General features: G+C 44.7%; 1 protein-coding gene across 3 annotated transcripts; it reads left to right on the top strand.

The window, feature by feature from the left end:
• Window positions 1-21,503: 21,503 nt before the first annotated feature.
• LOC116939369 (thrombospondin-1-like) lies at window positions 21,504-71,868 on the top strand. 3 transcript variants are annotated; one of them, XM_032947623.2, is made up of 22 exons: window positions 21,690-21,782; window positions 22,386-22,476; window positions 22,984-23,546; window positions 25,132-25,219; window positions 29,402-29,610; window positions 31,269-31,397; window positions 33,999-34,092; window positions 34,695-34,865; window positions 40,582-40,758; window positions 41,350-41,523; window positions 44,504-44,631; window positions 45,115-45,267; window positions 45,649-45,867; window positions 50,770-50,877; window positions 54,360-54,519; window positions 61,475-61,593; window positions 62,553-62,787; window positions 64,638-64,865; window positions 65,726-65,997; window positions 67,532-67,629; window positions 69,508-69,647; window positions 69,769-71,868. In XM_032947623.2, exons 2-22 carry the CDS (start codon window positions 22,410-22,412, stop codon window positions 69,774-69,776), a joined length of 3,540 nt encoding a protein of 1,179 aa, XP_032803514.2. In that variant the 5' UTR covers window positions 21,690-21,782; window positions 22,386-22,409; the 3' UTR covers window positions 69,777-71,868. The 3 variants fall into 3 exon arrangements, with proteins under 3 accessions (XP_032803513.2, XP_032803514.2, XP_032803512.2); XM_032947622.2 differs by lacking the exons at window positions 21,690-21,782; window positions 69,769-71,868 and adding an exon at window positions 21,504-21,619 and having other exon boundaries at window positions 69,508-69,682; XM_032947621.2 differs by lacking the exon at window positions 69,769-71,868 and having other exon boundaries at window positions 21,764-21,782; window positions 69,508-69,682.
• The last annotated feature ends 221 nt before the right edge of the window (window positions 71,869-72,089 follow it).

Below are 72,089 nucleotides of genomic sequence, written 5' to 3'. Positions count from 1 at the left end.
AGATGGAAATGATGGTTCTTGTATACCATTAGCTGACAAAACAGGTGTTTTGTTACCATAAAAAAGGGGAAACCCTATTATCATATTTTGGTACTGGCAAAGGAGATCCGATGAAATACCATTAGCTGTTGAGGGTTCGCCTTAAAAGAATGGCTCTGGGGGAGTGACAACATTACTGGAAACCGAACTAGTGCTAGTTCCTTTCTCACAGCTGACAATATTGCTGCTGTCATCATTATTACTATCAGAGGGGTTTTGAAAGAAGATGGCAATGAGTGGAACACTTGGAAGCAACAAACGACGAGCCCTCGGTCTCACTAGCTGGCTTTTTAGTGCAGCTAATTTGGTTGTAAGGGCAGCTTTATGGCAAAAATGGCAGCTAGCTAACGAATTTCTGTTAACAAGCTGAATCATATGGGCAGCTAGCTTGGGAAAATGAGCAGCTAGCTAAAATAAAGGGATAGTTAGTTACGGTAAGTCAAATATCGAACGGCTTTCCATAATATGACGCCCTTCAAACTGTCCTGTTATGCAGAATGAACTGACTTGTTGGTGAATATGTATCATGTCACCGCATATTGTAGCGTGCCAACCAGTAGCTCAGTTGTACAGAAGCAATGCACTCTCCGAGAGGCTCTCGTTTTCAACATGCACTGTATGTACCAAGGGGCCCCAGGTGTTACGCTCGATGTGTTCACCCAGGGGCCTGGGGGCCCTAGTGGTCAACTCACACTGTAAGCACCCAGGGTCGCAGGGGCCCTAGTGGTCAGCTCACGCTTTAAGTGCCGAGGGGCCTCACATTGTAAGCACTGCAGGGCCCGGGGGCCCTAGTGGTCAGATCACGATTTAAGCCCCAGGGGCCCAGGGGCCCTAGTGGTCAGCTCACTCTTTCAACGCCAAGGGGCATGGGGACCCTCACACTGTAAGCACTGAGGGATCTGGGGGGCAGTAGCGGTCAGCTCACGTTTTAAACACCAAGGGGTCTGGGGGGGGCCTCACATTGTAAGCGCTGAGGGGTCTGGGGGGCCCTAATGGTGAGCTCACGCTATAAGCTCCCAGGGGCCTCGTGGTCAGCTTGCGCCTGTGCGCACTGAGGGCCCTGGCGTTCAACCCCTTGCAGTCCGATGCCCCGGGCACTGGCCCCACTGGCCTGGTCCATAATCCAGCCTCGCTTCTTGCATATAGCCAACTGTGAGTCACTGGTCCAGAGTGTGTGATAATTGACTCATTATGATATGACCTCATGCTTGATGGAGTTCCAAGGGGAAGCCATCTGGGCCTGGTGTCTTCGTGGTTTGGGAAGGACTCAGCAGCTGCATTAAAATCTGGAAGTGTGAGGGGAGCCGAGAATGAGCTTCTGCCTGCCTCCCTGATTTGATGGAAGGTTATGAGGTGGAGTAGAAAGTTGATTTGGGAGGGGTCTGGATTATCTCATGTGTCGAATTATTGGCAAATCTGAGTCAAAGCTCTAGAGTTGAAGTGATTCAAGTTTATCCTCTATTCCTCTGTGTTAAGTCCTCTAATTCTAAAGGACAAACTTGAATCACTTCGATTTTCTTACGGTACCAGGAGAAGTAAATCTATGCCTGAGGTAAACTTCGAGGGCATCCACAATTATACAGAGAGAGACTGGTGCATTTTCTGAGATCTAGCCATCTGTTGATATTTGAGTACATCAGTTTCAAGGCACCAGTGACTGCATGTTGAGTTTTCACCCTTATGTATATTTGAGGAAAGAAGCCTGATCGTAAATATTGTATGTCATCTATATGAGGCCATGCTTCATTAAATCAGATAAAAAGCAGAAAAATGTACATTGCTTGGATTTTGGTGAAAGCAAGAGATACATTTGAGTAAGACCATGTTAATGGGAAATAAACATTTACCATTGTATATTTATCAGGCTGTAAAGGGTACCTGCAAAGACCTTGCTCAAACGGCTGGAACATAGTGGTGAAAGTACCAGTTTTTAACGTGACTTGGTCCATCCATGGTTTGACCTGTCTAGAAATTGAAAGGAATGTTGCTCTCACTGATATCCTCATGGGCTATCTCAGTCCTTACTTTCAATGTTTTAAAAGGTTATTTTTAGCATGCGTTATAAATTTTACAATGTGAGATGCCTTCCTCATCCACTAGCGTTTGGAGCCTCCTTAGAAAGGCAACAGCATCGTCTGTGTCTGGCTCCAACCTCCATACTTGCAGTGGCAGCTTAAGGATTTCGCACCAAAAAGGGTAAATGTGCAGTGGGGGGTGGGGAGGAGGGAGTCACACCAGCCAATAACGTCCAGAAACGGATGAAATATATGGAAAAAGCTAAATTTCAAAACATGGGATCAAAATCCTGACACGTTCACCATCCAATTGCCCAACCTCCACACCCCCTCCACCCTGATCATTCCCAAAGGAGCTGCCATCATACACTACCACAATGCAGTTGGTCAATATAAAGTGCCCCCACCCATCGGGACTACCTCAAAGTAGTTCAGGCTAGCATCAGGAAGCCCCTCTGCATCACCACAACATTGCAGTTGATGCTGGCTTCAGAAGGGCCCCAATACCACCTCGGTGCAATTCACGCTGGTCCGAGGAGAAGTCTCCCGTGCCACCATGTGGCCTAAATCAGTGGTGCTTTGAGATCTTACCATATCCTGCCAAATAACTTCACAACTTGCATTATAGGGATATGCATAACATTTGATGGTGTTGCAGGCCAAATGCTGCATTAGTGTTATGCTCTATTAAAAATGTAAACGATGCAATAAGCACTTAATAAACATATATACAGTAAAGTTGCACAGAGAAGCATGATGAGATGCATGACTGAAATTAGTGATCAACAGAAAGACATATCACGTAGAGCAAGGGACAAACGCTAATCAGAGACACCATTTTGACTGTTAAAAATAAGACGTAAGTTAGCTTGGGCAGTATCCATCACGATGAGAGATGATGATGCCCAATGGAAAACAAACTGCTTTTGATGAATTGGCATCCAAATGGGATAATCGAGTACATCTGAGAGCCTTTCGTTCAGTCGTGGATAGACAATAGCCGATGATGATTACAGGAAAAACCCCTCATATTTGCAATGAGGAGGGGGGCTAGGTTGTAAATAAGTAATACAAAAATGCCTTAAAATTAAACAATAAAGTTATCACTGTTTGCAAAAGTGCAATGAAAACACAGGTAATCACTCTACCAGACGTTTCGATCATTTCAATAATCATGGCCATTTGTGTTTTTGTAATGAATTTCTAAGTTCAAGTATTCAAATTTATTTCTGAGAAAGTGTTCTGACCAAGAAAATGTAGAGCATAATTTGCTCACAAATTGGTGAGAATGGAAGTTTACATGGACACCACACTCCAATGTCTAAAGCTTAGAGAGATGTCCATGTATGTACGTATTTTGAACTTCTTTCGCACCGTGCGTAGCCAGCCGTGCTAATCGGAGGTGTGGGGAAGGAACACAAAACACAAAAAAAACTGCTTTAAATAAATAAGTTTCCAATCTAGATGATTTACAAGTGCATAGCTCCAATGGCTTCCTAATAACGGACGGAAAAGCGTTCCAAACAGCCACAGAAGCTCATCTGAAAGTGTGTGATGCGGTAACCGTCTTTGTTTGATGGTTAGCCAAAACCCGCTGCGAGGATGACCAGAGTTCGTGTGATGATTTATGCTCCTTGCAAAGAGAGCAGATAGAAGGCAATGCTTTTTAAAATTGTGCTTTAGATCTGACCACTTTTTGAATATATAGTTTTTTTATTGTTTTGTTGCTGAATACTATATTCGACATGGCAATACTCACGTGTTTCATTTGGATGTCAAATACAATAGAGATGCAATTGTGTTTATTTTAAATATTGATGTCTTAAGTTTGATATGTTTCACCAAAAATTGTGTTTTGTTTTTGGATATAGACGGTTTGAGTCATGCGTCAGATTGTATGAATTTACCGATTGAACTAAAATAGACAATGTAGTTTGACGATCTAGAAATTCTGACCTTTGGTTATAATGCAGAGGTCACCGTATCGGTTTGTTTTCCTGGTGTGGCAGTTAAAACAATAGGGTAAGTTTTTTTAATCCCATGGCTTCTGCCCATCCAGCAGTATAATTGGATACACCACAATTAGAGCAGGTCGTGTGTGGAGGAGTAAAGTGTTAGTATTCCCTCTTATCCAAAAGTTTATTCCTGTCTGAAAGAGTAAGCCAAAATACCCTTTCTATAAAAGTCGTTTCCAGACCTGTGGTCGAAACAATTGTTGCAGATAAAAATGTTTTTTTTTTACAAAACACCATATTATTTTTGGTTTTATTCGGTAAAGTCACGTAGATAAAACAATATAATGTGATTTAATTGTTTTATTTAGTTTTATTTTATCTACGTGACTTTACCGAATAAAACCAAAGAGTATGAATCCTTGCAGTCACGAAAGCTTCAAATCTAGAACCATATTATTTACTGCACAGTGGTTTGGAAAAACAGTTTGCGTGCTGACAGTGGTCCGTCAACGAGCCCACAATGGTGGGAACCAATATTTACCTTTTTACCTCGTGACACATACACGAGTGATGTAGGAATAAAGTTTAGACTTGCTTAAAGTGCAACTCAAAAATGTATCGAGGTTACTTACAGGTGGTGTTTAATTTAATCCATCTTGCCATATTTTGCCGTCATTTGTACCCTATATTCATATTAAACCCGTAACATACGATGAGCGGGAGATAGGGTACAATAATACCGCGTAGGATTATTTAATATAGGCCTGGCTTGTACTCTCGTTGCAGTACCTTACGCTAAAAATATCTACTCCAAGCCAGCCAGCCGAGTGGCGTTTTTAAAAAAAAAAAACGAGTGAGAAATGACGCCGTGATGACAGATGAAGTAGAAGCTGCTCCGTGTTCCATTATATAATAGTGTTTAATTTAGCACGGACATGAGGAGTGAGGAGATGAATCTTTAATGAGTGGAAAGGTTTACAACGCGTGCGTTTCATATATATATAAAAAAAGACGTTACACCGAAGTTATTTTCACGAAAAAAGTAAAAATGTGAGTTCAATAAGATGCTATGATATACGAACATACCTGGTGATAGATAGATAGAGACACACGGCTCATATACGAGGTTTATATCTCGAGCGTGAGCAAATGTCCCTTGGCGGGATGTAAGGTATTTGTGAACACAAAATATTTCGCCTTTGGCAAGGATTTACAGGAATATTTAAAGATATCAATCCTTAAAAATATTGGACAGTTTGGCATTGATCATGTGTTATAAAATAGAGCGTTAAGCTTAAACCTCCTCTGCATAAATTATTAAAAGTAAAACCTATATTTTTTTCAATTGGCTTCATGTGGTTTTAGTCAAACGAACCCCTAAAAATATGTAGACTTTCTCCATTCAATGTACTCACAAAATTAGGGTATTTCCACGACGGTGGACACCGACCTTCCAAACCGCTGCTGGCCACCTTCGATACCAAGCTGTCCCTCGCCTCGCGTTTCTGCTGCAGTCGCCACATTGTCCGCCGCTAGATTGCTGCATTGAATAGGTGACGACGACGACAACGACGTCGTCGTCGCACACGACGAGGGGGCTGCATGCTCCCGACGTTTTGCGGCACGTGCACCCCCGTGGCTTGAATGGCGACAAGTGATGGGAGTCCAATAGAGTGTTGCACATGGTGCACACGGGGGGGTAAAAAGACACGATGAGTATTTACGGTGCTCTCTTTCATAAACCCAGTAATTATACCTGCCAACCACTTATCAGTGCCCCACCTTATTGCAGACCAATTCAGACCGTATTGGTCACCCCGTGGCCCTTATAAATCTCAACGTTCATCCTACAAAGTCGCATCACAAGGGAAAAACACAAATAAAGAGATTTTTATTTTGCCCGTATTGAAACGGCTGTATGCTGTATCGACCTGAAAACTCAATTTCCCTGTACAAGAATACGGGTAACCCGCATGGGTTAACAGGTATGCAGTAACCACACAATACGTCCGCATGGAAATGTGCTAATCCCTTTCATGGTAGTCATCCCAGAACTATCCCTGCTTCCTCCACACTTCACCATCACCCCACACAGCTTATGTTTTGACTTATAGTGGCTGTTGTCTCGATTGCCGGCAGCTGGAGTGTTATCTGATTAATGGTTGGGACACGTTGTCTTTTGCCATGAAAAACATCTAAGAAAGTGCATCCCATGACCTATGACTACTGTTAAGAAATCTGGTTAAATGTGTTTTACATAAGCCAGGTATGACGGCCTATTGCTTGGAATGCACTCTGGTCATCAAACATGTCAAGGACCCTTTTGTATTAAAAAATTACAAATACTAAACAGACTTGCAAAACACCTTTCACAGAAGGAAACTATCTCACAATGCTTAGCATGTGTAAACAATACCCTCGTTTGTTTCTTTAAAATACAAGGCAACAGAGCAGGATGAACGTTCATTCTGCTCCTCTTATGGACTTCAATGAGTTAGTTGTGTTTGGCCGATTTAGTAATATTTAGCCTTTGGTATTTATACTGAATATTAAGAATCATAAACGTGGTCCGGTGTGACCTAAGCGACTGAGCAATCACATTTAGGATCCACTCTGCTCACCCCACGTGGGGAAGGGGCTAGAAAAGGCGCCCTAAACATAGTCTGTCTCACTCCTTCCCCGACTGAATACTGCGTCCAGAGGGATCACCATTTACTGCGGTGGAAACAAAAATAAAAGTCGGATAATTAAATTTTTGGACCTGGAATGTCAGGACCCTTATGGACAACCGTAAAAGTGAATGCCCAGAACGCCGCACCGCGATCATGACCTGGGAACTCAGATGAAACAACATTGACGTGGGGCTGCCCTCAGTGAGCAGGGGAGGGGCAGCTAAAGGAACAAGGAGGTGGCAATACGTTCTTCTGGAAAGGCAGACAGAAAGAATAAGGCTGGCTGCAGCGAGTTCTTTTCGCCATTAAGAATTCATTCATCAATCAACTATCATTTATGCTGCAGTATGGCGATTACACGATGTGACCTTATTTAACACAGCTCATTCTCTTGTATAGCTATTCAGTACTAATGCAAGTATCTACGAAAATGTTGATGCTCCTTGTGTTCATTCATTGTATCGATATTGCAAGTATTAACATATACTATATTTTGTGCTGTGTTTTTCCATGAGTTTTACCTTGTTCAATTACTTAAATACGTCGGAGTGGGATGTTCACCCTGGCTCTGAAAGTTTATTGAATGTGAGGTTAACTACTTGGATAGAGGTGCAACGCAGTGCACAGCGAGGGCGAGACAGTAAAACGACATTCTTCTTGGAGCTCTCAACCAGCCAGCTCCTCAGGCTTGGAGCTCTCAAGCAGCCAGCTCTGCAGCGAGTCTACATTCAACTTGTGTCGCAAGCATCGCAGCATGGAAAGCCACAGTTCAGCAAGGAGAGATGCTGTAGCAAGTGATTGAGCAATCCAGTCCCTCCCATCCTGCCTCAAGAGGACCAAGGGAGTTCAAGGCCCCAAAGAGAGGTCAGGCTGACACAAAAGGCCTTGGAAAGCTATGACGCTGAGAAGAAAGACATTGATGCCAGGATGCATAGGGCATGGGACTGGGTTGAAGCAGACATATCTGAAGCTCAAAACGCCTCAGACAGAGTGGCCTCAATTCAGCGGGCCATACATCGAGTGAAGGTGAGCAGTTCAAGCTACAAGCTGCTGGCAAATAAATTCATCTCCCTCCTGAAGAAGGTAAAGACAAACGAGGGCATCGAGGGAGTGCGCATGCAAGAACACTTCCTTGAACTGCTCGATGATAATGTGAAGGCAGTGATACAAGACGCAATGGACCGCGTGGAGGGCTTAGTAGAGACATGATCTCAGCACTCTGTCTCATCCAGTCCACCACAAGATCTAAAGCTCAGCACAACTACTAGTATGGCAGCAGCTCAGGCACGTGCAGCAGCAGAAGCAGCAAACGCCTGTGTCGCCTACATGGCTGAAGAGGAAGCCATGCTAATTGAAAAGGCCCGCACACAAGAAGAAGAAGAAGCAAGTATAGCAACAGCTGCCGCTCTTCGTAAGAAAGCAGAGCTTGAAGAACAAGAGAGTGCATCGGTAGCTGCTGCTGCACGGAAGAAGATTGAGCTGGATGCTAACTTAAGCATCCTACAACTCAAAAAGGAAGCAGCTGCTGCAAAGGCACAGGCAGAGGTGCTCGAAGCAGCAGCCAATCTGGATAAGGAAGAGAATTGGAGTCAGTTTGGCACTCAGATGCCTGTCAAGGACCATGATCAACTTACCAGAAAACATATTTTGGACTGGTCCGAACAACGCAAACCGTGCTCCTCCACCAACTGATACTGAGCAAAAGGTGGATGTCGAGGCATCGTCGCCTCCATGCCAAGTGAACATGAATGCTGTCTATGGGAATGGTGAAAATGTATTCCCTGCCCTGGCAGTTAATCACCGAATCAGTGTTGCACACGTGGAGTCAGACAAGAATGCATCAAGTCAGACCCACATTCCATACAGTCACATATAGGGATCAGACCAACGTGATCGAAACCTTTTGGGCCCACAATCCAACGCCATCGTGAATGACGGCATGCAAGGCAATAAAGCCAATAATGGCACCTCACAAGCGCCAGTATGGACACACCCTGGATCAGCAGGAATAGGGGACTTTGTTAGGTACCTGGCTCACCGCGAACTAATAAACACAGGACTCGTAAAGTTTGATGACCACTCTGAGAACTATTGAGCCTGGAGATCTACCTTCAGGAGTGCAATCAGGAATGCAGATATCTCTGCAAGTGCAGAACTCGACCTGTTGGTGAAATGGTTAGGAAATGAATCTGTAGAGTACGCAAAGAGGATCCGGTCGGCAAACATGGACGACCCTGCCTCAAGCCTGCATGCGGTGTGGGAGAGGCTTGAGGAGTGTGATGGTAGCCCAGAAACAATTGAGAAGGCTCTCTTCAAAAAGTTGCAGAACTTTCCACAAATCTCTGGTCGAGACAATAAAAGGTTACGAAAGCTTGGAGATCTTCTGATGGAGCTTGAATCAGCCCAAGCTGACCCCTACTTACCAGGTCTCATTTTCCTGAATACCTACCATGGAGTGGACCCCATCGTAGAGAAATTGCCATTCGACATGCAGGAGAAATGGAGAACAAAGAGTTCAAGATACAAGTCAGAGCATCAGGTTGCATTGCCCCCATTCTTGTTTCTCTCAAGGTTTATCCGCAACCTGGCTAGGACCAGAAATGAGCCGAGTTTCATGTTTGGCACCACGGGGATCTCCAGTCCAGATCTCCCAAAAATCGAAAGAGCAACGGCGAGACGAGGAACAGCGAGAGTGCCAATCTCCGTACACAAGACTGAGGTTTCTCCTACGATATTCGCTAACTCCGTCCAGGCAACCACCACAAAGAAGAAGAAGATAGAGGATCCAGAAAGGCAATGCCCATTGCATGATAAACCTCACTCCCTCCAGAAATGCCGTGAGTTCACGAGGAAGCCACTGGAAGAGCGGAAGAATATGCTGAAAGAATTTGGAGGGTGCTTCAAATGCTGTGCTTCTACAAATCACCTTGTAAGGAATTGCAAGGCAGATGTCAAGTGCGAGGAATGTGGTAGCAACAAACACGCAACTGCTCTGCACACATTTTAATCCAATCCAAATCCAGTGGCACTAAGGCTTCCGATCCCGAAGCAGAGCACGGCGGGGAGCAAGGTGAGACCGCCGCACCCACTTCGTCAGTCACAACCAAATGCACAGACGGCTGTGGAGAAGGCTTCAAAGGAAAATCTTTCTCAAAGATATGCCTCATCCGAGTGTATCCCAAAGGACATCCTGAAGGGGCAGTATGGTGATTACACGATGTGACCTTGTTGAACACAGTAGCTTATTCTCTTATGTAGCTATTCAGTGCTAATGTAGGTGCCTGGTCCATCCAGGACCTATTGTTGAGTTTCATGTTATCTAAAACAATGTTGATGCCCCTTGTGTTCATTCATTGTATCGATATTGCAAGTATTTTCAGATGCTGTATTTTGTGCTGTATTTTTCCATCAGTTTTACCTCGTTCTATTCATTAAAAACATCGGAGTCGGATGCTCACCCTGGCTCTGAAAGTTTATTGAATGCGAGGTTAACTACTCGGATAGTGGTGCAACGCAGTGCACAGCGGGGCCGAGACAGCGATCGAAGCACTGGCACTTGATCAATGACGTCATTGTCCCTGCCTGGGATCGCAAAGATGTATGCATCACCCAGGCTGTTCTAGCAGCTGATGATTGCTGGACTGGTCATCGACTCATTTGCTCAACCATGTCCGTAAAACTGTCTCCAAAACGACGGCTGCAGTGCAAGAGATCCCTATAGAAAATCAACTTGAAAGGTCTCAAGGACTCGATTAAGCAAGACCTCTTCCACCAATGAAAAACTGTCAAACTTGAATCACCACCAGTGGGAGAACGTGGGCAGTGATTGGAATGTCCTTAAGTCCACCATAATTAACACATGTAAAGAGACACTTGGAGTCTCTACCAAGAAACATCAAGACTCGTTTGATGAGTGATCAGGAGATCCAAGAGTTGATCAATCCCAAATGCAAGGCTTTTTGTGCTTGGAAAAATGATACCAATTCCAAGCAAAAGACGTGGAATCACCAACAAGCTCGGGCAGCGGTCAAGAGGAGGATCTGCGATATGAAAAACAGATGATGGGAAGATAGGGGAAAAGAGAGCCATAATTTTGCCGACATCCATAATATGCGCGGCTTTTTCAGTGAAACCAGAACCACCTATGGTCTGAGCACTCAGGGACTCGCCCTCTTGAGGACTAAGAATAGAGGAGATCTGATCAAGGAGAAGGAAGCTGTAAACACTCGTTGGAAGGAGCATTTTGAAGATCTTCTCAATCGTGACTCGTTAGTCGATGAGAGTGTTTTCTGCTCCGTCTCACAAAACCCGATCAGAAATGAGCTTGGAATCCCCCCTATCTTTGATGAATTGAAGAAAGTCATAAAACAGATGAAGATCAATAAGGCATCTGGAGCTGATGTAATCCCTGCTGAAATCTTCAGACAAGGTGGGAGAGGTGCTCACGTCACGGCTTCAAGCACTCATCTGGAAGATTTGTAAACATAAGGAAATCCCAAACGACCTATGGGATGCCATGATTGTGACTATCCAAAAGAAAAGAGATAAATCCGATTGGTGAAATTACACGGGGATCGCCTTCCCTTCCCAGCCCCTCCCCCCCCCCCCCCCCAGTATTTTGTCGTTTTTGCAGCACTCCCCCCCCTACCCCCCTCTCCCCCCCCCCCTTGCTCCTGCCCCCTCTCTTACCTACAGAGCCTCTTGTCACAGCAGCCCTTTAGCCCACTTCAGCAATTGTTTCTTGCCGTGGTTGTCACACCTGATGACGGACGCTTGTGTTGCGCCCGAAACGTCGTGATTTAATTTATTTAATTTTATACCCACGTGACTTTACCGAAAGAACCAAAGAGTATGGATCGCCTTGCTGTCTACTGCAGGAAATATCATTGCAAGAGCTCTACCTGAACCGTCTTCTGCCACAGTTCATCAGAACTCCTCTCAGAATCCCAATGTGGGATCAGGCAATCGAGTGGCACCACTGACATGATCTTCACTACCCGGCAACTGCAGGAAAAATGTGAGGAATAACACAAACCTCTCTACATGGCCTTCTTTGACCTCACAAAAGCCTTTGATTCTGTCAACCGAGAAGCACTGTGGAGGATCCTCCGAAAGTATGGATGTTCAGCGAAATTTGTCACCATTCTTCGCCTGCTGCATGATGGTATGCGAGCAATGATTCTTAATGATGTATCCATCTCAGATCACTTTGAAATTAAGACTGGAGTCAAGCAAGGCTGTGTCATCGCTCCAACACCTTTCTCAACATTCCTCGCCGCGATGCTACAGCTAACTGTTGGCAAGCTTCGAGCAGGTGTGGAGCCTTTTGAGTGCTTTTAAGTTTAGCTGCATACTTACTTATAATCAAACCCCTATACACGTACATCTATCAGCACTCATACAAACACATATATAGACAATGATACACTTGTATGCACACGCGAGAAAAATCACCATTCACCATTGATTGGCGATGACATCCCCGTTGCACTTTTTTCAATTAATTTGCACTTAGACGCCAGGTGGAGTGATGGAATCTCACCAGGTGGCGGGAAGCGGACAGAAACAAAATTGTGTTCAGACACGGAGTAGTGGTACCTGGTTTTAGTTTGGTCTGTATTTGTTCTGTGTGTGCGGCTTGTTAATGTTGTCCAATCTGAGATATACAAAAAACTAGGGCATATCATGGGAAGAATATTTGGCAAAAATTGGAAGAGGGGAGAACAATTTGTACAGTGCAGAGAATAAGTTTGTGAACCCCTTAGGATTTTCACTTATTTTACATATTTAAAACCTAAAATGTTATTAGATCTTAATCTAAGTCATAATAATAGATAAAGATACGCTGATTAAACAAATAACACAAAAACATGATAATGTTTTAACATTTTTTATCCTCAAGTAATTCTACATTCAATAACCACGTGTAAAAAAGTATGTGAACATTTAGATTCAGTAACTGGTGACACATCCTTGAGCAGCAATGACTGAAACTAAGCGATTTCTGTAACCGTTGGTCAGTCTCTCACATCAGATTTGAGGAATTTTGACCCATTCCTCCTTACAGAACTCCTTCAACTCGGTGCCATTTGAGGGTTGCCTTGCATGGACAGCTTACTTCAGGTCCTGCATGGGGTTTAGGTTCGGACTTTGACTAGGCCATTGTAAACTGTGCAATTTCTTCTTCTGCAGCCATTCTTTTGTAGATCTGCTTGTATGTTTGGAATCATTGTCTTGCTGCAAGACCCACTCTCTGCTTAGCTTCAGCTCACAGACGGATGGCCTGACATTCTCCTCTAGAATCTTCTGATACAATGCAGAATTCATGGTTGTGTCAATGATGACAAGCCATCGAGGTCCTGAGGCAGCAGCCCCAAGCCATCACATTCCCGCCACCATGCTTGACGGTTGGGATGAGGTTCTTCTGTTCAGAAAGTAGTGTTTGGTTTTCGCCAAACGTAACGTTTCTCATTGAGGCCAAAAAGTTATACCTTTGACTCGTGTGTTGATCATCACTGTGCTCTTTGGCGAACTTCAGACAGGCAGCAATGTTCATTTTGGAGTGCAGTGGTTTTCTCCTTTCTATCCTTCCATGAAAACCATTCTTGTTTAGCCTTTTTTCTGATAGTTAAAAGTGGCCTGCAGTTCCATGGATGTTTCTCTGGGATTCTTTGTGATTTTCTTGATGACTTTCCGTTTTTTTTTCTTGGATATATTTAGTAGGACGACCACTCCTGGGTAGAGTGACTGTGGTCTTGAACTTTCTCCCATTTGTAGACTATCTGTCTGACTGTGGATTGGTGGAGCCCCAAATCCTTTGAAATGGTTTGTAACCCTTCCTTGACTTATGAGCATCAATAACTCTTTTTTCATGAGGCCCTCAGAGATTTATTTTGATCGTGGCATGACTTATTTCCGCACACCTGTATGGTGAAGACCAAGCTCACAGCATTTCTGATCTTTATGTAGGGTGGGGCCTCCCAAAACTCACCCCTGAAGATCTGCTAATTATTGAAACACCTGATTTTAATAATTCCCTTAATTGAGCTAATAAAACCAGGGGTTTGCTTACTTTTTCACATACCCTGAACCTTAATTACTCATTGTTTGTTTAATTCATACATAATTTTGTTTCAAAAGATATGGAATTGGTTAATATAAACCTTATTTGATATTTAAGAAAAGACAGGTTTTGATTCAAGGAGGCTATCATGGTAAAACTATGGAATTTCCTTAATTATTATTGTGGATCACAAACTTTTTCTCGACACTGTAAATGCATTGATGGCAACCCGAGTGAGTGCTGACACTTGGAAATGAGTACCCAATTGTGTAGAATACCAGCCATCGCCTCTGCCTGTCTAGTTACTGGATGTGGCAGCTGAATGTGATTCTCAGTGTAAGTGGCTGGCAGATATTCTTAGCTCTTTCGGTAAAGTCACGTTGAAGGGAAACAATAAAAATAATAAAAAATATATAAAAATAATAAAAAAATTCTCACGACGTTTCGACCATAACACAAACGGTCATCATCAGGTGTGAAAAGCAACGGCTGGCAGATGTCGAGCTCGTCATCCCAACCAGGCTGTTCAGCGGCAACTTGGACCGAGCTCGTTGAAAATGAAAACACCGGAGAGCCACTATCACCTTCATTACTAATGGGACGTCTGCATGGTGATGACAGTATCACAATTACATGTATGGCCCTGACAGCAGACATAAAATGTTGGATTCCTCCCGTGGGGAAGTGGGAATGTCACACATCACGCCAGCTCACCCACTTTCTCAACAGCGCTGCTCCTGTAGCACCCTTAGTATGTGACTATGTGCTACCCCCAAGGACCTTATCTTTCCTTGGTGAGCTTGCAACACCTGGTGTAACAATGGCAGCTGTTAACAACCATATTGAAAACCTCGGTGACAGCTCCACTAATGCCCCCAGCTTTCCGACACGCACGTATGATGGCAAATTACCGAGGTGGGAGCAGACAGCTCATATCTGACCTCTCCATGTATCCCTCTGACACACTCACAGCATATGCTGTTTGTCAACGGAGTGTACAAACTAAATATGATACTGGATGTTCGTCAAAGCAAGACTATTGGTGGCACGCGGTCAGAACTCGGGGCAGCACAGCACAATTTCAGATTATACGTGCAATGTTGTGTTACTTATCGCCACAGAAGTGCAGACGTGCTTTCAGTCAGCATGTCAATCTCGCGTTTGGTTGCCAAAGGGAAGGAATACGTTTGGCAGCACATACAGGCATAACTTAAATCTACCGATTTTGCAAATCGTGCCCCCTTTTACGATTAATAGTACAAAAAATTGACTCAATTCCTTTCAGCAGCCAAAATTAAGGCATGTGAAGGACCAGCAACAGCTTTGTTTTGTTTGCATGTAAATGCGCCAATGAACTTATGCTGCTGATCTAGTCCAATTATTTTCAATGATGGAGTATTCCCAGAATCTGATGACGCATTCCTCCAGTGGCATGCGATATTCTTTGTTTTGTAACCAGTGTAGAAACAGTGTTCCAAGTATATTCATATTCTTAGTTCTTTCGGTAAAGTCACGTTGAAGGGAAACAACAAAATATATATAAAACAACAAAATATATATTTTGTTGTTTTGTTGTTTCCCTTTAACGTGACTTTACCGAAAGAACTAAGAATATGAAATACTGCAGTCACGAAAGCTTTAAATCAAAAGTGTTCCAAGTACTTGATTAATTTAGGTTAGTTGTTGGGCACTGCTTTTTCACATCTGAAAGTTTGTAGAAAGGACGTTTTTGTCTTTCGAGCTCAACCCCCACATTCATGATTTAAAGAAAAAAGTTATTCAGTGTTACTTTAGGAGTCAGAGGAACTCTTCAAATGTGTTAACATTTGTTCATATAATTTCAAGGTACTCATTAAAAGGCATAAGGAGTCCACCACGATGGACACGATGCACGAGGTTAACAAATATAGATTCGGTGCCACATTCAACCCAACATGGTCATGCAGGACCGACGCCTGACCACTTTGATCTATGTAAATATAGGAGCCATAACAATATTGCGTGCTACCTAAACAAAAATATATAATTCAGCCAGTCAGTAATTGCCGAGCAATACGATGGCTTCCTTGGAGGCCATATGTAGCTCTCGCCATATGAACCTTATGGCGGGACACCGGGGTCCCGAATAAACGGGAAAAAAAATAGTAATTAATTAATTTATTTTTGGCGACTCCGTCCCATCGCGCACATAAACGCCACAACCCACCTGGCACTGATCATTCTGTTGTCATGTGGTCCAAGCACAGCAGCGAGGACGAATGCCGTAGTCATAAACAAAACTTTGAAAGTTTGCTTCTCGCATCGTGTAGAGCTCGTCGAGAGGAATAGATTGCCGCATCGTTCGCCTTCAACAGACATAAGATTACGTCGCAACGCAGTTTATGCGAGAGCTGGGGGCTTATGGGACCCCGGGGTCCCGCCATAAGATTCGTTTGTAGATCTCGCCATATGTAGCTCTCGCTGAACTTAGCCAAACTGCCACAGCTGCAGTTTGGCTTGTCATGAAGACCTCAACCGTGGAGGTTGACTGTCAGGAACCTGTTCAGCAGGGCCCACTTACGGCGTGGCAGGCTGCAGGCAGGTGGACAGACTGCAGGGTCTGCGAAAAGGGAATGGTTTAGTGCTGATTTTACCCTCTATTCCTACTGCGAGAAAGTTGCTGCCAAGCAGTCTTGGCGGCTGTGTGGATAGCAGAGGATGTTGTGATGTACGTATGTTGAACTTCTTTTTGGAGATCTTCGGGTCGTGGCAGGCATTGGTTGGCGTTGATGTTCTCCAGTAGCTCGCTAGTTGCGACTTCCCATCGGATGTTGGGGGCAGCAATGTTGCTCAGAACTAGAAGCCGTAGTAGAGGGGTTAGTCGTAGAGTTTCCCAAGATGATTCGCATAATTTAATGTAGCTGGACCTAAAGTTTGCCATCATAACCTGGTGTTATTGGCGCACTCGCTTCATCTAGATTTGGCAAATTCTTCATAGTGTTTTTGTATTAACAAAACCGGTTTGCAAAAGGATACTCACACACATATATATAAGACTATTCAAACCTCTATGCAGATAGGTCTACAAATTCATTTATGTATAAATGGCTATACCGCTAATTTAGTTAACGAATTCATACTCGTTATTCCCCCTCAATTGTATTCCATTGTACTATCAGCGTCGTGTTATGAGAACCAGCAGTGGAAATGCCTCCTTCCTATGGTGAAGCTCAGTCGTTCTACAGGGCAGCCACTGTCGAATTCCCACCAAGTGAACTCAATGACCTCAGGCTGCGTCAACCCCCAACCAGGATGTAAGCTCACGAGCTTCAAATTGTGAGACCCGTGCTCAAATCACAAGCGCCACCAAGCTAGATCTTGCATGGACAATTGAATATTGCACGGTGAATGGCAGCACTTTTTAACATACCAAATAAATACGGACACATATCTTGCAGCCCTTTATTCAATTCACCACTGCTTAAATGCCTACCGACACTGTTGTCAATCACGGGGAGTGTTTGACCGCACTTTACCATGTAGGGGGTCTTGTCGATGTCTCAGCTGAACTATAAAATACCCAGTAGGTAACATCTGATTCCCGTGTGCATCTAGTAACGTCGGCACTTTACAGTTTAAAGGGAATTTGCAATCACAAATGTATTTCGATGTTAAAGTTATGCTGCATTGACTAACACAAATAACAAAAACGGAACACTTTCGTCAAGAACACTGCCCTCAAGAGGAACCATGTGGTAGGTGACATTTCAGACAACGGCAAATAAATAACAGCCAGAGCCTGAAATTTCCCGGAATATAAATATGTTGTCATCTCTCAGGCAGTGTTATAAACCCATGTTTCCGTTATTTGGACACACACACACACCACCGTAAAGCTAGTTGGACTTGATAGTGCCAAGATGGAAGAGGGGGAGCTTTATCATAGAGGCCAGGCCAGAAGGAGGGATTGTGCTGTCCAGCCAAAGAAGGATGAAGGTTCGATTGGAGTGCCAAGCAGCAGTGTTAGTCAAAACAAAACTATTGCGAGTACAAGGTCAGAACTGGGACAGAACGGTTCCGAATGCTACTTCAAATCATCTACTTCCTGCTATTTCCCATAAACCGATGCTTGTTTTATCTGTTAGCTATGTGATAAGTATTTTTGTACAATTATTTGCCTTTTCATTTATTAACATATGAAATGGTCGGCGAAATGACACATTGATAAAATGAAAGTTATGCACACTACAAAATGTTCAAAATCTCAAAGTGTACACGTTGTTACAACTTGCAGCACATCCAGAACACTCACACGATCTTTAAAATGCTTCATTTAATTGAGGTGGAAATAAATGCAGGGATATTGTCCAAAACGATTTAATTGTCTTGTTGTGGCTTCCACCTGCCTGCAACGGGCGGCCAGTTTAGAATGTTTGGAAATAATCCAGCCTCACTTCTTCAGAGGATCTGGCTCATTACGACTCCATCTGCACCTTTCGCAGTTATAAACAAAAACCTGTGGAAATGTTCACCCTTGTGGGTGACCCACAATATACGCCGTTAGGGTGGTTCACAAATCACCGTACGTGCGTGTAAGTGCGGTGGACTTCTTTAGCACCGTGCGTAGCCAACCGCGCTACTCCTTGTGTGGGTTTCAAAGGCCAGGCAGATATCTAGACGTGCTGTGGTCTACCCATTGATACTGCTGGGTGGACAGAGACAGGATGATTTAGGAAACCTACCCCCATTGGATCAACTGCCGCGCCTGGAGATAAAAACCGGCTACCTCTGGATTACAAGTCCAGTGTGCTAACAAAGAAACACCATGGCGCTATCCCATACTTTATATATATAAAATAAAGAACAGTGTGTCGTGTAGTGTACCAAGGTAAACGTTTCTCTTGAGATGGCGGTCCGGTGCCACGATTCGCCGAGAACCTATTCTGCAACGTATTCCCGTTCACGCATTCGTAACAGTTAACGCTGTGCTTCGTTTCGCCATTTCGTCGTGTTGATGTTGGGGGTGCGTTGTGATGAGGACTTTAATGACAGCTGGGAGTAGCTGCGGGCGGCGGCGGCTGCTGGCGCGGTTCGTCCTGATAGGGGGCGCCCAACCTACGGTAGAATTTCGGCAGCCTCGGCACTTTCCAAACGCAACACAAATGCGTTTGGGCTTAACTCGCACGGTGGTAGTCTGCCACTCCCCAGAGTTAATCGTGCAGGGCACCGATTAAGGGGGTAATGAAATATGAATTATCCAGGCTGACCGCATGCCCTCACTGGCACACAGAGGAGCACGGCAGGTCCGGACTGCACGGTAGGTTCACCATGCTCGTGCTACTGGGGCACCTGGGACTCCACTCATCGCAGACTGACCCCCCCCAGACAGAGTCCACCCACAGAGTGAGCCCCCCAACACACACACATAGAGTCCACCCCCAGAGTGAGCCCCCCAACTCACACACACAGAGTCCACCCCCACAGTGAGCCCCCCACCACACACAGTCCACCCCCAGACTGAGCCCCCCAACTCACACACACAGTGTCCACCCCCAGAGTGAGCCCCCCAACTCACACACACAGAGTCCACCCCCAGACTGAGCCCCCCAATACACACACAGTCCACCCACAGAGTGAGCCCCCCAACTCGCACACACACAGTCCACCCACAGAGTGAGCCCCCCAACACACACACACAGTCCACCCCCACAGTGAGCCCCCCAACACACACACACAGTCCACCACCAGAGTGAGCCCCCCCACCTCACACACACACAGTCCACCCCCAGGGTGAGCCCCCCCAGACAGAGTCCACCCACAGAGTGAGCCCCCCAACACACATGCAGTAAACTATAACGACTATTATAAACTGTTATTTATTTTACTTGTGGCCAGGTCAGAAGTGACCTGGCCACAAGTGATAGCTCAACTGTCGGTGGGGGGGGGGGGGGGAACCGGAGAAAAATCCGCGCGATCACGAAGAGAACATACAAACTACAAATATACAGGCGTCAGGGTCTGGATCGAACCCATGACCCCTGTATACCAGGCGAGGTAGTTAACATCTCCTAGCCATCGTGGTGATGATGAGAGAGAGACGCGCAAACTCCAAATATACAGGCGTCAGGGTGGGTATTGAACCCGCAACCTCCTGCACACCAGGCGAGATAGTTAACATTTTATAGCCACCGTGGCCCCCAAAGTGACCCCCCCCCCACCACTCCACAGTCATTACCCGTCCGCAAATTGTCACCCCCCCCCCCCGACACACACTCAAGAGATTGGTGCCAGAAATATTTGCACTACTTGAGCATGTTGGCACAAGACAGAGGCAAGTGGAAATACATCACGAAATGTGCAGTGGACACCTTTCGGCTATCTGCCCATGGATAGTGATGATGATGACCCAGAGTGGCCTCACCGACTCCCCACAGTAAGCACCCCCCCAGCCCCACACAATGACCCTCCCAGTGACCCCGTGACCCCCCACAGTAAGCACCCCCCAGCCCCACACAATGACCCTCCCAGTGACCCCGTGACCCCCCACAGTAAGCACCCCCCAGCCCCACACAATGACCCTCCCAGTGACCCCGTGACCCCCCACAGTAAGCACCCCCCCAGCCCCACACAATGACCCTCCCAGTGACCCCGTGACCCCCCACAGTAAGCACCCCCCCAGCCCCACACAATGACCCTCCCAGTGACCCCGTGACCCCCCACAGTAAGCACCCCCCCAGCCCCACACAATGACCCTCCCAGTGACCCCGTGACCCCCCACAGTAAGCACCCCCCAGCCCCACACAATGACCCTCCCAGTGACCCCGTCACCCCACACAGTAAGCACCCCCCAGCCCCACACAATGACCCTCCCAGTGACCCCGTCACCCCCCCCCCCCCACAGTAAGCACCCCCCAGCCCCACACAATGACCCTCCCAGTGACCCCGTCACCCCCCACAGTAAGCACCCCCCAGCCCCACACAATGACCCTCCCAGTGACCCTGTCACCCCCCCCCCCCACAGTAAGCACCCCCCCAGCCCCACACAATGACCCTCCCAGTGACCCCGTCACCCCCCACAGTAAGCACCCCCCAGCCCCACACAATGACCCTCCCAGTGACCCTGTCACCCCCCCCCCACAGTAAGCACCCCCCAGCCCCACACAATGACCCTCCCAGTGACCCCGTCACCCCCCACAGTAAGCACCCCCCAGCCCCACACAATGACCCTCCCAGTGACCCTGTCACCCCCCCCCACAGTAAGCACCCCCCAGCCCCACACAATGACCCTCCCAGTGACCCTGTCACCCCCCCCCCCACAGTAAGCACCCCCCCAGCCCCACACAATGACCCTCCCAGTGACCCCGTGACCCCCCACAGTAAGCACCCCCCAGCCCCACACAATGACCCTCCCAGTGACCCCGTCACCCCCCACAGTAAGCACCCCCACACGAAGCGACCGTCGTCAATGTGAACCCCACTCACAGTGAGCGCCCTGCCGAAGGCATCCCCACCCCACACCAACCAGTTGAGAAGTCCCCACGACCTGCCCCCCCCCCTTTGCCCCCCAGACAGACATCCCTGCTGCTGCCTGGCTGTGTTATGACGCGCCCCGGATTCCACGCGGTGGAACAACACGCGGTGGGGGGGGAGGGGGGGTGGAGAGTGACGGCAGCGGTAGGGGGGGGGGGGGTTGGGGGTCTTCTTCCCTCGGCGTTTGCGTGGAATCCGCCGGGGCGAGGCGCGTCTATAAAAGGCGGAGAGGGGAGGAGGCTCCGGCGAGAGGAATCATCTGCAGCTCGCTCGCTCGCTCGCTCACTCGCGGGGGCATCGGCTGCTCGCACACGCGCGCACGTGTGCCCGAGCTCCACCCGGCACTCGCAAGTTGAGAATTGCGAGGTTCGACGTCGACTTGAAACTCCGCGTAGTTTGAAGCGGCTCAGAGGGGGTGGTTTTTTTTTTGGGGGGGGGGGAGGAGGGGGGGGGCGCTTCACGAGGAACGAGCTTCGAGCGTGGGTCTCGTCTCCAGAAACGCGCGTTGCAGCGTCGGCACTGCCGCGAGGTACGGACGGGACTTTTGATTTTTGCAAAAGCTCATCTCGTCCGCCGTACGTAGTAGCATAGCCATTGCACGCACGAGGGTATGTCGGGGCTTCTTTCGCACCGTTCGTAGCCAACCGTGATAATCGGAGGTGCGTGGGAAGGGCAAGGGACTAAATACACCAAATACAGTTCCAAACGCGTGAGTTTTCAATCGAGATGATGATGATGATTTAAAAGTGCATAGCTCCAGTGGCTGCTTGATATCGGAATGAAGAGCGCGCTCGTTCTCGAGCGCGGATTGCATTGAGCACGGTTTGAATATTTGCAGTACAAGCTGACCGCTGTATATTTGAGCTGCGTTTGAGTCGTGAGAGGGGTAATTTGAGCATACTTTTGACGCTATGATGATGGTGTTGTCTTTAACTCTTGTTCATTCTACCTGTTAATGTGCTGTGAAGAAGGGCCATTACCCGAAACGTCACATATCGTCATTTAAGAGCAACAGTGTTGAGTTTGTATGTTGTTTTTTGTTGTTGTTAGTTGTGCTTGCATACCACTGCCGACGCGTCACCAAATAATGTGTTTCGTCTTTTTTTCCATTCCGTGTTCCTTACGGGAATAGACCGAGAATCTCCAGGGGGACGCCATGCGGCAGAAGAGATGGACATTCCTGAGCCTTTTCGTAGTATTTATCCCCGTGATGCACGGTTCAGGTGAGTGGCAGTCGCGCGCTCTAAACGATATCTTGAACGGACACTGGACGATTCCGTTACTTGGTTCACATTCCACAAAAATTGTTTCCACGTTGCAATTCGAACAAAGTGCGCTGCGCAAATGTCTGGAGAGCCACTAACCATACAGATCGGCTGACGAACTCAAACTTTAGTCAATTTAACACGAAGGTTTTCGCGACCAATATATTACGGATCCCACTTTCGTGTTTATATGTGGATAGAATGCAGGGAATAGTGTTTTTTTCCCCACCTGTTTTTATGCGGAACGATTGATCGGACGATTTATCGTTTGTCGATTATTGTGACCTCATTGCTTGGTTTAACGTATGAAAGTATTTTTCACCCGGATAATAATCATCCCTTCAAATGGAACGTATCGTTTGCAAGCGTGGCTAGGTTAGACGATGGCGATGATAGCAATGCCGCTGCTCATGATGTCGTTGATGAGGTTGACTAATGATGGTGATCACGGTGCCGACGATACAGACCTGGGCACGGAGGAGAACCCCGTCTTTGACCTGTTCGAGATCAGCAAGCTCAACCGCAGGAACAGCGGGGTGCGGCTGGTGCGGGGCCCCGACCCGGACAGCTCCGCGTACCGCGTGGTGCACCCCGAGCGCATCCCCGCCGCCTCGGACCAGCAGCTGCAGCGCCTGCTGGGGCTCATGCGGGACGAGGAGGGCTTCGTGTTCGTCGCCTCCATCCAGCAGGATGCGCGCACCCGCGGCGCCCTCGTGAGCGTCCAGCCGCAGGACGGGGCCTCGTCGGCGCGCCGCTTTCAGATCGTCTCCAACGGGATCGCCAACACCCTGGACCTCGCCTACTCCGTGGAGGGCATGCAGAGCGTCGTCTCGTTTGAGGACGTGGACCTGGCCAACGGCGACTGGCAGAACCTGACCCTGCACGTGAGCGGCGAGCACGCCAGGCTCTTCATCGGCTGCGACCTCGTCGAGAACATCATCCTGGAGGGCCCCTTCTACGAGCAGCTGTCCGGCCCGCAGAGCCGTCTCTACATCGCCAAGGGCATGGTCAAGGATGACGACTTCAAGGTGAGCCACACAACCAACGCCTCCCTTTGAGGTCTGATGAACTCCCTGCTGTGATGCCGATTAGCTTGGAAGTGCCACTTGGTGGACCTTTAGTTACGAGTGATGCGTGGCGAAATACTGGACTTTGTGATGCTTTCACACAATCACGTCGGCGTTTTCTTATAAAGCGAAGGAATACTATACAGTACTCATTTGCAAGACTGTGCGCTTGATAAATAACTGCGATGTGTTCGTATGTCATTCCACTGCTGGACGAAGGTATTGGCACAACTGCATGTCATGGGGTTTTTATGGCCATACTTCACCACGTTAGTCAGGGAGGGGAGTGAAGGGGGGTATTCAGGACCAGTTCAGAAATCACTCGCAGGGTTCATAGTGTAATCAGAGTTAGGTTCGAGCCACCACTCCACGGCATTTGGAGGCTTTCATTCAGCAGGGAAGTCGTTTTAAACAAACCCATGACAAATTGTTTCCTTTTATAACAGTAATACATCCTCACGTTTTTAGTGCAGACTAAAGTGAAATGTGTTGCGTGTGTGCAAGCAGTGATCACTAGACATCTGTGAAAAAGAGCGTCACACGTGATCGTTTTTTTTTTCCAGGATAAATAAAGATTCTGGTTTTGATTAATTTCAGCTGGGATAGTCAAGAGCGTTGTTCTGAGAATTATTTCTGGCACACTCCATCCAAATTCGATGTCCATGCATCTAATGTTTATAAACATCTGTTTACGATTACATGGGTATTGGATACAGTAATATAGGATGATTAGCGATAGATGCACCTTGTTACTCTCGTGGCAATGCCTTGTTGCCAGTAATCTATTTTTCAAGCCAGCATAGTAGCGTACAGGGAAAATATCGAGTGAGAAGAAATAATTATCACAATTATCATTATAATTTCACCTTCTAATGCACCGTGTACATTGATGGAGTAGAGAGATAGAGGACGATTCAGAGGCTTGAGGAGCCACAAACAAGCGGTAAGGTGGCAGCAGTAGCCAGGGGGGTGAGCCGGCACCAAATTCCCCCCAAGCTCTCGCAGTTCTCTACATATTAAGGTGTTATCGGCCAATTAATTCGTGTTTACATGTGGGAGGAAACCACAGCACCTGGAGGCCATCCACGTGTGTGAGGGGGCAACACTCGATCCCATACAGATGGAACAGGTGGTGTTTACATTTGATACTCTTTGGTTCTTTCGGTAAAGTCACGTAGGTAGAAAAATAAAATAAAACCAAAAAATAATATATCACGACGTTTCGATCGCAACACAAGCAGTCGTCCCCTGGCGGAAAAAATAATAATAATCCAGCAGTGGAACTTTCCCGAAAGAACCATAGGGTATGGATTCCTGCAGTCACGAAAGCTTCACATCAAGATTTTACATTTGATGTAGCGCTTTCTCCTGGAAAGCCAAGGTTTGGTACATCGACGCCTATGGGAAGGGAGCTTCTCAACATTTTGTGTAATCCATCAACCCTTGTATATTAAGTAAATGTGTACATAAAGGGGAGTTCGTTTGTGAACTGAAGCCCTGGCCGCGAGTTTGCAAGTGACACCTTTCCGTGCCTCTGTGTGTTCAGGGCTCGCTTCAGAACATGCACTTCATCTTTGGCATGGCCGTGGAGGAGCTTCTCCGCAACAGAGGATGTCCACTCACTGCCCAGCCCGGTGAGAGCGCGCAACGTGCAGGGGCGCCGTGCGCCCACAGCCACGTAACACCAAGCGCATGTTTTCCATTTGTTTCCCATTTGCTCGTCTGTGCACGTGTGGAAATACCGCGTGGTGTCCCTTTTTTTAAGCGGTGAAAGTGGATAATCTCTAGAAGGTCTGGGTATTATATAAAAGCTGCGTCCGTGAGGTGTGGCTCTCGAGCAGCGTCCAGATTCGCATGAGAACTTGTTGTACACCAAAGTATGGGAGAAAACATTAATCGTTTGGTAAAAACTGGAATGCTTCCAGCGTGGTGAGCACGCTGCACTTGCAAACCAGAGGTTACCGGTTTCGATCTTCCGGCGTGGTTGGTCAAACAATGGACACACGTTTCTTAAATTCCCCCGCCTCTGCAAACGGTTACGAGGCCGTTGATCGGCAGTCCGCATGTGGTCGGGTAAATTGTGGATGCTCCCACGTTTTCCAAAATGTCTGGCCATCATGTAAGAGTCAGCCAAATACGATACCCTCTGGAGAAGCTCACTCGAGCTCCCTCGAGTTGGGGGACACTTCTGCCAGCAGTGCAATGAGCAAAACACATTGCAGGGCTACACCTTTATCCGTATCATGTAATGTGGTCTTCTCATTCAGATGTCCGCTTTAAGAAAGCACGCCAGACAAAAAAAATGTGGTGACATTACCAACAGAGACTGTGTTGTGTTATAAACGTTGGTATAATTACGTATTCCATTTGTGTATATGTAGTGGTCGACTTCACACGGACGACTTCTTCCTTTCTCCGACGCCACTTTTATTACAAAACTCTTCACATTCAACACCCGTGGCTTCGGCTGTCTCTGGCTGTCTCTCCCCTCTCCGTCGCTGTCTCACTCTGTCTCTGCCTCTGTCTCTCCTTGTCTCCCTCTCTTCTTTTTCCCTGTTCCACTGCTAGCCTGTTCTATCTCTCATGTCTTCTCTCTCTTGTCTTCTTCTGGCCTGCTCCGAATATATCCCAGTCCTCGTTAACTATCAATTGATTAAGCGGCGTCCCCAATTGACGCCTCGTGTCCCTGGCCCCTGCCGTTATCAGTCCCACATCTCCCGACAATGTGGCGCCACCTTGCCTCTGACAACAACAACAACAACAACTGCCATGCATCCCATAACAACTTGACGAGCTATCTCCCTCGTGCCCTTATCCCCACGCCGCACCTGTCCGGCCCTACACGACCCCCACTCGCGCGTCTTTACAATGCTCCCTGTATGCGCGCGTTAATCCACTACATACGCAATCATTCAACTCAATATTAAACTCTTCCAGAAGGGTTTAAGACTGTGTTCTGTCTACTGCCACGGGATGTTTAGCATATGAAAGTATACATTGAACTGGCCAGAACTACCTCATATCCGTCCCAAATAACCACTGCTAATTATAACAACAACAATGCAAACTTACCTGTCTTACATATGTTTGTAAAGGACCAGAAATATAAATGGCGTCAACATTTCGGTGGGAATTTAATATGAACTAAATTAGTTTTTTGTATCAGAAATGTTTTACACCAAAAAAACACGACGTGCATACGTACACACACCACACAGATGCTTACTCACGTTCACACAACCGAGAGAGATATGAATTGCAAAGCCCTTAACCACCATCAACGTTAGTGTTGCAAGCTCCAAAAGTGGTATTCCAATCAAAAAATGAACAAGGAGGTGGAGGAAATGGCACAGATGCTGGGTTAAGCGGCGCCACGGGATGGAGGTTGGGATTGGATGGAGTTAGTTGGGGCTGGGGGTTGAAGGTTCGCTGGCTCGGGAGGTCACCGACAAAGAGTGTGTCAAACATCGCCACTGTCATTGTTTATTTCGATTTTTTACTTTTTGTTGCTGCAAGCATGCCAAGGGCACGTCCTCCACGTACGCAAAGCGACAGCCGTGACTTTTTAAAAGGCCATTACAAAATACTAATAAAGTAGATTTGAAGTTTTCGTGACTGCAAGGATCCGTATTCTTTGCTTCTTTCGGTAAAGTCACGTAGGTGAAAAAATAATTTTTTTGATCACGACGCAACGTCGTGATTTATTTTATTATTTTTTCACCTACGTGACTTTACCGAAAGAACCAAAGAATATACTAATAATGTAAACAGGGTAATTCAGGTTTCTGTTGAAATTAAATTGCTTTCCTTGTTAATTTTCCTGCTTTACTTGATTGATCCCGTTGTAGTAAGAGCATCATTGTGTACATAGCACGTGATAGACTGTATATTGTAAAAAGTAAAGGTATTTTCAGTTAAACCTGCATCTAAATGTCCCAGAAATATTGCAGTTTTAATGTTGAAAATCTCAGGCGGTATCTCATTATCACAACCATGGGTGGGACGGCTCCCCATACTCCCAAACTGGACACCTTTATTATTTTATTTTCAATAGTTTACAATTACGATTAAACAAAAAAATATTTATATGCACCCGCGATTCCTAATGTCAGGGACAAAGCGAACCCCCCCAAACCCCCCCCAAATATAGAAGTCAAAATCCGCCTATGATCAGAACATCAGACACAACATCAGACTTCCATCACCTATTGGAACTCACATCAAGCCCAGATCACTCTTGAAAATAAGACTATTCTGGTCTCAAAAAAGTTATCACCAAATAAACTGTTGAGAACTAGCAACCGATAATGAGAACATACTTTGTTTAAAAGGCAGAACACCACTTGAGAAAATCTGTTTTGCTCTCTGTGTTCGAGGACGAGGTGTGTGGTTTATAAGGTCTAACTTCCTACTTATAGTTAAATTTACTCCAGTTTAGCTGATGTCAGAGATGGAATAATGTTAAATACTGTACTTTATTGTTCCATGAATACCACAGGAATATGCAAGTTCCAGTACTGGCTGTAGATTGCCAAAGCACATGCTTTAAGCACACCTTGACTGAAATATTACCTCATGTTCTAATTTGATAAAAATGTAAACCTTTGACATTTGAGCTCATCAAATATATCCCTTTCTGTGAGTGAAGGTATACATTATTTGTGCTGATGTGACAGATTGTTTTGGTATACCATTCCATGGAACGTTACAAATTCCTGCAAAATCGCTAGGACGAGACTGCAAAAGGGCCTGAAGCGGACCTATATTTTGTATGCATTTACGTTGAACTTCTTTCGCAACGTACCTAGCCAACCGTGCTAACCGAGACTAAACCACCGTGAATTTTTGCCCCACTTTATTTCAACGAATGCGCGGAAAGTAAGAGTTTCAGCAGAGCATTCTCGGACACCCGGGGGCCACACAAACCATTGGAGATTTGGCAAGGACAGAGCGGCAAAACAAATGTGGCGTACAGATCAGCTATGGGGGACGGCTCGCTGCTGTGCAAACCGTAGCGTGGCCAGACCTGTGGAATAAACATACAAAAAAAAATTAAACGCTCAGTAGGGTTTTCACAGAAACCTCCAAATGAATCTCCGCCCTATGAACTCGTAAGGAAAGGGGAGTAATTTCACTCGGTAGGTTTTCACAGAAACCTCCAAATGAATCTCCGCCCTATGAACTCGTAAGGAAAGGTGATAAATTTCCTGCGACAGAAAGTGGCGAAAGGACAGACGAAAACGCGACGAGAATTCGGCCCCCTGGAGGTGCGAAACCATTTGTTGAGCAAGTCGCACCAAACTGCACAGTTGCAATAGGGCCGTGTTGTTGCATACATGCCAATTAATTATCCACAATGAGTTACAATGGTGTTTAAATAATTATTATAATGCTTGTTTACCCAGGAGTGTAGGCGGTCAATAGATTTCAGGGGATCTGCATAGAATAATCAAACTCAACCCCGTATGGCGTCTTCTTATCTGTGGACCCCGCGCACAACAAGATCAAGTTAACTCCCACTGTGATTACTTTTGTGTTACTCCTCTAAACTGCGCTTGTTCACAAATGGTGAAAAAAGCAACGTGCAGATAACGGTTGTCATTTATCGAGTCGTACCCACGGATCTCGAGGATTTGCTCGGAACAGAGTTGCAGACAGGGAGTTGTCGATGCATAATGTGTGACACAATTATGACGTTTCTTACAGGAAGAGATATGAGCGAAGCTTGCTACGCGATACGGTTTGAGGTCAGCAATTTGGCTTCTTGCTGTGGCGGGGTTTTCACAGGACATTCCCCCCGCTTTATATTCTCCCAGATGGCCTGGTCCTTGCTCCCTTGGAACAGACTGAACTTAAGAGCGCGAGTTCTGCCATTGTCAACAACATATTGGGCCAGAAGATGGGCAAGTCGTTGGAGCCAGCTGGCTACTGTGACTACTCGTGCAAGGATGTTACACACATGTTTTCCGAGATGAAGGGACTCCGTGTCATAGTGAGCAAACTTGTGGATGGCATCCAGAATCTGGTACGGCCATCGCATCCTGCATCTACTCTACGTTCACTTTTCTAACTCGAGTAATATGCCTTGTTTGTTCTGTAAAAAAAAAAACATCAAGTTATTTACATGTGTAACTATGACGTCGCAGCTTTAACCATTGTAAGATTCTCACGAATCAAACCGTTCACATAACCATTTGTACCTCAGTCCCCAGCGAGTTGGATATGCTATGTGCTATTGTTTATTGTCTTTTTTGTGCCATTTTAAAACATGATTAACAAAAAATCAACACGTTCATCAACAACATATATATAGACCTTCGACACAGGACATACATAGATGGGCAAAATGATCCACCCCCCGTGGTTTGTATTTTGAACCGAGACAGCCGTAATAGGCGAGTGTCTTGTCAACATAACACGTGACCTAGGACATAAAGAAACAGGAGCTCAGGTTAGAAGGTTCGAGACCATTCAGAGCATTCTAAGTGATAACCTTTGATATATTCTACCTAAATGAGTCTGTGAAGCAAGGGCAGAACTGGAGTCACGTGAAAATTGTTTTCAAACGTTTGTCAGATCTCTGGCAGAACATGTTGTACAACTGGTAGCCAGGACTTGTAAAGTCAGATATTCCAATCGGAAGAGGATTGCAATCATTTATTATAAATTAAATAAAGTCTGAATCATCTTCTTTGGCATCTGATGAGGACAGACAAAATCTGACGTAAGTAATATCTCTGAGGTGACAGAGACCCTGGTAACATCGCTGATATGAGCCTCAATGAAGAAGTCATGATTACTAATACCGCTAAAAATGGTTTCTAATTCCAATTTTGGTCACGTAACAAAGGCAATATTGATGGTTTCCAGCAGAGTTAAAGTTATGAAGTGTATATGTGGAACCCCAACACAATTGTCCTGGAGAAATTACTTAGGCCTCAGGGAAACGATCACTTTTACACACTTGAAATGTGATGAGTACTCGTTCAACTTTGTGAGTTTTCTAGGTGTGTGAAAGTCTGTGCTGTGTCGCACACATGCTGGGTAATACTCACGTCCACTTATGTTCCCGAGCAAGTGGTGGAAACTCCACATTACTATGGTGGGGCTAATCAATCTATAGGAACACCGCCGTTGATTACCGCAGAGAGACAGAGGGCTAGTTTTCTGTCAGAGGGACACAACAGTAAAACATAGCCGGGCATGTACACCTTTTGTAGTTGTAACTGAAGATGGGAAAGAGACCAACAATTATTAAATAAAGAGCTGGACGAGTGGTTTGGAATGCTTTTGGAAATCTGAGTCGAGCCCTCCACGTTTTGAGCACAGACAGATATATAAATATAAAACTTGTATCGTTATACAGTGTGGCAAACAATTTACACCATGCGTGTGCCTGTAATCCAGCGCTTTAGAGGCACAGGTTGGTAGATTACAGATTGGCGATGACTACGACGTGGCAAATAGGGTTTGTGAACCTGTATGTTTGGCCCGTCTGAGTGTTATTCTGTCGTGTGTGTGTGTGCGTGGTGAGTTCTTTCCGTGCACTCTGGTCTCCTCCCAAATATGATACGCTCCTTTAAAAGGCAGGACCATCCTGAAAACGAGTATTGTGAATGTACCAATGACATTGTTGATTCTCATCATTACTATTATTATTCTCTGTACATTTCCCGTGGGCAGAGTGATGAGAATACGAAGCTGCACCGCAGTCTGGGCATCACAGAGAAGGGCATGTGCTGGCACGATGGACGAGTCTACGAGAACCACGCCGAGTGGACGGTGGACAGCTGCTTCTCCTGCACTTGCCAGGTGGGTGGACTGCCTGCCTACGTGGCTTCAAAGAAGCCACGCACAGTACTTCAGTGAAGTCACCAGTGGCTGCCAATCAAGTACGGATTGGCTACATACGGTGCAAAAGACGTTCGCAACGTACATAAATACAGCCCTGCAAATTGCTTGCTCACATTACTGCTGGTGTAATGACCTGCACTCCAGGGAGCTCTAGAAAGCCCCTCTAGAGGGTATTGGATTTAATGTTCCACAATGGACAGACATCTTGAAAAGGATGGGTGTCACTACATACTACCCCACCGACAGTGATTTGCCGATCGACTAACTATGGTGTATCGATTGATATTGCTGGATGGATAGAGGTGGGGGGGGATTTGAAATGTATCCATTGTTTCAACTGCCGCACCGGGAGATACAACCGATGACCTCTGGATAACCATCGCACCACGGCAGCATCCTGCTATTCAAGCGAGAATTGAACATTTTTCAGAAAAATATTGGGGAATTGTTCCCAAAAAACTAATGCAAAGTTACGTGTTTTTAAATATTCTTTCATTTATTACTCATGGTCCTGGGCTGTAGTCCAAAAATCAGCCTTTGCAGTTAATAAATGCCTCGGAGAACGAGTGTGCCTTTTTGACATTTTCGTAATCCTTGGGAGGTGTTTTTTTCTTGTAACCATGCATTGTTTACTTTACTGCAAATATATGCTTTGTTTGTAAATGTTTCGTGATTTGATACAAAGTGCATGAGTAGACGATGTTCTTTAAGGATGAGTCAATTTAAAAACGTCAGCAAGGTAGCCGGTCTGGTGTGGTGCCCATCTTGTCTCTTTCTATGAGGCCACAGAATGCTTCCTGGCAGCAGTTCTATAAACAAAGCTGCCTTGGACTCAACCCACCGAGTCTGATCCCTTAAACCAATGCAACTGGTACGATCGAATATAAGCAGAAGTCAATTCGGTGTTTATGAAAGCTCACCAGCATAAAAAAAATATATATATACATACACACACACGTGTTTTCTGTCAGCCGATTGGATATCCTGAACAATATCAAGCACTATCTGTTTAAGCAGGCAAACCCTGGACCGATTTTGATCTTCTGGGTCCCATCAGCAGAGTCAGGCTTGTTAAGTACGTGCGGTACAAAAGACGTTCAACATGCATAGTTCAACATACATACATGTCACTGAATTACCAGATGTTATTGGCTGCAGCACTCCATGTAAAATATCGGCCCGCATAATGAGTTTGTGCTATGATTAAGGGTCAACAAGCTGGGTTTAAGCAATAAATAGCAAGTGTGCAAAATATTGCTGTGTTCTTTCGGTGAGCTGTGATATTAACGAGAAAATAAATATTATTTCTAAGCACCAAACAATTTCTGGAATACTTTGGCTAATAAGCCTTTCACAAAAACTGTAATGTTTCTCAAGGAGTATTTTTCATTTGTGTTTCCATGGATTTGTTAAACTTACCTGTTTCTATTTCGTGAATTACTTTAACTCACCATTACCCTAAAGCTCCACACAATTTAGCTAAGCATAAAACAATATAAGCAGTTTTCCACAAAGCTATTATCCCAACCTTTGGGAAAGAACCATCTGAGGACCCAATCAAAACCATCACCTTGCCATACATAGCAGGGGTCACTAAAAATATTTCCAAAATCATGAGCAAACACAAGCTCCAGGTTCGATTTAACACAGTACATAAAATTTGTGATCTGATCCCATCTGTGAAGGATGTGATCCCTGACATGCAATACCCTGGCGTCTACAAACTAAGCTGTGTCTGTGACAGTAGTTACATTGGGGAAACTAAGCGACATGTCTCGGACCGTGTTCATGAACATAAGGCAGATCTGAAACACGGTAGGACCAATACCTCGGCCGTGGCTGATCATTGTTTTAATGCAGTGGGCTCACACGAAATTTATTTCTCTAAGACGAAGGTACTTTGCAAGCCCACTGGCTATCAACAAAGATTCGTTTATGAAGCCATCCATATATATACACAGACACAATTTTAATGGAGAAGATGGGTACAAACTGAGCAATCGTTGTAAGGACGTTATCAACCAGTATAAGTCATAACTGGCTATGATGTTCCCATCCTACCACCTTCCGATGTTAGTTGTGCTTTACGCCCATTTCAAACTTGCGCTTTCACAGTCACTTCGCACGCCGACCCCTTAGTTGCGGCTCTGCGAGCTCCCATGAACATGTTAATCTCTTTTTAACATGCTAATTTTCACCTGGCAACCATTTGATTGGTGGAAAACGAACCGCCACCGGGTTCTCTGCCAAACACTTACATTATCATTGGCTGCTGACATTTGGGCTACGCCCATTTCAAACCCTTATAAACAGTTTCTCTTAGAAGCTAACCCCCCTTTTCCTGAAGACGACTGCCAACGTTGCGATCGAAACGTCGTACTTTTCTGTTATTTTACATTATTTTCTTTGAACCTATCTACGTGACTTTACCGAAAGACCCAAGAATACATAGTTTTCCACAGTTAAGTGCATTAAATTGTACCGCATTCCTGTGGTCACATGCCAAATAAGCAGTAAGTATGAGCTTGTGTAATTTTTGTTTTTAATTTCTCTTGGTAGGACTCCAAGACCATGTGTCGCCAGTTGTCCTGCTCTCCTGTTGCCTGCATGAATGCCGTCGTGCTGGAGGGAGAGTGTTGCCCAACCTGCATAAGTACGCCACACAACCTGTTGGCCTTGCAGTTGTTGCTTAACCAAAGTTATTTCTTAGCATATCGAATCAATAACTGACATTAAAGTGTTCTTGCATTTTGTATTCGGTAAATTTCTGTCTCGATAAACAAAGAGTCCACAACTTGGAATTCCCTTCCACCGTCTTTCTTCTTAAGTTTGTATAACCTTGCTCAATGAAAGAAAAAAGTGAAGTTTGATAAAAAAAAAACTATTTCCATGATTGCAGTGGACTGACACAGGGCTGTAGATTCAATAGATTCAATAGATATTAATTCTTATCTATTACACCTTTACAATAGTGCTGATTGTTGCTGGGCACTTGGAATTTTATACCTCTGAATTTATTCTCAGCTACAGTAATAAAAAAAAACTAACTTCTAAACTATCTAATAAACCTCAAACTCAACACAAGACATGACCATCCGCGGGCATTATCCGAAATAATGTTGTTCCATCTAAATTGAGAAGGGGATCCACGCTATGTTTAACTGTGAAGACAGCGTTTTGGTTTGGCGATTTGCAAAGGCGAGGCCCGGGACCCTAATGTGTTGTGTTAATTGCGGTGAACGCGTTCTTGCCCAGCGGTCGACAAAGGCGAGGGCTGGTCCCCGTGGTCGGAGTGGACCGAGTGCTCCGTGTCGTGCGGCACGGGCTCCCAGCAGAGAGGCCGCTCTTGCGACCGCATCAGCAGCACATGCGAGGGGCCCTCCATCCAGATTCGCAAGTGCCACACCAAGAGCTGCGACAAGAGGGGTGAGCGTCAGTCACTCTGTGCACGCACAGCGATCACAACGGCGGCTATCGCAAATTCGCATCTGCGTTTTGTTTTGCGTCTCAAACATTGGAATTATTTCCATAAGTCCCGGCGACCAAAGGGTAAAGCTCACGTCCGATAATGGAATACTGTAAGGGCGTCCACTGAGTAGCAGCAGCAGCAGCGGGATCTGGCAGACGGTAAAAAGCGCTGGCAGAGGTGCGGTGACATCAACGGCTGTGGCCAACGTGATTAAGCGAGTGCTAAAACACAAAGTGTCTCCAAGCGCTTTAACACGCACACACATCTTAGGAATACAACATCACCGGGGAATGGGAAGAGAACAGAGAGGGGAGACAAAGACATACAAGAGCAGTGGCACAAGGACAGCACAACATGCACGGCAACCAATCAGGCACGATTCAAGAATGTTTTAATACTTACATTTATTGGTGAAAGTAGCACCTCTAGTGGCTCCAGGGGTCACGTGAACAAGTTGCATATAACATGTGAAAATAAAGAATAATGCTTTCTTACATGTACAATTTTCCCACGAAAGAATGTGTCCACCATTGTCGACTCGAGCATGGCCTGGACACTTGTGAAAAAGAGCTTCATAGATCATCAGATTCTTTCAACTTTAATCAATACATTGTACCTCAGAGATGAGGTATAGAACCACATAAATTTTTAGAACGATTAAAATTAATGATAGCGACATATACACTGCGAAATAATTTTCAAGTGGTTTTTCACTGAAACGTGATGAAGATGGTCCCTTTTCTCGGACGTAACAAAATAATGTTCAGCTTTGAGCTGACGGATGAGTACCGGTGTACAGTGAGGGAAAAAAGTATTTGATCCCCTGCTGATTTTGTACGTTTGCCCACTGACACAGAAATGATCAGTCTATAATTTTAATGGTAGGTTTATTTGAACAGTGAGAGACAGAATAACAACAAGAAATCCAGAAAAACGCATGTCAAAAATGGTATAAATTGATTTGCATTTTAATGAGGGAAATAAGTATTTGACCCCTCTGCAAAACATGACTTAGTACTTAGTGGCAAAACCCTTGTTAGCAATCACAGAGGTCAGAAGTTTCTTATAGTTGGCCACCAGGTTTGCACACATCTCAGGAGGGATTTTGTCCCACTCCTCTTTGCAGATCTTCTCCAAGTCATTAAGGTTTCGAGGCTGACGTTTGGCAACTCGAACCTTCAGCTCCCTCCACAGATTTTCTATGGGATTAAGGTCTGGAGACTGGCTAGGCCACTCCAGGACCTTAATGTGCTTCTTCTTGAGCCACTCCTTTGTTGCCTTGGTCGTGTGTTTTGGGTCATTGTCATGCTGGAATACCCATCCACGACCCATTTTCAATGCCCTGGCTGAGGGAAGGAGGTTTTCACCCAAGATTTGACGGTACATGGCCCCGTCCATCGTCCCTTTGATGCGGTGAAATTGTCCTGTCCCCTTAGCAGAAAAACACCCCCAAAGCAGATTTCCACCTCCATGTTTGACGGTGGGGATGGTGTTCTTGGGGTCATAGGCAGCATTCCTCCTCCTCCAAACACGGCGAGTTGAGTTGATGCCAAAGAGCTCCAATTTGGTCTCATCTGACCACAACACTTTCACCCAGTTGTCCTCAGAATCATTCAGATGTTCATTGGCAAACTTCAGACGGGCATGTATATGTGCTTGCTTGAACAGGGGGACCTTGCGGGCGCTGCAGTATTTCAGTCTTTCACGGCGTAGTGTATTACCAATTGTTTTCTTGGTGACTATGGTCCCAGCTGCCTTGAGATCATTGGCAAGATCCTCCCGTGTAGTTCTGGGCTGATTCCTCACCGTTCTCATGATCATTGCAACTCCACGAGGTGAGATATTGCATGGAGTCCCAGGCCGAGGGAGATTGACAGTTCTTTTGTGTTTCTTCCATTTGTTGTCACCTTCTCACCAAGCTGCTTGGCAATGGTCTTGTAGCCCATTCCAGCCTTGTGTAGGTCTACAACCTTGTCCCTGACATCCTTAGAGAGCTCTTTGGTCTTGGCCATGCTGGAGAGTTTGGAATCTGATTGATTGATTGCTTCTGTGGACAGGTGTCTTTTATCCAGGTAACAAGCTGAGATTAGGAGCACTCCCTTTAAGAGTGTGCTCCTAATCTCAGCTCGTTACCTGTATAAAAGACACCTGGGAGCCAGAAATCTTTCTGATTGAGAGGGGGTCAAATACTTATTTCCCTCATTAAAATGCAAATCAATTTATAACATTTTTGACATGCGTTTTTCTGGATTTTGTTGTTGTTATTCTGTCTCTCGCTGTTCAAATAAACCTACCATTAAAATTATAGACTGATCATTTCTTTGTCAGCGGGCAAACGTACAAAATCAGCAGGGGATGAAATACTTTTTCCCCTCACTGTATGGTGTAAATCAGGGCAGGCTCAGGCCAGCTCACTGTGTCCAATAGACTTATTGAAGTAATGGCACCCAATCAAAGTAGCCACGAGTGTCGGGCCCTAATATTTATCGCCAGTGCAGAGCGGAATAATAGTCACCATTTAACCAGCAGCAGATGCTATCGTTCTGGAAATCGCTTATGTAAACAATTATATCATTCGACTTTCACATTTGCATTATTTCTACACAGAATGTGAAAATAGACTTTAGAAAACATATCTCAGCCGTTCTCAATCTACCGACAGGGAACAATGTCAATCATTTTTTTTACCATACTTCACTATGCTTTGGGTTCTGTTAAGGCTGTAAGGGATCTATTTGGTGAGGCCATATTAAGACTCTAAAAGTCGAATAAAACAATAACATAACTTACGTAATTTCCTGCAACACCATCACTATCGTCTTCACCTTAAAATGTACCCTCGCCATTAACAATAGCGTCAGGTTTCTCCATAACTTTTACTACATAAGCTATCTCTGCTAAACGATCAGCATAGTCACAAGGTTATACTTATCTCGACCACAATCTATTGTTTTTGCGTTGACTGGATCGTTTTATTATGTTGTTATAAAATTAATACGAAGTTATTTACTTATTTAGTGTCATGGATTATATGACACCTTTGCTCTCCTGTACCTGAAAGTGCTTTATATGTTAATTATTCATCTTAAGTTACATAAAAGTGTCTGTGATTTTCCAGACACACATCCTTTAACCACTACACTGGCAGTGTGCACGAGCACAAATAATAACTCTTCCCAAAAGAGGAAATATTATTTTTAAAGTTTCACTCTATGGCTCTTGCATTTGTTTGCATAGCAACTCCAACATTACTTTTACAATGATAAATCCTGAATATGGTGGAATAGTAAAAGTTTTAAATGCTCCGGTGTTGATCAGCGTCAGTGCATCATTACCATCATTAAATATGTACCATATAATTTTCAATCACAGGATGTTCAGTAAAACTGAGGTAAAAGAAATAACGTTCAGTTTTTGTTAATATGCTTTCTTCAGAAAAAGACATTGTAAAAATAACTATCGAAAGGGAAGAAACCACCTCTCTATGTGTTACCCCTCTCTCTCTTGCCACGCTCTTTAAATTAAAGTTGCCTAAAGAACAAGAGGCAGACGTGCCAGATTATAACTTAGTGTCTTTGATGTTGTGAGTCTGAGAAAAAAAATGCTTTAGTGGTGAATAATAGGTCTACTAATCACAGCTCTCATACCACTATGAAATCTCAACAGCACAAAAGTAGTGCAGATCTGGCACTCTGCACGCAAGTCTTTTCACAGTTGAGGGTCCCCAACTTCACTGTGAAGAAGGCACTTTTATGAAAGCCAAATTATGGCTTTTAAAGTGGAATATATTTACAACAAAATTCTGTTTGTTCAAGGTGTCAACATTTTTCCAACAATTGAAAAGAAGGGGCATTTTTCCATCGGGGTTGGGGGTAAAAAAAGACCTCATCCGTTGGTACTGAAGGCATCTGGAAAGGTTGGTTAGACATTGTGCTGGCCATCGAGTAAGGTGGCAATGTTAAGGAAAGGGGTCACCACGACTTGACCCGGCCCACCCGACCTGCAGTGCTCATGCCTGCTGGCGGAGAGAGACATTCCGCTTGGCGGAGAGAGACAGGATCATCTTCGTCTTACTCTGCTCCTAGCGTTGCCCTGCACCGGTCTTCTTGCAATTTTTTTTTTTACATTTCAATGCTTTCCACATGTCAGAGCCAAGTTTATATCGGAGAAGAATTCTAACAATATTTTCAGGCTGCTTTGCCGCCCACATGAAACAACCTCCACTCACCCATGAATCAGACGCACTGTGCTTATGGCATTTGCGGAGAACAGTGTGGCCAGCGGCATCTGAGGTAGCGTGTAGGTCGTGGAGGGCAAAATATCGGCAGGGGGAAAAAATGAACGATCAAAGTTTCAGATATAATTGAGAACATGAGGACGATTGGCTTCAGTGGAAGAGCCAGTATGGAAAACAGATTGCCAAGGTCATCAGAGGTTAGATAGACAGGTGTTAAAACAGAATACCTTCGAGAACTTCAATGGGAAATTGGTGCTCAGAGATGGTGTATTCAGGACAGGTAGTAGCATTTCACAGACATTTGGGATAGTTACTACTGGAAATCTAAATAAAAATGTTGATTATGTAATCTATTTATTAAATAATAAATACTGTACTTTAAATGTTGCGGGTTTCCATCTTTTGTCATTGTATTTATTCTAGATGTTTTTTGAGTTAGCACTTTGTATTATATGCACTGCATTTATGCATTGAATCTGTACGGATAACGTCACCGTTTGTTGTGCATTCATGATTTTTAAGTTGTGCCATGTAATCAACTTTGTATCTGATAATTGTTTACGAATTGTAATGTCGGCCACACGAAACTACATGTTAAGTCATAATTTATGTTACTCACATTTTCCTACATCTTTCACACTGCGTGAATACACTGTGTATTCAACAACAACGTAGTTTGGACATTACAACATATGGAGTATTGTCAATTTGCTCAGTTTATTTCTAAGCGCTTGTGTACAGTATGCTATTTTAACTGTTGCAATGTATCACCGTTAATATGTTGAGATAATTTTCAGAATGAAACGAAATCTTTGCCCAGTCAAAAGTTATATATCTATATAAATGCTTAAAATTAAAACTGGTCCCATCTGCTTCCAGTTCAAATCGTCACACCACATGCTCCGATGTGCCACATTTAATAAAAAATATAATTGCTTTATTTGGGCCGGCGCACCAGATTTGTTAAATTAAAATAATTTCCAATGAATTTGACCAGCATTATCGTCACCATAACCTTCGAGACAAATGATCTATTTGCATCCTGCTCATAGACATACAACATTGTAACTATCGTTACACAGTAAAAAAAAAAATATCCCACGAAAAAATTGTTGACTTCCTTTCTAGAAATATACTTTTTTAAACACACTCCTTTTTTAACATTTGTGCTGCACAGGGACAGCTGCCATGGCAGGAGGGGGGGTGGGGGGGGTCCCTTGTTTCGACTGCAATAGGGTATTGGAACGGTTAAGATGAGACATTGGAGGGCACTTTGAATTGCTGATGCATTTTTGCGCCCTAAACATGCACCAATCGTTACCCTTCAAGGCGAGCGCGACAGGGCCCCGGCGGTTGATCGTCGTGGCCCTGTCGCGCTTTGACCCGCGGGGTGTCATTGCTGCTGCTTGCTGCTGCTGTTGTTGCGCGCGACGCAGTGAAACGTGACGGCGGCTGGAGCCACTGGTCACCCTGGTCGTCGTGCTCCGTGTCGTGTGGCGACGGCGTCTCCACGCGCATCCGTCTCTGCAATTCTCCCGTCCCTGTGCTGGGCGGCCGCGAGTGCAACGGGCAGGGCCGCGAAAACGTCCCCTGCAACAAGGAGCCCTGTCCGAGTGAGTGCCATTGATTTTCCGTGTTAATCTTGACACTGCACTTTTTTTTGTTTTAGTTGTTTGCCAGAGTAAAAAAAAAAAAATTATGGACAATGGTCAAAAAGATAAAGGTTCAGCCCTGCAATCGGTCACTCACGCCACTAACGGTGGAAGGGTCTGCACTGTAACAAACTCTATAGAGCCCCTCTAGAGGGTATTTGGCTTGCTCTAACCATGCCGGCCAGACGTCGTGGAAGAGTTTGGAGTGCTGTACCCACACCCGACCTGCCGATCGACTAATTGCGACGAACCCATTCGTACCGCCGGCTGGACATTGTTTCAAATTGCCGCGCTTGGAGGACGAACCAGAAACCTTTGCATTGCAAGGCCAGTGCCGCTGCCCGTTACATTGCGACAGCATCCCTGCACAAATAAACGCAGTGGGTACTGCGACCACGACCTTCTTCCTTTGTCCGAAATAACACTTTCAATGCTTTTCAATGCCGCAGATATTCTACTCTTTAACTTAAGGCTGGTGTCGCGTGTTTTCACCGAGAGCACTTGTTCCATTGGTAGGCAGGGGTGTAAACTCGGGTGTTTGTGTCATTTCAGTCGACGGGAACTGGGGACCCTGGACTCTCTGGTCACCGTGCCCTGTGTCGTGTGGCGGGGGTCTCCGTGAGCACACGCGCCTCTGCAACAACCCCGAGCCACAGTTCAACGGCAAGAAATGTGTGGGAGACGGACGCGAGACGGACATCTGCAACAAGGAAGAATGCCCCATCGGTATTTCCGTGACTTTTTATCGTCTACCACAGAGACACGTTAGGAACGTGAAGCATAATTCGTAATTGGTTTCGTTTTCTGTTGGGTTGTGTGTGACAAAAAATGCGTGTCATGAATCTTCCTTTTGCCAGACAGCCAATTAATAAGGGCCACGTGAATCAAACGTGGCCAAATGTATCCCTGCTGCAGCAGCGCCACCGGTGTTGTTGGTGTTTGTTGTTGTTGTTGTCGGAGAGTTATCTCACAACACTTAAATGGGTGCGACGTTTCGCTGGAGAATGCATCCAGCATCGTCAGGTTGTTGACAGGAGCTCAGATCTGTAAGCATTGCAACAAGAAAAAGAAATGTTATTGTTTTACTTTTTTTATGCACAGTTGCTGAGCACAGGCCCAAAGGCCCAATATGCCAAGTGATCAGCAACAAACAGCACGATTAACGTTGGAATATATGAGTGAATATATTTATTGGCAATTCGCTGCTGAATAAAGGCCTCCCCATACCGTGTCAGCCACGGGAGTTATTTTTACCAAACTTCACCACACTGCTCAATTTGGTTTAGTGAAGAGGGTAGCCCAGGATCAGTTCAGATATCACTCATCACTGATGTTAGCCGTGGCCAGGAATCGAAGCGAAGTAGTCAAATTCATCGTCCTCTCCACCACCAACTCTCCCACAAATATAAAAATAGGCAGAGGTTATAAAAGTGTACAACATGGACAGTGAGCTTTAAGTGTTCTTGAGTAGTCTGAGGTTTTTTAATGAAATAATATTTTTTTATTGATGGAGATCACAACTTACCAACAATTAAAAATGTCTTTTGCAAGGGAAACATGGTAGAACCTTTTTAACATTAAAAACAAAACTGTAGAGCGAACTAGAGTGATGGGAACATTAATATCACAGTGCTGAGCCTTCTAAGGCTCCCTAATTGGTAAAGAAAGCATCACCATGGGGAGATGTCAGAATATAAAGAATATTGCATGAAGCAGCTGTAACTGTTACATTCCTACACAAAATCTCAGCCGTTTCTGGCTCATTAAACGGCAGCGTTGAACCCATTGTATCGTTCATGCTGATTCATCAAAATTCTGCATTCACCCTTTGTGGTTCCATAATCGCTCGTGATTGTGGCCCAGCATGGTTATGGTTATTGCACAGAAATGACCGAACTCCATTTCCTCACTCCTCATTTGAGGAGTAAGGAAATGGAGTTATCTGTGAAGACGCTACTCGTGTGATTAAACAATCAAACGTTGCACCTGAATTTTCGGTAAAAGTGCAAACACACGCACTGTGTGGTGGCGAAGAGAGTGACAAGGTTAACTCCGGCTGCTGGGAAACGCGCAGCGCCGGGTATCCGTATCCCAGCTGACGCTGTTGATGGCAGCGGCAAGACGAGGGCTCTAACGCTGTTGATGACGTTTAAGCCAGCGGCGGCGGGCAGAACACGAGCGTGTGAACGGGAAACCAGACGTAGCTCTCCTGCAGCCCTTCCATGCGTGTGTTTGTGTAGCTGTGAAATCGAGGGCTGCATTTGGATCCATTTCACGACTCGAAAAATCTCTGCACGCAGATTTGTGTTTGCACTGGTTTCAGTCGACCACTGCAAGTGACGAAGAAGCATCTGTCGAGTACTGCGCGGTGATGTTAAACATAATGATGTTGCTTGTGTGCATGTATTGTATGTACTGGACGTGTGTGGGATATCAAAACAAATAATAACAATACTAATACCACCATGGTTAGCACACTAACCATGGTGGTATTAGCACGCGGGACTTGCAATCCAGAGGTCGCCAGTTTGAGTTTTTTTATTTTAAATTTCCCGGCACCGGAATTTTAAACAGTGGCGCAGGTTTATGAATCCCTCCACCCCTGTCCACCGAGCAGTCGTAATGGGTAGACCACAGTTAGTCGAACAGCGGGTCGAGTTTGATGGGGCAAAGCGTGGGTGACTCCCATTTCTCTCAAGATGCTTGTCTCCAACGTGGTAGTAGAGCAGGCCAACCACCCTCTAGAGGGGTCCTATAGAGCTCCCCTTGATAGTGGATGCCCTCCCACGGCCAGTGGTGTGGCTAGGCTAGTTGCAGGGCTGCGCCTCTATCTCACATCTCTGATACCACCATAAAGCTCTAAAAAAACATCTTTGCTGAAATGGATCGCGCAGTATCGACAGAACAATGAGTTATAACGTGTTGAAAGCGATTTGTGCTGCACAGCACCATGCTGTCAACAGAGAGCTTAATATTGAAACAACGGAGTCAACTTGTTTCACATTGTGCAAGCGTGTAAGCACAAGAGGCCTTTGTTCAGCTGTGCAAAAAGAAAAACCGAAGTGTAATTGCAATAGGATTGCTGAGACGTGAAGTAATTCAACGTTTTTTTTTTTTAAAATATCCCTTCGTCAACGCACGGCTGGATGAAGGCCTCCCCTCACTCGGTTTGCACACTTGACATTGCTGCTGTGCTAATGAGACGTGGAGGTGAAGACTAATATGCGACCCTGCAAATGCATGCTTATGTTACCGCATGTGGAAGGGCCTCCATTAGAGGGAGCTTTAGAGAGAGCCCCTCTCAGAGTGTGTCGGCCTACTCATCCACGGTAGCCAAATATCTTGGGATAGTGGGAATACCCACACTTTACCCCACCTGCCGATAGACCAACTAATACTGCTGGGTTGGTCTACAAAGCCTGGCCCACAGCCACGCCGAGAGATCCATTTGAACTGGCGATCTCTGTATTGCTAGCCCAGTGTGCAAGCCATTGCACCACGGGGGGTGTATAATGAGTTAGAAATTCAATTCCTCGTTATCCTCACGTCTCAAGTGGCTCGCTCATTCGAAGCCCTCTGTGAACGGGGTCACTCTCGAGGTCATGCTCATAGAGGCGATCACGTCCACCTTGCGTACACGCAAGGTTGTAAACGCAGCGGTGTGTCTGTGCGTGACGTCTCTTGTGATACTTTGTGCGCGTCACAGATGGCTGCCTTTCCAGCCCGTGCTTCACGGGCGTCGAATGCACGAGTTTCCCAGATGGCTCATGGCAGTGTGGCCCCTGTCCCGCTGGCTTCCGTGGGAACGGAGCAGAATGTCTTGACATTAACGAGGTATGCACCGCACGTGATTCGCTGCTTCCTCCGCGAAAGGCGTTTGCCGTGTTTACACTTTTACCCGCGGGGAAAGGCAGCGTAGATAAATGAGGTGCACGCGAAAAGAAAGAGAGCAGACTCAAGCACATTTTCGCTACTCCATCGTTGTTTGTTCTCATTTGTTGTGAATGTTCTCGAGACTGCATTGTTTTTGAAAGCCATATTCGGTGCGAACTCGCTTCCTTGCCTCGACATGTGCTGCATGGGAGTTGCAGTATAAAAAGGAATACACGAGGATGATCAGGGATTCATTTCAGGTGAAGCTGTATGGGGCTGGGCTCCTGAAATTATTTCCTCACTCTCCCATTGCTGTCGAGGGCGGTGATGGTGGAGTGGGGTGCGGGGGTGCAATTGGGAGTTGGGGGAGACCCTCGGGAAATCGATCACGTTTTGACTTGCGCTTTGAGTGATCCGGTAACGGCACCCTTTTTGCATGGGCAGTGTGAAGAGGTGAAGGACATCTGCTTCAATCTGAACGGGATCCATCGCTGTGAGAACACAGCACCCGGGTTTCACTGCCAACCCTGCCCGGCGCGCTACGGTGGAAACCAGCCCTTCGGCGTGGGACTGTCTGATGCCAAGCGAGCAAAGCAGGTGCGTGGTGGGGCGGGCTGGGACATGGAAAGACGGCGCTGCCCGGCATCTGGAATTATTGCTTTTTTCAATTCACTGCTGATTTAAAGGAATCCCCTACGGGCATTGGGGTTGCTTGACAAAACTTCAGTGTGGGTTTGGTGAAGCGAGGAAACCCAAGACCGGTTCAGATTTCACTCACCACTGGTGTTAGCCACGGTTGGGACTCAAACTCAGCTAATCAGGTTTGTGCTGCGGTGCAAAAACCACTGTGCAGCCTCTCCCCACATGTACACGTTATTGGGAGTGAATTTCTCAACTTAATTGTACTTTGTTAAAAATATATACATGCCAATATTAACAAATGCGATTGTTTACGGGGGTTTATTTTTTTTCTTTTAGACGTGCGAGCCCAGAAACCCCTGCAAGGATGGCACTCACAACTGCCATAAGCACGCCAAGTGCATCCACCTGGGCCAGTTTGCAGAGCCTCCGTTCAAGTGTGAGTGCCGCACGGGCTACGCTGGAAACGGGGTCATTTGTGGAGAGGACACCGACCTTGACGGCTGGCCCAACTACAACCTGACTTGCGTGGTCAATGCCACTTATCACTGTCGCAAGGTAAGCGCCGCGTTTATATATGATGGGACTAGCTTGACCACACATACACGCCTTTTATATTGTTGTATTATTATAAAAAAAATAATTCTAAAGCAGACCCTTACTTATTTTCCAAGCTGCCACGTGTAATAAACGCGTCTCTGAAATGTGTATTTAGCTTGACCCGGCTTAGCGTGTGTTCATCGTCGAGAAATGTTTACGCGCCGTGATCGTATCCAGCTGTGTTGCTCGTGGTCAGTCGTCGAAGCGTTTTTTTTGACGCACTCCCCGACTCGCAGATGGAGCAGGGATTCCCGTCACTAATAATGCCTTGCACCCTCCTTTTTAACGCGCAGATTTAATCAGCGCAGACATTGGGCACACTGCTTACTGACAAAATGATGCCTCCCTTACATGTGTTGTCTATGGGAGACATAATGGGATGCTCCATCTCATGACACAATGCCAGTGCAGGAGCACAATCAACTTGGGGAGGGGGGCGGGGGGATAAAATGTCTTTAAAACTGAAGGTGTGATTATGTACTTTATAAATACAAACGTTATTCACCAATCTGCAAATTTACTTATGGATTTTAGCTTATTTCTTAAGTCACTCGAACAAATTATATGGGTGGTGAACCATGTGATTTCCCGCACCCCGGTCATTCTATTTATTGCGAATTAATCAATAACGTCAACTTGCATCCGCATGAAACTAGTATGGGAGCGTTTTTCTTTAACAGCCCGTTTGTGGTTGACAAAAAAAAGATCTCTCGACTCCATTCCAAATAAAGCTTTTATGCTTCTTATAAAATTTCGACTTGCATAAAACCCATTACATTCTCTGTCATTCTCGTACTGACAATGCTGTCACACATTCTGGTTCCTGCTTAAGTCAACTGCTCTCAGTGACCGGCTGAGCAATTCTCCCCAAACTCTGAGTATCGTTCTCCGTCTTCAGTTCTTGGGAGAATGTTGTTCTCCACCGGACGTGCGGCAAGCTCCTGTCAAAAGACACGGACACTTGTGCAGTTAGACTTTAGCACTGTTCAGCAGGAATTGTATCTTTTAAGCTACTGTTTCATTCAGACTAAATGAAATATTTGGCTTTCACAATTCCCTGAAGACGAGTCTGGCAAACCCACCCATCCTTCAACCGCAAACCTTGTGCTAGAGCCATCAATGAACATGTACATTCTTGGAATTTGGTTAGACTCAAATACAAACTTCATCATGCTGATGCAAAAAAAAAACAACCACAAAGCTGAAGTTTAAATTGTGTTTGTTCTAAAAACAAGTTATGTTTGTCTTCATCCATCCATAATTGGTTCATCTCCTGCGGTAGAAGATGAAGGAATTTTGAGGCCTTGGTGCACGCTGACACAGTACAGATCGGGGGCACGTGTGGAGGAGGGCCTCCATGACCAATGGGTAGAGCTGCACGGAGTTCAGCTTTGGGCCACCGCGAGTTGAGACGTGCGGGCCTCCTGACCCTAATGTTTTGATCTTTAAGGCTCCCTGTACAGCCGCCGTGCTCACACTTTCAGGCATGTAACTCGGAGTTGCCACGTGTCCTGGCTTTCCTAGGAGTGTTCCCATTTTGAGCACCTACTACTACCCAGGCGTGAGTAGACGTGCCACTAGAGGGCACTTTCCATCCCTGGGATCCTGCCTGGCAACATTGCATCACCTGCACCCGTTTTGAGTCCCAGTCCTGATCTTAAATTAAATTTCCATTCTAAATATTTTTAAGATGTTTATATTGATAACGGGGGGAAAATAACAACGTGAAAACATCTCAAAATCTAAATAGAAAGTGTCTGCGAAAAAGAATACAGATGAAAGCACCAACAAAGCAAAACTAAGAGTGAAAATTGTAGCTATGTACATGCTGTGCGATAACTCACGTCAATGCTCGTTCAGCAAAGTTTATTATCACAAAATAAAAAGGTAGTTTGTAGTTGCTGAAAGCTCTGACACCTATATATATAGCATCATAAGTAGCTAACAACTTCAGGGCTTCTCAGCCAGCCACCCCCTGGTAGGGACTGCCAAGGATCTCATCAGTGTGGCATCGCTCTAGTTAGTCTAGTAGCTGGGTGTGACATGAAATATAGCGCAGTATTTGTCAGGGAATATAACTTGCTTTTTAAAGTAGTTTTGTATTGTTTTACATTGCTTAATGGTGAAATAGGTAGCAGAATATGGCCGTTCGAAATATGTTTAAGTCAAACTATTTTCGAACTTAGAAACAAACAGGATGAATTATCTGCAAGCAATAATGTACGCGTCTTATGGAGATTAAAACGATAATTATTATATACAGTAAACTGGTCTGTTTGGAGGCACTGTCTCGTGCCATTCCCAATGTCTGGATGCTAAAGCTCAAGGTTTTTGACTAACTGTGTCCATTATATGTCCCCCGCTTTTACATTGGTAAGTCCACAAAACAAAGACATTTAACATAGAAGGCTGTTGCCAATTGCATCATCACTGCAAGTGATCCCTCGCCTTAAAATGGTGGAAGGATTCTATTTTTGAGTCATTGTAATTAGTTTCGGATGTGTGACAGGATCTTTTTACCTTGGTAAGGTGTAAGAAGAGAATCATTTTTTGTCAAGCCATTTTATTGTAGTAAAACCTTTCGGGGATACTGTATTTTGTGAAATGGAAAAATATTCAGAGCTGCAATATCACACATATGTCGAATTTGTTTTCTCTCCACTACTTCTCAAATTTCCTAATTAATAAATATATATTTTAATAAAAGCAGTTAACAAGACCAGTGTTAGATGCAAGTGCCAATAAGATCAGGTTTTTTTCTCACAAGTTCAAGGGCTCGGCCCATTTTTTTGCGCTTACAGGGAAAGTCGACTTCTCGCAGTCTGCTCCATATTGTTCATAGATCTATAGAATTTTTTTTGGTGGTTTACATTTTCAGAGTGAGTGCAGGAAGTTTTTACAGGGTGCATGGGGAGCAGGGCGGGAGGGGGGGGGGTGAAGACTGGAAACGTTATTTTTGCCATGCCATGTCTGAGCGGCTGTCAAAATCCAGACAGCAATGGTGGGAGAGGCTACCTGAAGGAATGCACGAGGGTAGAGAGCGCACGGGACTGGCAGATTAATGCGCTTGACCCATGCCGCCAGTAAGGTTAATGCATTCCTGAGAGGAGGTGGGGATGTGGGCGGGCTGCGATGGGAGGCGTGGGGGTGCTCTGCGCCAAACTGGCAGGGCTGGAGGGAGAGAAGGGAGCAGCAGGCAAACACGCCGCGGCGACTGAACTGCCACAGCCACGCACACAGTCCCGCCAGATGTGATTTTTCATGGCCTTCTTTGCCTAAATGACGAATACAAATTCACCACCACATCTGGGTCTCATTATGTTTTGTTCAACTAAATTTTTTAAACTCGTATTACTGCATTGTGTTTGTTATGATGGCGCTTGCTTACATACAAAATTACTCTAAATTAGGTTTTTTGTTTGTCCCAGTCTTTTGAATACAGTTAAGCGTTTAAATATGTACTTGTTATTAATCGTCTTATCCACCGAAGGAATGGTATCAAAACAAGATTGCACTTCATCTGCAGTTGGAAAACTAAAATGCAAATGTTGGTGCAATTAGGCAAAACAAAGGGATCCTAAAGCAATACATATTTACTGCCTGGTTCGTGCACTGGATGAAGCTGCTTATTTTCAGTGGGAATGGAGCCAAATCGGCAAGAAATAGCAGCGACTTGGCCATCCATAACGTACATTGGTGAACACTACCCTTTTTCCAACATGAATGAGACCTTTTGCTTAATAACTTTGAGACACGAATGTCATGGCATCAAGTTTTCACCAGTAGCCGTTTTCTGGATTCACCCAACCGTGATAGAAAAAAAAAATAGGCAGAGCTCACGTTTCTTGCACAGATGGCAGCGAATCTCGAGGCAGGGCCAGCCAGGGCGTACGGTGTCTGTCTGAGTCTCTCGTGATGCCATCTCGTAAACCCATCCCTGAGTTGCACCGACAAACCAGGCAACGAGTTGTGACAAGCAAAGATTTGACACACACACACGGAAGCATGCACACACAATAAATTGTCAGTAGTTTTTGCTCCGTCGAGGAAAGGCTGCCATTGCTCTCCTCTCCACAGTCCTGAGCCAGCAGTGGAAATGCCCCTGACGCGCGGTGGGACAAGTTCATCCACAGCGACAATCACACAGCTGGCTTTGCAAAAATTAGTTCGGCACTCATTTGATCAACCCCCGGATAAATTTAGAAGTGAAGTTGACCTTCACGTTGCAAGCCGCTTTGACCCATAAATGAAGAGCGTGCGCATAAAAAAATACATATAAAAGCATCACGGAAACTATGCGTTGTTCAAATATCTGCTTTGGTTATGTCTGTTTTCATAAAAAACTGGAAAAAACTAAATTAGGAATGTCAGCGACAACTCTGACTATCTATCTCGGTGTGTTCATTGGTCAGTCATGCAAAACTTGACATTGAATATATTGGTTGGGTTAATTTAAGCTATTCATCATAATTAAAAACTAGTTTCCGCCCCTTACTCAAAACTCGCTTATTTTCCCGAGCGCATGCCATGACCCCACTTTAATCTCCCCCTCATAACCACCACCACTGTTACTGTTCCCTCTTCATATTCTCATTATATGGCGATCACTCATTCGTCATTCGTTCAATCCATTCATCATCATTTACTGTCATCGATTTCGCTTTCATGGAATTCGCGCATCATCACAGATTCGCCCCCATTGCTGCCTCTCGTCTATTTCATTCACCTCACCTCCACCGTTACATTCACAAATACAGTTGTTAATTATTTGCAAAGCGCCTCGGTTACCGCGCACATGTAAATTCTGACAACATTACTTACGAATTATAATAATAATGTTACTGTGTTTTCTTTTCAAAGGACAATTGCCCACACCTGCCTAACTCGGGTCAGGAGGACTATGACAAGGACAACATGGGTGACGCCTGTGACGATGACGATGACAACGATGGAATTCTCGATGACAGGGTAAGTCGCTTATTTTGCAATTAATTTTGTGCTGCTATGGTGATTCGGAAAAACACACCGCACATTTTGCAGCGTGGAACAAGATAGGGCTTGCACAGATATGCCACGACAGATGCCTAAAGTGTATGACCTTTTATAGAAAATGCTGCATTAACGTCGCACGAGACAGACATTCGCAGGCCATTTAATCAATTTGGAAATTAAAATCATCAACATATTAACACCTGTTAGCTACCAGGTTGGATTTGGACCACGTCCTCTGTGTTGCCACCAATGATCAGTAGCAATTGTGTCATCAACCGTCTCTACACATAATAGAAAAAAAAAACCTTTAGCGTGTCTTCTTTTCTTCCCAGGAAATGCTGTGGAAGCGTTACATGCATTGCAACACCACATATGCGATTGTCACATATCCACCCTGACAAATGAACTGCCAATACCCAGTGCAGTTTTTGTGTATGGCTGTTAATGTCATTATCTATAGATGTGTTCTTAATATCGCATACATTTTCTTACATGTAAAGTAATGTAAAGCATTTTCCCGTGGTTAAAACAGTCAACACTTTTTTTATCTTCTGTCATATTATATAGATGTTCACAATTCTGACCTTTTTCACATAGCCATCAATATACCACAGTCCCCAAGTAGTTGGATATCCAACGTTGTAGTGCATTCATAAAATGGTATGTTGTCCTCATTCTGTCATTGCACCTACTATGATGGATATCATCAATAGCCTTTTCCGGTCCAATAACGGATGAAGCCATCCACACTTTTGCCACTGCCAATAGGTCTGTGCAGGTGTTATTTATCTCACGCCAACATTTTATTGATATCAGCACTCGGTCTACTCGTTTCCTTTGCCTTGATGCATTTCCAATCTCTGGATGCATTCTTTCCTTAGGCCAGTCTGTTGATAGTCATCCTTGCTCGCGCCAAGTCCTGCTGTACTCTATTAATATTTTCCAATTCAGTGATGATTAGGATTTCTCAAATTCTTGTTTCTCATCCAAGAATGGCCTTCCGGATTGGGCCTCGTGTTGAGAAGTTTCTTCTCTCCGGCCCTTGCCGCTGCTACGGCGGCGGCCATCTTCAAGCTTGAGAGACAAAATGCTCAACACGCGGCCTAACCCGGACGACCTCATTTGGAAAACTAGTGGCGCTGAAACACCCCACCATACGCACTACAATGACAATAGTTTAAAGCGCTTTGAAGCATGTTTTATTTTTTTTGGGGGAGGGGGGCAGAGCTTTGTGACGTCATATTTGAGGGGGGGGTCTGACTTTTTGTGACGCCATGTGACGAGGGGGGGGGGGTTAAAATCGTCCAAAATCGCGTGACGTCATTTATGGACGGCCCCTGTGCCCAACTCAACGCATAAACCAATTAATAATCAATCGGCATAATTTCATGTAATCATCGAAATACAACTCGAAAGAAATATATCGCCGACCGTTACTCTCCACCCCGACACATAACAATTTGGTGAATAGAGTCGAAGCAGAATGAGTGTCATCATTTGTTGGCACCCACCCCAATAAGTAATTAGGTGACTCTCAAGCCCCATGGTGGCCCTGAGCCAGTTCTCGAAATTCCACTTTCCCATTAGGGGTTGCCAGTCTCTCCACACTGTGACCACTGTTTAATTAAAAAAAACGGTATTTATTTTATTCACTCTAGAGGATTGCTGTACACATGTTTTTTTACCGACTATAATAATGATTATCATTTAAAATACTCGAATGGTTATTCGTTGTGAAACTACATAATAAGTACAGTTGTATCGTAAATATGATGGAAGTGCAGCAATTCAGTTGCTGACCTATTTTATGGATGTACAGGTTACGTCTGGGTAGCACAGCTTCATACCGCATGCTGATATGCACAGTATAGAAATGGCCCAACATCTCTGTCTCCTGAATAGCAATGTTGACATTCGGAGAGGATTTTTTGGAAAATTAAATAAATTATAAACGATTTCTATTTTAGCAGGTAAGGCCCACTGAGCTATACAGCTCTTTTTCAGAAGCGACCTGGCCACAAATGATAGCTCAACGAAGTGGATTATCACGTGGAAATGTACAGCAGCAGCCAAATGCTGTAAACGCCTGTTTCTAAATCTGGAGGGAAAAATCGGAGGACCCGAAGAAAAAAAAATCAACGCGACCACGGGGGAAACAAGCAAACTCCAAATGCACAGGTGTCAGAGTCGGGATCGAACCGACGACCTCCTGTATACCAGACTTATGCTAGGGGCGCTACCATGGTGGAATGGTTAGTACACCAGACTTTAAATCTAGAGGTTATCCTTTACGTTTGACCTCCTGACGTGGCAGTTAAAACAATGGGACAAGTTTCCGACACAAAACCACCCCCCTACCTCTCTCCGACCAATAGCATAGCTGGGTCCTACCGCAGTTAATGATTTGGTAGGTCGTGTGCGGTGGGGTAAAGTGTGGGTAATCACACCTCTTTCAAGACATCTGGCCAGCTTGGAAGAGTAGGCCAAGTGTCATCTAGAGGGACTCTCTATAGCTGCCTCTGGTGGAGGCCCTTTCGCGAGCAGTGATGTAAGCAAGGAGATGCAGGGCTGCACCTTTATCGCTATCACTTTTGTTACAGAGGGTCAGCAAACCTACTAGGTTAGGTATGAAAACATGAAACCCGTGATGTTGTCGTGAGTATCCAGTGCCGCAGAGTGGAACCAAATCCATTTAAAATGGAACTGACTCCCTAAGTGCTGAGTGGTGGAATGTCGAAACAGACTGCGGTTGATGCTGCAACAACATCGTCCGTTTCTGTTTGCCACATTCTCCTCCATCTTCACTTCTCTCACCCTGCTTCCTTTCCGTTTATTTACGTCTCTCGAGTGTCTATTTTGTCTGCATTTTCCACATATTCCTTGCAGTATTCATGTGCTTGTTGGGGTACCCCTAATGTGTGATTTTTTTTGGTGTAATTTCTATATTTCTCTTGTTTTGATTTTCCTCCTTCATTCTGTTGGTTGTGTTGTTACATCATCGTGATCGTCATTCATGTTAAGTGCTGTCATTTTATTTTGACACGTTCTCTTCTCAATTATTATTATTCAAATATGAATGTAGCGTTCCATTAAAATGAACCGGTGAAAGATGCAGCATTACTGGCAAAAGGGCTTCCAATGGAAGGAGCTCTAGAGAGCCCCTCTAGAGGGTATTTGGCCTACTCTTCCACGCCGGTCAGACGTCTTGGAAGAGGTGAGAGCATCCCACACTTTGCCCCAACACAATTAACCTTCCGCTCGACTAACTGTGCTCTACCAGATTATACTGCTGGGTAGACAGCAGTATATCTTGACCATTTGTTTCCACTGCCGAGCAAGGAGATCAAATGGAACCTCTGGGTTGCAGGTCCCGGTGCGCTAAGCGTGACTCCGTGGCAACGTCCCTGCCATGGTAATAACAGCACAGTTGATTAATATTCAGTGGCGTCTCTGTACAGGACAACTGCCGACTGCAGTTCAACCCGAGGCAGTACGACTACGACCGCGATGACGTGGGAGACCGCTGTGACAACTGCCCGTACAACCACAACCCGGGGCAGATCGACACGGACGGGAATGGGGAGGGGGACGCCTGCTCTGTGGACATCGATGGAGACGGTAAAACACGCAGTTCCATTTTACCCATTCAGCTGTCAAGTATGCGGTTGACACTTGTCCTGGGTTTTCCCAGGATCATCCTCTTGTTGAGGCAGCTGCCTTGGACAATCTCCAAGTTTCACCGGGACATTGAAAGTGTTTTTTTTTTGTACATTGGGGTATTAATATGCCACTTAGCACAATGCATTTTCATGTAGTTCTCCCTTCTTCTGGTATTGTGAGATATTTTATTTACATAATATGACCCGGTCTTTTGGACCATCGAGGTGGCCACTTTAGTCAAGCATTATGGATAATGGGACAGATGTTATGCATGAAGCAATGTTCAACTACTATCATGCTGTCACCTACCACGTGTTATGTTTCATGATGATTGAAGGCATTGCCGACCCAATCATATATGGCTCAGTCAACTCCTTGCTTCATGGGATTATCAATGTTTATCGTCTGAACGCTGCTGTAACATTCGCATCAAAGCATTGACAGATGTGTAGTGGGTTCACGCACGACAGAGACGGTGTAGTTGAGGCAGCACTATTGATTAGACTTCAACAGAGTAGCACTGAGAAGGGGTAACGGCGCCTTCACCCGTACTGGACTGGGATACACCCCGAGGCTATCTGCCTGACTATTCATGCTCCCAGGTGCTCCGCTACAGGCGCTAGGGGAGGCTATCTGACCTGGCCCAGCTTCGGCGCAGGTCACGACACCCAGCCAGACAGAAGGACATCGGCTCTGAGAGCTCTGGGGCTGCACCACTGGCTTGCTCGGCCCGGCCCTGAGAATAACATAGCGGGTCCGAGTAGTTCCAGGGTCTATCGAGGCGGTCTTCTGTCTTCACTGGCTCTTCACTCTTCGGCTCCCCAACACTGCCTCGAGCTCTCTGGCTCTTCCGACTTTTATACGAATTGGCCCCGAGGGGCGGGGCTCTGAGGGATCCAAAACCCACAGCCCCCCAGGGTGCTAACCGACGCGTTTGTCCCGTGGCATCCTAACGGCTGTGACAAATGTGTGTGTTCCTTTATAACACCCCTACAGATGCATCCTTGTTGTTGTGCTTGTGTGCCACTGCCGGTGCAGCATCGCCCATCTTTAGTCTTCAGAGTGCGTGTGTTCCTCAAGCAGTAATTGATACGGAAGCATTCGCATTCAGCCGCTGATGTACCTGATTGCAACGCTGCCATTAACTTTAGTTTAGTGGCACACGTTTTTAAAGCAGTAAGTTGACTAGGAGATGGCAGTGATGCAGCTATTTCTGGGACACAATTAGCTTCTTCCAGGCATTTAGGTAATTTTGTGCCATACAGTGTTCGAGAATATTCGGTCTGACATATGCTCGGTGACCCCTAAACCACCTGTCTGCCTGTATTTCAATCGGCGAGTAAAAATAACGTATTATTCAGTGATCCCGTAAGTCCCTTGGTAAAAAAATCTACTTGTTTCTAGTCCATTAAAAACATGGCTAGATTGAATGGCATGCATTAACCCAGTCATTCAGCATCTGTGACATAGGTTATTAATTCCGAATATGTTATACTGTACAATCATTCAGAAGTAAAAACACAGCTACATAGAACCAAAATATGGGACATTTATTCCACTACTAAAACAATTATGAGCACGTTCGTTATATTATAGAACGCTTCAGAAACAAACAAAAATACACCCTAAAACCTATGCCCAGTGTGAATAAAATTATACAAATCTGGCCAACAACACACACACACACATACCTTCTGGACTATAAGATGCAACCCCAACTTTTTGCTTTAAATTACACGGGGAAACAAGTGTGGCCTTCTAATCCATAGAATACAGGACGGTAGGATGATATAACTTCTCATTTGAATGCCTCAAGCCTGAATTGTTTAGTTATGGATATGTATAATCTTAAACACACCAGGTGTGTTAAGAATTGACCTACAAATTAAAATCTTGAAGAAAAAAACTGGACTGGAAATTTGGAGCACTCGCTAGGGGTTGGAGCGGGGGGGGGATTGTTCTCTTAAACTTGTTTTTATCACTACGAGTGAGCTCTGGAAAGCGGTGAAGCACAATTCACAGCCTCTTACAGCTCTCTCCCAGCCCAGATTTGAAATGCAGGACTGCAAGCCATGGGTATTTTAAGTATTGATATGGTAAAATAATTAGTGATATATGTTTTTTTTTTAAATCACGTTAACATTATTAGTACTCAATATTTATTGGCAAGACATTGATAGTGTCACGTGAAAAGTTAGAAAGATAACGGTGTAAAATTTTCAGTACTGTTTGTCTCAATTGTCATAATTTATTTGATAGTTGTGGCTTTGCTATTTATTGGTCTTGTATACTTTTCCCACGTGATTTTTTTTTTACTTTCTTTAAATACTCACTCCTGAATTCATTCATAGGAAAATGTGGGGGTTATTTATGCCGTGAGCATTCGTCATGGTGCTATCGTAGTGGGCAATAGTGGAGAAGTGCGAGGCCAGGCCTGCAAACCCACCAGGGAGTGGAATCGTTCGTGCGCCGCGCCGTGCCATTTCCCCCTGATGTCGTAACGTTTCGGTTTTATGAGCTAAGATTGAAAAACCTCGATTTTACAAATGCACGTGGGAACAAAAACAACTCTTGGATGAGGAGTTGTTGTCTCAATTGCTATAGACAATCAAAAGTACATTTTTTTCAGTTTCAATAAATTCTACATCTCTGGCCTCTCTATGTGGCTATGAAGAAGAGCCATTGCCTGAAACATCAACGATTAAATATGACATTTTTAAGACCACAATGCTATTGACGTCTGTGTTGTTTTAACTTCATATTTCTTTTATTCTGGTGCATGCAGCACTATTGTAACTATATGATCATGCATATAGCATGTAAAGCACATGTTTTATGTCAACAGATATATTAAAATAAAAATTGTTCTCTCTTTTTAAAAGGCGTATTTATATATGAGAGGATTTGAAATGGCCATTTCTTAAAAAGTCATGAGTACAACCAACTGGGTGTTATTATCTTCCATCTGGTGCTAAATTCATACCGGTACGGTCTTGTGCTTGCAAAGTCTATCAAGATACGTATATATGTAATAGCCAAGAGTAATTCATAGATTGATATATTACTCGTGCAGGGGCGGCCCTTGATTAGCTGCTGCCAGCAACTTGCGCCCCCTAGGCGAATCACGCAATCGGCGTCCCCACCCTCAAACCCCAAGGGCCGATCTGGGCTGAGGTTTTTGGTAAATTGAGGAACATTTTGCCCACTATTTTCCGCTTAATCTTTTTTAAGCGTATTTTATCTTTCAACAGAGGCATCACTATTCGGTTTGTTCGTCCATCCGTCCGTCTGTCCAACCAATACATTCTCAGAAATGTTGAGAAATGAATTTTAATCGATATTCCCTCTGTACGCGCATGGGAATTGAAATCATGACATTTTCGTTTTTTTATTTTTTCCTCGAATTTGGCGCCCCACTTAACTTGGAGCCTAGGCGACCGCCTTGTTCGCCTATCCTATATGGACGGACCGCCCCTGCACTGGTGTGACCTGTAAAAAAGAATCCACAATTTGTGGATAACGTTATGAAGTTATCTCTCAATTAGCACTCAACTGCTCTTAATGTTAACATAAATTGATCATTTTATACCGTCAATTTATTGATACGACAATCCTCGGTCTTTCAAGGCTTTGGAAATCATTGGATTTTTTAAACTATCATCTTAAATTAACTGTTAAGCATAAGAACGATCCAACTTTATGGCTACAAGCCGAGAGAGAGTACCACGCGTACAACCACTCCATTGAATGCGTGCAACAACAACAACCGCCATTCGCCACTAAGTGGCGGTGACGTCACCACGACGCTTGTGCCAGGCTATGTGCACCTTGAGGCCACGTGAAGTGTCGAACGCCCGCTGGCAGGAGGTCACGGGGCAGACCCAGATGCCACGGGTCGACTGACTGAGACGACTGGCTGATGCGTGCACACACACACACACACGCGCACGTTTTTACCTTGGAGAGTAATTTCCAATTCACCACCATACAATAAATCCCTGCTCCTGTTATATATGTGTGTGTATATCCTGTTATACTCAAAATAACGGGATTACTCAGATCACACGGTCTGTCTTTAATTCATAACCACAGCCTTAAAACATCCAGATAACTCGAAAGGCTTCATGCGGTCAATTTTCGTTTATTAAAACACCGTGCAAGCGCACGCATGAGGGAAGTAAGCAAACGCTTGCACACCTTCCTGGAGTTGCGGGCCTTCCCAAAACAGTTGCGTGTTTGTGCTTTTCCCCTCCTGACCGAGACGTTTTCTCAAAACGAAGCCGAGTCGATCGGAGCAGTTGGCATGTTGTGCACGGCGCGATAACGTCATGTTGTCCACACGTGCACATGACCTTTCCGGGAAGGCATTCTTCACTTTGAAAGTCTAAACCACAGCTCAAAACTCCTTGAGGAGATCTCGAATAACACCGTGGATTCATTGCACAACTACCGTGACCCAACAAGAACTCACAGCTCCTTTTGTTGAACAATAGAAATGACTGTGCTTTTCCAACAACCGTATATTTTTATTTTGTTAACATCATGTATTTTTCATTTGGCTATAATAATAATCAGAATTTCTAACAAATTACAATTCCAGATAGTGGCTTGTGCAGTGCTCCAAAAAACGTATTGCTTCCCAGTTTTACAGGGTTTTTTGTAGCTGATTGTAAGTCTGAAACATATCCCAGCCATAAGTCATATTACTTTCGACAGTTTGGTCATCTTAATTAATTATTTGCGTGACTTGTTATCCATGGACACATTATATTTTTTACCAGTCGTTTTTTTTTAATGTCTGGCAACAACGTTTGATACTGCGTCTGACAGCATCCACATGTGCGCTGTATACCGGCGACTGACAGCAAGCATCACTCACTACGTCTCGCTTTTGCGCCGGCGAAAATCTAGCAATGTCCACATCCAGGATACATCGTCTTGCATCCACATCACAGGCAACGTGAAGTGCACTCATCGTTCAGAGTGCACGTAAAATATTCTCCTAACTGTTTTTCCGTCTTCATTTGTTTAAAGGTCAGCAATTGGTCTGTGCTGCTCAATATTTACACGGTTGTTTGGGTTGCAAAGATATTTTTAGGGGTTCAGCCCCCCCTCCCCCCGCCCCGCATAATGCAGTAATAGCCTAATATTTCTCTTTTGGCTGCATTAAAGGTTTTGGATATTTTATCCTTGGCCACACACATTTGATTTAGATGATGATATTCCCATGCATGGAGATTATTCAAATTAGTTGGTGCCTACGGTGTCAGAAGAGTACAATGTAATGATATTTGTATTTCCTTTTTTCAGTTATGCAAATAGTATTGTGTCATTTATACCAAAACTTTCCTTTTGCACAGGTTACTGCTGCAAAGCCGTTTAACAGAGTGATCGTAACGAAACTTTAATTTAAGCATGGCTCTATTATTAGGGGTTAGCGCAAGGTCACATATTCATGCGGTGACGCGATCCGTGTGACGAATAAACACAATGCAACTAAAGTACAGGATTAAGCAAACCACAGCCAGCTGAATTTGGTAAAATAAACTGGAGTGTACTGAGATCCTTTTTGTTTCATTGTAATTTGCCCTCCGTCCCTTTTACCCCCATTTCTGCTCTCGTACAGCTGGAACCAATCCCACTCACAGTAAATACTTCTCACACAAGTCTCTCCAAGTTATTAAGTCACCTCTAACAAAAAAATAAACATGATGTCGGCAAGCCCTGCAATTGGAGCGCGGCAGCTCAGAATCGGAATGTTGAGGTCAATTGCGAGTCGGGGGTTATCGCAGCCCGTCCGTCAACCGTCTGCGGCCAGTAAATTGTACCCACTTTGTGGCAAGCAAACAATGGTCTTCATGTGGAAGAACTGAACCCTGCCATAGAAATGTGAAAAGTCTGATGCTTTCTAGGGCCACCAGTAGAGATAAGTAGTCGCCTGATTTGAGCTTGTCTATTCATATACACACGTAATTAAAAAAACAACTCTTTTTTCCCTTTTTAATGCTATGGAGGTTGCCCATCGTTTAAGCAGCACTGAGACCGGTCAAGTGTTTATTTTATCAAGGCTCCCATGCCTCGGATTTTTGGCAGATTGACCTCAAGCCCACCGTTGTAATTTGCCACCGATCACAACCACACATCTTGTACAGTTAGGTCGTCATAGGTCAGGTTCTTTGCCAATTGAAAGGCGCCTATACCAATGCAAAATAATAAGCAAGTTCATTAATACAACAATACATTACAGCCCTTTGTCAAATCCGGCACTGGACAAAGGGCTCCCCATAACGTGCCATGCTGGGGAGTGTGAGTTGATGTTCAGTTGGGGGGGGGATACGCGGACCGGTTCTGATATCACTGGCCATTGATGTTTGCTTTTGCAGGGAAATCAACTCATAATGCCGTCTGATAACCACTGCACCACTACTTTATCACGAAGGGCATTATACACTGATAGTTTTTCTGCTTTATTACATGTATTGTATTTCTGTAATTTGGATTTTATCCTTCCCCGTAAATCACATAGAGGGATGATGGCCGATGGGCAATACTGACGATGGAGATGCAGCCCTTTTTCAATCCACTCCTGGATGATATCTGAATGTTTATTCAAGTTTATCAATTAACCCACTTTTAAAACTGTCATTTGTGTTTACAGGCAATAAGTACCTGCTTTCACCCACAGCACCAACAATGTCTGACAGAGACAAACATGTAATTCACGAGAATGAGATTTGCTAAAAAAAAGGAATGGGCCATCATGCATGCATTTCAACAACATGGAAATCGTGCTACAGTTGGATATCAAATAACAGAATGCATTCATGCGGTGGCTGTTTTGATCGATGCTTAATGTCAAGGTGAAGTAAACAATAACACCCGAGGGCATTAACTTTTTGTCTTCGTTGCCCAGGTATTCTAAATGAACAAGACAACTGTCCTTATATTTATAACGTGGACCAGAAGGACACGGACAAGGATGGCGTTGGCGACATGTGCGACAATTGTCCGCTGGAGCACAACCCAGAGCAGGTGAGGGTTCTTCCCCCTACGTGCCTCATGAGATCTCTTGGCCTCTGGTAGGCCTTGTCATTATAATGGGGGGGGGGGGGGTAAACTGATCAACTGTCATGTTATGAACATAGGCACTGGGTTAGTTAATTATATGCATTACGAATTCCTGACACTTTCATCCCATTTTGTTCGTATTGCACAGTACCGTATTCACATAATGTCACAAATCACAGTAAAAACTCGCCCTTTCACGGTGAATGTCAACTGGCAGTGCACCTCACTATGCAAAGGTTGCTTTCACACTTCTCTCCATCATATGTTTCACAGCTTGCTGTCGATATTTTTTTCCCTCGAATGCTTACCCTGAAAATGTTTAGTTGTTCCCTATGTGTTTTTGTAATGAATTTTGAGGCGCACCATAAAAAAAAATGTTAATCCCAATGATTAATTTTGCTGATGCTTTTCCATAATGCAGGTTTTTTTGGGTTAGATCGTGTAAATATATAAATGTGTCGTTAAACCCGCCACCACCCCGACACAGCTAATTAATAAGGTTTGTCACATGAACAGAACATGCCAATTGCTGATGCTAGTTGTAATTACTGGCGAAACGTTTTTCTCGGATTGTAAATGTTGTGGATTTACTTTTCAATGTACTAGAAACGAATTGACATGTTCTGTTTACATGACAAACCTTACTAATTGTCTGTGCCGGGTGGTGGCGGGTTTAACGACACATTTATATCTCCATGATCTAACCCACAGAAACCTGTATTATAGATTAATATTTTGCTCCTGTCTTCTGCGCAAATGTAGCAGGGAAGTGGCAGATGATTTAATGTGTTTATAGGCCAGCTTTGTGCCTGCAGCACATTACAATGGTGCATGGGACAACTGGATAGTTGGCCCTAGCACTGGCGCAATATTGTTCACGGATAACACTTCTGCGTGCTTCATTTTTCTGTTTTTTTTTATAGATGGACACAGACTCTGACCTCATTGGAGATAAGTGTGATAACAATCAGGACATTGATGAGGATGGCCATCAGAACAATTTGGACAACTGCCCCTATGTACCAAACTCGAATCAGGCTGACCATGACAAAGATGGCAAAGGTGACGCTTGTGACTGGGATGATGACAACGATGGAATTCCCGACGACAAGGACAACTGTCGACTCGTGCCAAACCCTGACCAACTCGACTCTGATGGTACAGCACGCACGTAGACACACAAAGACAAAGATCCCCCATATAGGCTTACTTGGCTGTTGGGGCAAGTGCTATTAGCGAGTACCTATGAAGGCCGGCACATTGCGCGAAGGGGATGGCTTTGCCAGCAGCACGTCAGGCAACCTTTGCCTCCCCCGTTCCGATGTTTACACATCATACCAGGTACTTATTTAAGGTAGAGATAACCTAGTGGAGGCCCAGGACCGGTTCAGATATTGTCACTGATGATCGGGAATCGAAAGCAGCTAGCTGGGTTTGTAGCGCAGGGCACTAGCCACTGCACCACTGCCTCCCACAGTGACACAGACACACACACAAGCACACTTGTGCGTGTAAACAAGTACTCGCACATACTTGTAGTGGACATAAAACGCACATAATTACAGGCGACAGGCTACATGCTCCTTGCTATATATTTTAAGTTAATTCCCTCACATCAGAAGTGCTTAGTAATTCCCTGTCTACCACTCGGCTATGCAAATCTGCAAACAATTGCATTTAAATTTTTGATGAAATGTGTACCTGTCAAAATAATAAAGTACTGTACTCATAAAAAGAGTGCTTGTACCCTGAAGGTCTTTTACAAGATACCCTGGGCTGCACACTGACCACACACAGCATTAGGACTCTCATAACTGATGTCGAATATGCCATGCCTTTTCATTCCGTGGCATTCATCTTCACAAGAGATATTCGAAATGAATCAAGTTTATGGATGATATAACTTTAATGGAGATCAGGCTCCCAAGTTTAATCTCAATAAATATAAAATTTAATACAAATCGTTGTAATAATAGCGGAGAGCTCTCTCCTGTCGGTGATGTTATGGACCTTAGGGAGTCCCGGGGCTCGCTGGTGACATCCTCCCCGTACTGCGTGTGGTGCGGAGCAGTGATAAATTAGTCAGCATTTCATATTTCAGTCATAGTCCAAGTCTGGTCAACAACAACCTGTGAATGTTTTCGTCAGATCTTACCCTGAGAGTGTTATGTAGTCGTTGTATTAGTGCAGTAGACGAAAGCAGTCAAGAATGTAGCCCGTTCTCCGCTAGTAAATGTTGGTGTGAAGAGTTGTGCAAGTTCCCCTCCTCTCAAAACAATCAGCTCAGCCAATCGGTGAACTAACTCAATCTTTTTTATATTAACATAGAGACAAACACCTTTTATGGTCTTCCTAAATGCACTGCGGTCTCTCAATAACGTTACTAGATTCTCTTACTTTGCATCTTCATCCACACTCGTTAAACTGCACGCTTTGGTGGGAAGCCGTCGTGATCATTACGCTTGATGATTTTCATCCATTATGAGACCTCCTTTGCCAGTAACAAGATATAGTAATAGGTTTTACCCTTTTAACTGGCATCCAATCATAGTCATCGCTGACTTTGACTAAAAGAAAAACCCATTGCCAAATATGTTCCTCCCTAATTTTGTTCACGAAATGAACACTGGTGTAGAGTGCGAGCAGACACACACACACACACAGGGGGGGGGGGAGAAAGAGCCATCTCTGCCTGCTAGAAATCGGGCAACACGCGATGAGTCTCCCATGATTTATCGAATCATTACCTGCCGTAAAACGCCGTGCGTGATGTACGATACGACGCTAACAGCGCTCCAAAGCAGGAGATCCCGCTTTGTTCCATGAAGTCACAAAAAAGGAATTTGTTTAACATTTATTGCTCATAAAGATGTACGAGAGAGATAAAATCCACAGGATTAACCACCTCTTCTTCATGAACAACGCGTACCATGTACCCCTCCGTGTTGGGGTTCGTTTGAAGCTATGCAGCGGTGTTGTAATGGTATTTGCTGTATGTTCATTTACAGGTGATGGGCGAGGCGACGCCTGCAAATATGACTTTGACAACGACGGAATACCGGACATTGAGGACAACTGCCCCGAGAATGCGGCTATTTTCCAGACAGACCTGCGAAAGTTCCAGGTGGTTCCTCTCGACCCCAAGGGCACAGCTCAGATCGACCCGAACTGGGCGGTGCGCCACCAGGGCAAGGAGCTCGTGCAGACGGTCAACAGCGACCCAGGGATGGCCATCGGTGAGTTGATCACGATCGCCTTCATTCATTCCCCAATATCGCACCTCGGAGTAAGAAACAGGTCTCTTGTTTTAAAGCTTTGGTGACTGCAGTAATTCATATTCTTAGCTCTTTTGGTAAAGTCACGTTGAAGGGAAACAATAAAATAATAAAATATATATAAAACAATAAAACATTCTCACGACGTTTCGACCATAACACAAACGGTCGTCATCAGGTGTGAAAAACCAACGGCAAGAAACGACGACCGTTTGTGTTATGGTCGAAACGTCGTGAGAATTTTTTATTGTTTTATATATATTTTATTATTTTATTGTTTCCCTTCAACGTGACTTTACCGAAAGAGCTAAGAATATAAATAAGTCTCTTGTTGATCTTTGCTGCGTTGTTTACGTCATCCGTGCTGCGTCAACCATTCAAAAACTTTTATTCGTGTCGTAATTATGAAAAAATATATATTTCTAATGATACTACCTATTTAGTTAGTAAAGTTTTTTTTAAAGATACGAACTTATATCTTTCGTGAATTTGTGAACTTATAGCCAGGATGCGCAATCTGAACTCGCAATCCAGAGGTCACTGGTTGGATCTGCTGGCAATATGCATGGGCACATCACAGTTGGACGGCAGGTCGTGTTTATACGGAGAGGTGAAGTATGGGTACTCCTACCTCGTCCAAGACAACTGGCCAGCGTGGAAGGGGAATTGGGGCTCTCCAGAGCTCCTTCCGGTAGAGACTCTTCCACCAGCAGTGGCGTGCGCAGACGACCGCGGGGCTGCGCCTTTACCTCGAAGTTCCAAACGTACTTTGTGGTGAACAAAGCCTTACCGTTGCCACCCCCCCCCCCCCCCCCCTCCAGGGTACGACGAGTTCAACGGCGTAGACTTCAGCGGCACTTTATTTGTGAACACCGAGCTCGACGACGACTACGCGGGCTTCGTGTTCGGCTACCAGTCGAGCGGCCGCTTCTACGTCGTCATGTGGAAACAGGTGACGCAGACGTACTGGCAGAACAAGCCGACGGTGGCGCACGGCTACGCCGGCCTGCAGATCAAGGTCGTCAACTCGTCCACGGGACCGAGCGAGAACCTTCGCAACGCGCTCTGGCACACGGGGGACACCCCTGGACAGGTAACGCCGCGATGGGTACAGCCGAAAACCTCGCAACGACGCAAGTCTCTTTTTTTATTTTAATTGGATTTGATTGGACGCCCGTTTGTTGCAGGAGAGAGTACATTCGAAGGGGTTCAGTGTGCGAGGTTGTGTCCTCTGGGCTAGTGACTCTCCCTGTAAGAGAGTGTATTCGTTTGGGGGGCGGGGGTAATTTTCTACTTAAGCAGAGGGTGCGAGGATGGGTGAGTGAGAAAATATTACAAAAGCCACAACATGACTCTGATACAACCAAATGTTGCTTAGCCTGGAGTGAAATACATGAATGCACTGTATAAAATCCATGTATTGTACAGGGCGTTCAAAGAGGTATCATTATTAAGGAACTGCAGAGAGCGTTTTGAACGGTGAGATTACAACTTTTGCTGACTTATTTTTTTTAAACCTAAAAGCTTGAGCGGTCTTCGGGCCTTTGGCCACACATAACAACAGGTAGAGTGTCAGCGAACATCTCAAATTTCGCGAGGGCCCTCGTCGCCACCCCTGTGCGCGGAGACGTGGAGGTCTAGAGGGATGGTAGTTTTATCGACCCAGCTTAAACTGCTGTGCGACTTTTAACGAGTTAATAGAAAGATGATTCCTTCACGAACACGCTGTATTTTCAAACTACCCCATCACACATTCCAGCTCATACCATCGTGCACTTTTAACTCCAATCCAATTAACGTCACCTGCACACATGTATGCACACATGTTGAACTTCTTTCACACCGTACGTAGCCAACCGTGCTAATCAGAGGTGCGACACGTACATTTACTATCCCATAAATATCACTTACACACATACACTTACTGTTCAATAAATATCACTTACACACGAACACTTACTATCAGCATGAAAATGCATTCCTTTTAGCTAAGAGCTGTCACATCACATACAGCCACATCTTGCTGCAGTACACCACCTCACACCAAAATGCACCGCTCTGGAATTTAGCTGGGCAAATGTAAAATAGTTGGAATTAAATGTCCGATGTGTTTAAAACAGTAAGACCTCTTTGTATCACAAGCATTTTCACAAATAATTTCTAAACTGTCGCCTATGTTCGGTGACGCACACTCAGACACTGGTAACCACACAATAACATTGAAGAAACGTGGATACGATTTTCCCAATTCATGAATACAAATGTACAAAACGTCCCGGTTTGTTATCATTAAAAATTACTTCTGTTTATTGCGTTAGTTTAGGTAACGTAATCTTTGCGCAGACCGCTCCGTGTCTGTCATGTAAAAAAATGTTCTCTATACATTGGACTAAGATTTTACAATTCCATTCCTATAACAAACTTCCCAAGGCCATGCCAATCATTGCGAGTTGGAAGGCAGGACCCGTTCATGTCACTCGCCACCAATGTTTGGCGTTCCGCACTCTCCCTAAAATAGCCTTAGAACATATCTAAATGAGAACATGTTTTATGGAAATCTTCCGAGTGAAAACTAGTGGTCGGTGTTTGATGCGCAATGCTAACATGGCGTGCTGCTGCTGCTGTAGGTGCGCACTCTGTGGCACGACCCTAAGGTGATCGGCTGGAAAGACTTCACAGCCTACAGGTGGCATCTTGTCCACAGACCCAAGACTGGCTTTATCAGGTACTCACTCACATCGCTCGTGAAGCTTTCGCTTCAGAAGGCATCTGGTTAATTGCAGTCTGAGCCGAAGTCCGTACACTTCGATATAAAATGTGGGTTAAAAGCATGACGGAGAAAGTGTGGGAAAAATACAATGTGAATTTAACACACAACGAAACAGAGATGCAGCTCAGGTGCCCAGGTGTTCCAGCTCGCATGAGTCCTGCTAAGCGTGTCCGAGCGTGTTTTTATTAAAATCCCTGCCTTCGTTCTTGCGGTCGCAGTCATGTTTATTGCTCCCTATTTTTTGGGAATGCGTTCTTCATTAACTTTCTTACGCAGCAGCTTGTACGGTGACAGTAACTGCCGCAGCCGAGGCACCGAGTGTGTGAGAGGGTGTGTGCTGCGTTGTTGGGTCATGTAACCCACACAACCAGTCTCTGGGTGCCGGGGTTCAGTTCAGTTTGATGGGGGCCCGAGGCTGTTCTTTGATTTTGGGCCCTCTCTTAACTGTTTTACCACTCACTGCAAACGCACTCATTACACACAAAGTGCTTGCCACAAATGAACCACAATACCTCGCTGATCTCGTCAAGGAACATGCTTCATCACGTGAACTCCGATCATCCTCACAGCGGCTTTTGGCTAACCATCGAACGAAGACGGTCACTGCATCGCACGCTTGCCAAATGCGCTTCTCCGGCCGTTTGGAACGCTCTTCCTTCCGACATTAGGAAGCCACTGGAGCTATCCACTTGTACATCATCTCGATTGAAAACGAATTTCATTAGAACCGTTTTTTTTATGTTTAGTGTGTTTCCCTTCCCCCACACCTCCGATTAGCACGGTTGGCTATGCACGGTGCGAAAGAAGTTCAACATACAGTACATTACCACCTCCAATGTCTATTGTCAAGCACTGTTATTTACCTTGGTTACTTCAGTACTTGCTTTTGAATGTATTGTCCAAATTGTAAAGCTATGTCAACGTTAAAGCTAAAAAAACTATTTTAATTTCTGCATGTAACTTGCAGTCTTCTTCGTCGTATGCCTGATGTTGTTTTAGAATAACAACAGATTTACTTTGAGGTGGTGGAAGCCAGAAAATTGTGTCAGGCATACTAAAAATCATTGGCACGATGCTGTTATTTAAAAACAACATTACCTATATCGCCGTGCTCCAGGATTGTGTTTCAACAATTACAAAGCAGCAAATATTTTGGGGGTAAGGCAGTGTTGGGGGGGCTTAAAATCCGAGGCCCCGGGGGGTTGCAGCCCTCGGTAAGTATGGCCCTGTGCCTGTGGTGAAGCAGCAGTCGCCTAAAGCAGATAGCAGAGGGCAAATGGGCACACTGCAGGCGAGAGTTGAAGTGAAGTGACACGGTGCAGGAAAACTCTCTTGGAATGTAAGAAACTTTCCACTGGCCGCTACCAGTGTACTCATAACTGGCGTGATTTGTTCAGAGACGAGTGATTTATAAATGAGAGACGGATATAATAAAACTGCATCTGAGGCAGCTACAATGAAATATAAATGACACGGCACTTTTCATCGGACTGTTTCATTTGAAGAAATTGCTATGGACTGCGGTGAAAATGTAAAAAAAAAAAATTCTGCCGACGGTAACACAACACCTCGAGTGCCTTGTGCCCCAGACCACTGCAGACGCTATATTTTTTCTTTTTCCACGTCGTTACAAATGCCGCATTGTCCAGCCAAACATCCGAGTGGACGAAACAACCGGAGGCGTCGCAACGTGCGTCATGACTCACCCCTAAAATGCAATATCCAGACCACTGCGTTACACAAACTACATCATTCCTTCTGAGTTTGTTCGTTCGCAAAGTGGCTCACGGTCGATTTCATAACCTGCGCCGTTCTCATCTGCTTTTATTGCAGGGTTGTGATGCACGAGGGAAAGCAGGTGTTGGCTGACTCGGGACCCATCTATGACAAGACGTTTGCGGGTGGTCGGCTCGGGCTCTTTGTGTTCTCCCAGGAGATGATTTACTTTTCAGACCTGAAGTACGGCTGCAAAGGTGAGGCTTCTATGAGTTAATTTTTTACACCTTCATTTTGAAAATGAACTACAAATATTGCACGTCAACGTTTAATATTTCCACGCCGGTGACAATGCACTCTATTCCCCTCTGTTTACAGATTCTTAGATGAAAACCCGAACGAGACAAAGGTACCAGCCATTGTACCAGATATTTTCCCCAAAGCTACCTTACAAACGCTTCGATCAATATTCAGCGAGTGATTGGCTGAAACATAACCACACATTAATGGAGGGTGTATTCAATGTAACGTTTGGGTTATACTTTTGTATACCTTCACACAAATGTAGAACTCACCAGGAATCACTCATTCCAAGTGACACAGCTTCATCCGAAGCAAAGCTAAAGTGCAAGAAATGTAACGATGTTATAGGGGACTCAACACAGCAACTTAATATTTCAACTTCAGATACGGCAGTGGACTCCCCTCTAACATATAGCAGTGGTGATTAAGCAATTTTTGATTTAAAGCTTTCATGACTGCAGGGATTCATATTCTTGGTTCTTTCGGTAAAGTCACGTAGAAGGGAAACAATAAAATAATAGATAATGATATGAAACAATATTTTATTGTTTTATATTTTTATTATTTGATTGTTTCCCTTCTACATGACTTTACCGAAAGAACCAAGAAGATCAAGCAATTGTTACACATTATTCTCAATGTATGACTGATGCCATCTGTTGATTAAACTTCCAAAGTATACAGTACCTCGGTGAAATGCTTAAGATGTTGGATGCTTGAGGTGTTAATAATGGATGTTGTTGCATTTTGATAACTGTAGAGTAGAAATATAAGATGTTATGTCAAACTTGCAATGTTATCTTTATACGCTTGAAATTAATGGAAAAAAATACATATACGGACTATTTAAGAAATCATTTTATACTTGCATTTTTTGTTACGTTGACATTTTGTCAAGTTTGCAAGACCAATGCGTGTCCAAAGAGTTGACTGTAACCAGCAATGTGCGGCAAATTTCTTAGCAAAATTTTTTTTACACAAAACATCCAGCTCACCTGGGAATCATATTCAGGTTTCAGAACTGAAAGATTGAGTCCACTGTAGATAACGTTTTGTTATGTATGAATTAAATTATTTATTTTCATGTCAATGTCAATTGTGTATGATTCTGACGACTCTCCAGTTGGTAGTATTGTGCTGCTTCAGGAATGAAAAAGGAAATCTGTATGATTGTAAATAAGTATTTATTTCTTAAATTACCCATTCATTCTGATCGGGTGTGGGACGAACCACACAGCCCAGGGGGCTGAACCATCGGGGGGGGGGGTTTGTTTCAAGAGAAAATGACCGATGAGCTCTGTTAGCGACGATTCTTTCCCGATCACCGATTTCCATATTTTAATGTGAATCTGTCGGGTCTTTTTACATGTCATGTTTGGATGCCATGTTCACCCCCCCCCCCCCCCCCCAAATTAGTTTGTCGCTTATTCTGGATGGCGTTAACTTTATGCCCATTAAAAGAGAAATATGGAGGCACATAAAAGTCATAACTTTTAAGGGAAATCAGCTGAACAGGAGCAGGGAGGTGGTGAGTATTGAGGGTGATGAGTAATGGAGGTGACCTCACCAAGGTTGGATTGAATAAGTATTTCAGTAGGAAAAATATATTGGCATTTCACCAACTTTTAAAGGCTACTATGCTTATGTGAAATAATTAATTGGATCATGTAGTCAGTTAAATTCCCCACTGAAATGTTTTCATTAAATATATTTCCCCCGAAAAATGTTAGCAGATGGAAAAAGTACATTCCACACAAATCACATTATCAAATGTATCCTTGTTTTACCCAATTCGTCCATTGTTAATTTGAAACCTGTTTACACGAGAACATCAATGGGTAAATCTTTGATTTGTACATATGAAAACATCCCATTTTCAACAAGAACGCTCACGACTATTTCTGAGAAGTGAGATTTAAATGGAAAACAAGAACGCGCACATTGCGCGTGCTTTCAGTTAAAAAAACAGAAAACAATCAGGATGCACCCAGTACAGTAATCATTTCACATATATGGTTCATTGAAGAAATCATACGGTATTTTTTACTGCATTGTTGAAAGCTGCCAAACTTGTTCTGTGGCCTGAAAGATAGTTTGTACCGCCAATATTAGTGTTTTTATGAATAATGTATGAAATGTCTGAAATAATAAATGCCCACTTTATAATAAACCGAATTTTGTCTGCATGTGCATTATTTGCAATATATCACCTTTAACGTGTTGTATACAGTGGGTTCGTGTGAACAATTTATACTCGTAGGCGCCACAACGTTTTACCACAACGTCAAACAAGCCACGTGTGTCAGGGGCACGTGATCAGAAAATTGCGAGTTCAAATCCAGGTTGTACGTTGAACTTCTTTCGCACCGTGCACAGCCAACCGTGCTAATCGGAGG

Source organism: Petromyzon marinus, chromosome 6 (assembly GCF_048934315.1).
Source record: "Petromyzon marinus isolate PM22_M1 ecotype Great Lakes invasive population chromosome 6, UKy_Petmar_22M1.pri1.0, whole genome shotgun sequence".
Lineage (NCBI taxonomy): Eukaryota > Metazoa > Chordata > Hyperoartia > Petromyzontiformes > Petromyzontidae > Petromyzon > Petromyzon marinus.
Note: the sequence above shows the minus strand (reverse complement) of the source record. Positions and strands in the feature narration are given on the sequence as shown.

What these genes read in the sequence shown, in the direction of transcription:
- LOC116939369 (XM_032947622.2), top strand. Translation starts at nt 22,410, where the DNA reads ATGCGGCAGAAGAGATGGACATTCCTGAGCCTTTTCGTAGTATTTATC. An exon ending in GTGTTGCCCAACCTGCATAA is followed by an intron (nt 34,093 to 34,694) that starts GTACGCCACACA and finishes GTTCTTGCCCAG; the next exon opens with CGGTCGACAAAGGCGAGGGC. An exon ending in CGGGGGACACCCCTGGACAG is followed by an intron (nt 65,998 to 67,531) that starts GTAACGCCGCGA and finishes CTGCTGCTGTAG; the next exon opens with GTGCGCACTCTGTGGCACGA.